Genomic DNA, 70,688 nt, shown 5'->3' with positions numbered 1-70,688 from the left:
TTGATCCGTTATTTTATTTTTATGGGGCATTTCACTTTCTCTTTTTTTTCTTCAACAACTTCTATACCACAGAGTCATGCTAAATATTGTTTTGGCCATGTTCTCACTGTGTGTCTGTGTGTCTACAGGCATTGCTGCAGGCCCATGACGTAGTGGCCCACGAGGTTTACAGTGACGAGGCTCTGCGGGTGACACCTCCACCCACCTCACCCTTCCTGAACGGAGACTCCCCCGAGAGTGCCAACGGAGACATGGACCTGGAGAATGTCACCAGAGTCCGTCTGGTCCAGTTTCAGAAGAACACAGATGAGCCAATGGTACGCCCTTTGGGATTTTGAACAATGCTGAGTAGAAGTGAATGAAATGAAAGTGAGGATGCTTTCAGAGACACGCCTATTATTATTTATACTTTGTTTTGGGATTTAAAGGTAACTTGCCACAGTTCCTCTCTGGTTTTAGTCTTCTGTCTCTTCATGTCAGCTCACACTGACTGTATAATGCTGATGTTGGGGCTCTTTGGGGGCCATGCAGTCTGTTAGAGGCTTGTTCTACTTGTGGCTGAAGAGAGTTCTTCATGATTAATCGAGATGCATCATAATTCACGGTTAATGATCTAAAGAGTACGGTGTTTTATTCACTGTACTTACATTTGATCTGGGATGACATTGGGACTTTTTACATGGTATCAGTAACCATTTTCAAATTTATGCGTTTGCAGGGTATCACATTGAAGATGAACGAATCAAACCACTGCATCGTCGCAAGGATAATGCACGGGGGGATGATCCACAGACAGGGTACTCTATTCCATCTTCTGACTGACGTCAGTTAGCGACATTATATAAATCTTGCCCACAAGACTTTGACTCATTTGTTAAAATATTCTGCCTATTTTTTTGTATGCACTACTCTAATTTGGTATTTCAAGTCGCCAATAAATATTTTTACTGTTATTACCTGAAATCTTTAAAGACTTTAAAGACCTCTGCTATGGCTGCATCTAGGAAAACAGATTAATGAAATGTTTGGATACCTCTGCAATTAGAAAAGGTTTTACGTTTGTCTTTCTGCTTGTTTCTCTTTTCCTTTTTCTTGCGTTCAGGAACATTGCATGTTGGAGATGAGATCAGGGAAATCAACAGCATCAGTGTGGCCAACCAGACTGTAGAGCAGCTGCAGAAGATGCTGGTGAGTTTCACTTTTCTGTTTGTTTGGGGGGTTTTTTGTTTGTTTTTTGGAGTCACAACTGACTATATTTGGACAAGAGGCTCCTAACAGGTGTAGTAACCATGAACTGTACTGATGCAATTTACAGAAGAGAATTAAATGAAATTCTCAAATGTTTATACACCAGAGCAAACCTTTTTTTTTTTTCGACTATCTCTGCATATGAGAGGAAATCTCACAAGCTGACGTAAAAATGTGACAAAACCCGATATATTTCTGTGTATGTGTCATGTGTTTCTGTGCGTTTACAGCGAGAGATGCGCGGCAGCATCACTTTCAAAATAGTACCAAGCTACCGGACGCAGGGCTCATCCTGTGAGGTAACAACACCTCTTCCTCCTCCTCCTCTTTACTACTGTTTGTGAGCTCCTGATCTAGTCACTAACTGCTTGCCTGGTTACTGAGTGTGTATGTGTGTGTGTGTGTGTGTGTGTGTGTGTAACCTGAATAGGTTGTGTGTACGGGGTGTGCTGTGCGTGTGTTTTGCTGTGTTTTGCTGGGGCTGGGCCAGATAATCAGCACACCAATTTCACAACCAAGATACCGGAACTCCCTCTTCCCTTTTCCGCTCCGGAAATAAGCCACACCTCTCTGTGTATCCCATCCTGCTCCTGCACATAGAACAACCACTACACCTACACACACACACCGTACAGACGTGGACAACATGATAGTAACCTCTCGTGTCATGCTTCATCTTAGGCCAAGCTCCAGCTCATGTGGAGCATGAGGAGATGTTTCAGGATGTTGCTGATGTTTAGATGCTGAATTGTTGTACAAATGAAGATGCCTCAAGCATCTCTTTAACAGCTAAAACTCCATCTTCCTTCATCTATCTCACTACATGAGAGCCGAGTTTACAGGAGAGGACGTAAAGTCCAACACAGGATACTGGGTACTGCAAAATACAATGCCAGTATACTAAAACTGAATGGAAGCCAGTAAAACTCAAAGCTTAATTGGTCTTTGTCGTGTGCTGTAGGATGCCAACGAGGGCTAACTCAGGATATCATTTGCCATAGATCAGGGGTGTCAATCATGCGGTCCAGGTGCCAGAATCAGACCAGCAAAGACTCCAGGTCTGACTGACTGGTTGACTTTGGAAAACATGAAGTAGGACATAGATTTTTTGCTTGTCAGTTTCACAGCTTTTCTGACTGAAAAGGAACTCCCCTGCAGAAATTCATGCTATACACGTAATTAAGTAACAGATTTAATAACAAAAACATCTGTCTGGTTTTTCAAATTTTTTTTTAATTTTTTTTAAATTAGACAATGAAATCATTCTGAAATGATAAATGTAAAGCAAGTGTGCAGTATTATTTTCAGAGTGGCAAACAATTTAAGGGTGTTTTTGTTTGTTTTTGTTATATTATCTTTGTAGCTTTTAAAGCAAGTAGCACAAAGAGCTTTCCAGTGTAGAGGAAGTAAAGTCCAAAAACAATATAAGTAGACACCAGCAGTTCAGACAACTGCAATATCAGCATACTAAAAGTGACAGAAAGGAGTTTTCAAAGCTGGGGCACCAATACTTTGGACCGGCTAAGAAAAGCTAGACCAGCAGAGCTGTGAGGGACAAAAGGAAATTATACGTACATTGTGGTGGGATTTTTGACATCTAAGACTGTACATGTAATTAGTTAGATTATTTTAGAACACATTGAAACCAGTGCAGAGGTCTAAAACTAGAACAGCATGGTTAGTGTGGTTGTTTTTAACTGAAACGAAAAAAGGGGAGACTTTATTTTGAAATGTGGTGCACGCAAACCACAGCCCTGCTTTGATTTAGGTCATTTTTAGCTGAGAACAGACTAACTGCAGACATTACAGACTGTTAGCTCACTTTAATCATTATTTCTGCTTATAATTTAGCTTTCTCTGAACAGAGCCTTCATATTTCTCTCCATTTCCAGTTGATTTTCACAGTAAAACCTATAACATTGTTGTATTGCTGTCACATTTGATAAGAAGTCATTAAGTGTTCCATTAAAAGAGAAATGTGACTGTGATTTCAGGTCTTTTGGTCCTCCAGCACACACCTGCTGCTCTGAACACTGAGACACACAGTCAGGACTTTTGAGCTCTGACAGCTTCAGTTAGTGATGACCTCATGCTGATCAGACTAGCGTCTCATGTCAGTCTAGCGCCTCCCTGTGGTTATTTAAGGCTGTGCAGGCTAGAGTTCTGCTGGTGCTGCTGTCTCCCATGTCTTGTTGACGCATTTCATTACGTCAACTCTGTGGTGGGTCTCTATTGTGTTCTACAAATACACCCTCTCCATCTCCTGCAGTCGCCCCCAGAAGTGTGTGTGTGTGTGCGCGCTTGTGTGTGTTTGTGCGCCGGCTGTGCACTGCTGACCTGTGTGTCTTATTTCAGAATGAGTCCCCCACCACCTCCAGGCAGTCCCCTGCCAATGGCCACTCCAGCATTAACAGTTCTATCTTGGTAAGGACCCCCACCCCCAACCATAAAAAAAACAAAAAATCCCACGATCAGACCACCACCCAGCCATTTCCTTTCTCTTTTTTTTTTTTCTCTCTGTCACTCTGTTGTGTCATGGTATTTCTACATGTCCGTGTCATTACATTCAGTTGCTGCGTGCATTTTTCATGAGTTGTTTTTATTTCATTTTGCGTTAAATCGTGTCACAGTAGTGGTAGCAGTAGGATTAGATGTAGATGGGTGATGCCGTAGGTCTCCCAACTCACTCCCGTGTCATTCTCCCTGTTCATCTGTTTGAGCCAAAGGCCCCTGTGTCCGATATCTCAGTTCACAAATTGGTGTGCCTCACAAAGCCTGCTCTGTTGCTCTGCCTCATTGCTGACAAAAACATACTGGGGCTCCAGTGGTCACGATGGTGCGAGGAGACGTGCTCCTACTCTGCTATTCTACTAAACCCAATCAGGTTCCACAGTTTCCCCTGCCAAGGCTCCAGACAGACATGTGGTGGTGCTGATGCTGCAGCTGCTTCGCTTGCTCTGTGCTTGCTTGGTTGCTCCACAGCCAGATCTGCTTTAACAGATGAGAATGACTTTTTTTTTTTTTTTAAACATCTAGATTGCATGTAAAAGTTCTCAAAGGATACGTGCGTGTGTGTGTGTGTGTGTGTGTGTGTGTTGTAGTAGTATATTTCTTAACCTTTTCTTTCTGTCATCAATGGTTCACTTTCACAGGACCTGCCATCTACCATCCAGCCCAAGGGTCGACAGGTAACTAACAATCACTCACTAGCTCCTTACAAATGCTTTACACAAAAGTGTGTGTTTCTCCAAACTCTCCTTTCTGCTTCATAAAACTCATCAATGTGATTTGGTTACATGTAAGTCAGGTTGTTTTGATGGGGCCTACTAGTGATGGATGCCCGACAATAAAAATATCCTACTGACAAGAATTTTGTGTGACTACAAAGCCTGATATATCTTATTCGTGCGTGAAACATCAGGGAACCTCCTGCTCGTACTGGGTGACAAATCTTTTCGTTATAAATACACTGCTCACTAAAATTAAAGGAACACGTTGAAAACACATGAGATCTCCAAGGGAAAGCCCAGAATGTCCTCAATTTAGTACATCAGCACTTAGTAGGGTAGCTCAAATAAGTCAAAAGCTATAGACCAAAAACAAATGCCATTTACAGAGGACATTAATGAATAGGCTGGTTTTCAGGAAGATATAGCTCCAAATTACAACAGCAGGTGCTTCAAGGCACTTTAAATTGCATTTTATAAGGTAAAGACCCTATAATAATACAGAGAAAGCCCCAGCTGTCAGACAACACCCTATGAGCAAGCAGGAGGACACCCCATCGTTTGATGGAAATGAAAATCCTCAATCTACAGAGGGCTGAATTCAAAGACACCCTGAAAGTCAATTTCAGTCAAGTCAATTTCATTGCAGCAAATCAAAATGGTACTCGGTGGTTTGTCAGACATGTTTGTATGCGTGCCTGATGATGTCGGAGCATGCTCCTAATGAGAGCCTGGATAGTGTCCTGGTGTCTCCTCCCATATCTGGACCAGTGCCCTGCTGGAGGTCATGTTGTAGCTCTGGCAGTGCTCATCCTGTTCCTCCTTGCACAAAGGAGCAGATACTGGTCCTGCTGATGGGTTAAGGACCTTCTACAGTCCTGTCCAGCTCTCCCAGACTAGCTATCTGTCTCCTGGAATCTCCTCCATGTGCTTGAGACGGTGCACTCAAGTTTCTGTAGAAACGGGTAGCAGTAGGTTGTGGTGGCTGAAGGTGACATCAGTATGCTGTTGTAGAAATTGCTGCTTTTCACTTCATGACTGCAGTCTAATTAGCTCATTGTGCTGTGTCATCTCTTACAGAGAAGTTTCACTGAAATCTGTGTTTAAAAAAGAAAAAAAAAATCTAATAATTGAGCATACATGAATATGTACTGTATCTAAACTCTCCTAAGAATGAGAATCTCTGCTACTGTCTGGCTTATGTGCAGACCTACCGGTTACAGAAGTCTGCTAGCAGGTCAGTCGGTAAAGGCCACTTTATGAAATGTGCAGCACGGGATTTCCAAATGGCACAGAGGGAAACTGGTGCAGCAGCCAGAAAATCCCCCTCATCGTTTCATAGTTGGACCTTTTCTGTTCCCGTTTCAGTGCCAAAGTGTTTTAGTTGTTTTGGCTCAGTAATACTTTACAGTTTTTCAGTGCAAGCACAGCAACACAACCACAATTCAGTTTGGCAACGTCAGCGTCATTCAGAGTGACGCAGAGGTGGGAGCATAGAGACCGGAAACACATTCATGTGAATGTTCCCTAAATGGTTACATTATGATGACATCATAGTTCTCTTGGAGCAGTGAACAGTCCTTACTGTGGGGTAAACCCAGGCTAGAAGCCCTCCTCCTTCTGTAATTTCTATTGTAAAGAGTCCTGTTCACCCTGTAAATGTGTTCACTAAGCATACTTGTCTACATACACTGATGATCAAAGTTTATATATTGTAGTGTAAAGTTATTCTTAAAGGAGGCTTATTTTCTCAGTTCAGACTATTCTTTAATAATTTACCACCCCATATTTTTGTAATAAAGAAACCCGGGGAACTGTGTGGCTTGATGAAGCTGCATGGCACGCAGGAATTAGTGGAATCGGGCTTTGGGTAAACAGAGTACTTGGTAATCATTTCTTTTGTTGTATTTAATTCTGGTAATGAAAATATCGAAAATCGCCGGCCTCATCCTTTAAAAGAAGAAATATAAGATTCTGGACCCAGGCCAAAATATCCCATTTAAATTCTGTAATTTACACCAAAAATAGTGTGCAGCTGTTCAGCTTTTATCAGGCTGAAGACAGGAGTGGACACAGTGCATCTGGATCCAAACTGAGCTTTGTTTGTAGGGTGTTTGGGGGAAATTGAGTTTTATTGATTTGGAGAACATAATGCTTCCCTTTGAGTCAAAGAGGGAAACAGTCGTTCTATGTGATGTGAGCAACAAAACTGGTTTGCATCACTGGCTTAAAAACAAACACACACACACACACACACACACACACACACACACACACACACACACACACACACACACACACACACACACACACACACACACTTGTAATCCTTTCATCCGTGCCCACTAACAACCACAGCTCCACAGACAAAACACATGAAAGGGAAGTCGTACTGCAGCGGTCACTCAGTGTTGGACAGCTACAGAGTGAAGAAATGTGCCTGTAGTTTGGCTGAAAACCAAATGAGACCCATGAAAAAACTAGATCTAAGGATGCCTGAGTACAGCCTTAAACTCAGTTCAAGTTTAAGCAAGCCCAGTTAGCGCTGACTATTTGAGCCGCATCTAAGCACGAAACAAAGACTTGGTGACAGATATATATATATATATATATATATATATAAATATATATATATATATATATATATATATATAAATATAAATATAAATTTCACCAAGTAGTTAAGTGCAGTTACTTTTTTGTCTATGAAGTATCAGAACTTATGAATAACTGCAGTGCCCTTCCTATCCTTAAGAGTAGCTGACTATAATTTGGATCCAGCTGGATTCTTATCCCAAGTCAGGGTTTTACTAGAAGAGCATTTATGAAAAGCTGTGACCGCTGCTGTCCTCAGCACTTCACAAACCTCGTAACAATCTCTGTGGTAACAATGGCACAGGCATTGTTGAGCCTTAAAGAGCACAAGGATTACCCTTAACCACTAGTTCCCAGTCACATTAATTCATGCAGTAACATTTCATGCGATGGTTATATCGCTGTGAGTACAGACACTATGTGTGTCATCTATGAAAAGCCAACTAAAACACTGTCCATCCTAATGGTCTCCTGTAACCCTCATCTAGTCACAGTGTTATGTGTGTGTGCACCTTCCTGACACATTATTAATCCCCTCTGAGGTAAACCAACATTATTTATCCAGAACCATGACTGTCACACGATTTTGCAGTTTTTCCTCAGTTGCTTTGGCACAAATTTTAATTGCTCATCCGGTCAAAGATCCGATGACCTCATGCCATGACGACTTGTCCATTATCTGTCCCTCCAAGGTTCAATCGCTATTCCTCATACAGCACTGATTTTAGATTTTAACTTGTGCACAATGATAATATAATGGATCTTCACCCAAACTGTGCTCAGGGTCAAGGATAACGGACTGCCCCTGTGAATCACAGTGAATATTGCTTATATTCTGTTGTCTTTCTCTTTCTGTACGGCCTGACATCCTTACTCCTATTCCAAGGACAGACTCTTGTCCCTAAAATACTCTATCTGAGCTGGCTTCTCTAATTGTATAAAACGCTATATGTCTGTTTCACTCGAGTCCTAAAAATATGTTTTCCAGTACTCGTACTCATCCAATTTTATTTATACAGCACCAAATCACAACAGTCATATAAAAGTACCCAACAATTAGATGACCACCTTAGCAACAGTAGGAAGAGTGGCCATCTGCTGACCATCAACCATCAGGGGAGGGAGACGGGGAAAAAGACACGCTGTGGAAGAGAGCCAGAGATTAATACTACTGCTGCTGCTGCTAATAATAATGATAATGATAATAATAATTTTAAAAAAAAAATTGCTGTTTTAAGTTTAATCAGTGTGTATTTGCCACACCGTTCATATTTGTGGTTTTACTTTGACACGTTATGCTATTAGAGAAAAGCTGCCATATAAGTAAAAGGTATTGGAGAAGAAAAAGTCAGATTAGCAGTGAATGCAGTACAGAGGAAGTCGTATTTACAAAGTCGGAATGATGATCAGTCTGCCATGGTGCAGGTTCATCATACTCATGACTTTAATATGTAGGCTCAGCGGAGCAGGTGATGCCTTGCACAATGAACTCGTGTTAGCATACTTGGAATAGTAAAACTGTTCAAGACAGAATATTATCTATTTTGTTGATACATATAAAACCAAAACTAGTGTAAATTGTGGGGAGTTGTTCTCAGTAGTTTGACTAAATGTGCCGGAATAGCTTCATCTGTCATTCAAAAACCGATCCAAAGCAACTGACAAAAACTACAATGCTGTGATAGAAACTCAAAGCAAAGTGGCATATAAAGAACACACCAGCAGAGGGCAGTGGAGACCACAACATACGATGCTGTATTGCAAGCTCAGCAGCCTTAGAGTTGCAGAGCTTAGGCCACTGAACTGCCTAATAATTTACCACATTAATGAGAAGTAAATGTCTAAACCCTGCTATTAACCCACAACCTTCCTCCCTGCCACCGGCCTTGGCCGCCATACTGCTGTTTTAGACTTTACCTAGCCGTTTTTGCTGCATGATGTATGTGATGCTTTCAAATCCTAGATTGTATCCAGACCTCCAATCAAGGACAAAATGTCAGTGAAGGTAAGAGACAGACTTCCTCTGCCGCCCCCCGCCCCCCCCCCCCCCCCCCCCCCCAACTCCCCCAGAAATTAAAAAGAAAAAACACCTCTCAAACACTTCTACCTCCTCACTTTCCTCACACACTGTGGGGAAAAAAAATCAGCTGTGTGCTTAGAAAAGTTTTAAAGCAGGATAATGACTTGTAGTTTGATCTAATGGACACACAAACAATGCCTGTGCTGTAATTACCAGAGAGTTGAGAGCCTCATTAATAGCCCAGCAGTGTCTGGGTTTATCTCACTGCAGGAAGCCCTCTCAACCTGGCAACAGAACCCCCCCCACCCCACCCCGTGATCCCATGCCCTCTGAGAATCCACTGCTCATTACTGTAGGCCTAGTTGTCATGATATGCAAAACAAAGCACATCATCTAGACACATTTACCCCCCCCCCAGTTTGTCTGCGTCTCTCCCACCACGTCATTCAGCTTACATACTACCTGTCTAACATCTGTGCTTTTCGCCGCAGATCTACGTGAGGGCCCAGTTTGAATATGACCCCTCCAAGGATGAGCTCATCCCCTGCAAGGAGGCCGGCATTCGCTTCCGTGTGGGCGACATCATCCAGATCATATCCAAGGATGATCACAATTGGTGGCAGGGCAAGCTTGAGAACACTAAAAATGGCACAGCCGGCCTCATCCCGTCACCAGAACTACAGGAGTGGTGAGAAGAGCAACGCACTCTCTGATAGCATGAAGGCAGGAAGATAAAAGTTTCCACTAAAAGATTTTTTTTAAAATCCAGGACCAATGCAGTAACTGTAAAGATGGAGACCTGGTTTGTGAATTACCTTTTTTGAACTCTTTCAGAAGTCAACTTCTCCCTGCTTTATTGTGCACTTTATTCTAAACGGGATCATACTCTACAAAGTGGTGTATTGAAAATAACTTGTAACTAGCTACAGTGATCATCTACGCTTTGAGAAAGTTTTCACTAAGCTCATCATTTTCTTCTTTTTCAAATCAGAGCTTTCCCCCTGCGGGCTATTAGGAAAAAAATGCAGACATCTTAAAAACGCAGTCTATAGACCAATATTTCACAATATAAGAAGTAATTACCAATTCCTCCAGCCCGATCTGTTTTTACTCCCAACTCTACATCAGATTTCCGCTGCCCGTCTCTCTGCTTAGTTGTATTATCTGGACTTTGTTCTAGTTCATCCGTCAGAGACTCTTTCCCCTAACTTTGTGTTGCATCAAAACACAAGGAATTAAAAAAAAAAAACAAGTGCTAGATGGAGTTGTGTGTTTTCAAATAACAGTTGGTAAAATGCTGGGAAGAGCCCCTGATTATTCTGATGGCAACAAGGCTTATTGTCTCTTTACAGCTAGAATGCTTCTGTCCAGCTTTAATTGTAAACTAAGTTCAGTTGTCTGTCTGTGTGGTAGGCGGGTGGCGTGTATAGCCATGGAGAAGACGAAGCAGGAGCAGCAGGCCAGCTGTACCTGGTTTGGCAAGAAGAAAAAGCAGTACAAAGACAAGTATTTGGCAAAGCACAACGCAGGTACGAAATGTACAATCACTCACATATCTGTATTTATTTATATGCATGTGCACACAAAGCAACAAGCTGCAGACATCAGTGTTTGCATGCATGCATCTGCTTTTTTTTTTTTCTTTTTTTTTTCCACCCTGTGTGTGTCTGTATATGCACACACTTTTCTCTCAGACTGTTTGTGCAGGGGAAACTTCTATGTAACAAGATCTTGTAATATTCATCTCAAGTAGCAGAGCCAGAGCCAGGAATGACAGGAAAAGCTGCCAGAGCAGCAGAAATCTTATATGAGCACAGAGGCAGTTTAGGGAGATGTGGGCAGCTTGTGGATACAGACTCTAGCAGATCTCTGCATTATTAGCCATATTTTTAAATGGCATTAGAGGATGTGCATGGGCATCTTCAGTACATGTGTAATAAAGAGGTCCTGAAAGAGCATTATTAGCGGGGAAAATAATATCAGTTTAGACGGCATTTCCAGCCTTTTAATGATTGCAGTATCATTTTCTGCTCTGCAAATATATTATTTACCAACCACAAATTAACTGAGTCATCAGCTGTCTCTTCAGCGAGGCTGCCATCCTGCTGGGAAAAGCTGGGAAAAGTAGTCCTTATTCTGCTCAGCTGTGTCGAACAGAATACACAGTGTAGCAGCACATGAATCAGTTCTTCACACACTGCAGGCTGTGGTTAGAATGATCCCCAAGCTCACAGCAGAAGGACTACAGTCACCAGCTGCAGTCCGAGATGATGGAGCTGGAATGAGTCCAACCACAGGACACAATCCTCTGTCCTGAAGAAAGGAATAATGTCAAGGACCACTACAATCAGGACTTCTGTAGCATGAAAGATGGCTGTTTTATGACACTGAGTGGCTAAACTTGCCTTTAGTGTGTGACGTCAACAAGCAGCAAAAAAGAAAAGTTCAGAACATCAAAAAGCATTTGCACAGTAAAAGATGAGAATAAATCCAATTTTAATTAAAAATAATAAGTCATATTTGTTCAAATCATGTGATCAGTCCATGATCAGGTTGTTAGAGGTGAACAGGATCTGTTTGCTACACAGTAGAATTGCTTATTCTTGTATAGAATCATGACATTGGCCTTTCATTTCAGAATGATCAGTTTAAAAAATGAATTATTAAATGATTTTAATATCATGGCTATGAAGTAGTTACATAAGTTATTAGGGTGAAACAAGGGAGGCATTTACAGTGTGGTGCACTGTGGCCTTTGTCACTTCTGATCTCAAGTTTGTGTAGCTCAGGTAACTAGAGCTTCACATCCCTCCTGTACAAACACGTGCATGTAGCAGCAGCTGTGTTTGATCACAGGTTCCTATATGGGAACTTGGTAGTCTATATTGAGAACCAGTCAGTGTCTACATGTCCATGTTGAGCTGAACAGAAGTCTAAAGAAGCTGCATGCTTATTATGATCTGTGTACTGCTCCTCTGGTTTTCTATGAACCATTCACAGACTGAGAGTCGAGTAGTAATGTACTGAGTGATGAGGAAAATGTACTGCTAATTAATTCTTTATTGTATGTCACATCTGTGCAAACCGTTTGTCTCAAAGGATTATGGGATAAGTCATGCTGATAATGTAACTGAGGGTGCTATAGGGTGTGTGTGTTTGTGTGCGCATACATGTGTACAGTAGTGTGTGTGCATCTGAAAATCCACTCTTGTGAGCATGTCTATAAATCCATGCACTCTAACACCCTGAGTGACCAATGCATCACTGTCCATATGAAGGACGATGATACAGTATTTTCTGTCAGTGTCGATCAGAGCTCTTCTTGTGCTGTTGTCATTCCTTTGCTTCAAAGTGGGCATTGAAAAGATCCTACCTTGCTTGCTTTTAGGCAGTAATGGGGACAAAAGTCATTTTGTGGAGAGAAGAAAAAAAAAAAAAAAAAAAAAAAAAAATGTGTTCTAAAGTTGACCTGAAGCTGCAATTTTACAGAGTAAAGGTCTCTGTTTTTTTTCCCCTGTGAACAGTCTGTTTTTCAGGCATTTCTGTGCACAAAATGAGGACTTCGTTCCCATTCGCTTCCATTCAAATGGAATGTTTGGATGTTTTCTTTGAATGGACAGTATGAACAAAAAACCGTCCAAGGTCCTTACAGGCACATGGACTTATGAAGCCGTCCTGTAAAAGAAATTGCCTGAACAGTTCAAAGCATGTAACACACTAGTGAATGCATGGGACCCACAGTTATCTGCATGCCATCATTTAGTGATTAATTCAAAATGATCAAAACAGTGACTCCACTGTAACTCCATCCAACATTTTACTGATAACAGGTTCAACAGTGTGTAACAGTTTGGGCAGGACCACTACAGTCAAAAACGATTATTATTTTTGTCCTCTGTCATTTGTTTTTGGTGGACTGCCCCACCTTCCATGCACATGCATAAAGCAAGCAGCAGCAAAACCCTCTGCAAACAACACATGTTGCATAAATCACATACAGCATGACAATAAGAGCTTAGAGGGTGGGTGGGGGGTTGCAGTAATAGTAGGCAAGCCAAAGCAGCCTAAATGGTGTATCCAAAATAATTAACCAATTAGATCAGCTGATCTCTTGGGATTAGGGATTAGCTTGACTTTGTAGCTACGCTCTGTTTCATGTTAGACCATGAGACTAAAGTGTCAGTCAGATGTGTTTCCGGTTATTTCCCAGGAATTGTTTTCCTTGTGAGGGAGCTATTCTCATGACAGTCACTTTATCACATTTACAAAGATGGTCCACATGGACTGACTTCAAGCTCTGCTAGTTTAGTGCACTGGATCACAAACTTTTTCTGCTATGCTCCATTTCAGAAGCTGAAAAAACGCCACGTCCCTCAAATAGGATCCAAGTTGAATTTTAAGAAACATAAAGCTCTGCGTGATGGCGCCATGAAGATTAGTTACTTACATATTTCTCCCTCCCTCACCATTTACACCCCATCAATGAGCCTGGCTTTATCACTGCCTAATCTAGAATCATTTTCACAGACAGTAGAGTAGAAGGCCCACATTCAATTATTACATTAAGTTAACATAAATGTTAGCAGAAGATATTCCTTGTTGTTAGTCCTGTGCTGTGTGTCTCAATGAGATGGACATGCAGAGGGAAGAAGAAGAGAGGTAGAAACTGCAATGGCACAGCTTTAACAATCAAACAGAAACATCAGACTGTTGATGGTTGAGCGAGAATGAACCTGACGCTGTATCCCCAATCAAACAGTCAGGCCAACGTTTTACAGGCAGAGCAACAGGTGCACAAAACATTAGCTTTACTGCCAACATCCAAAGACGCACTGAAATGCAGAGAAGCGTCTGTAACTGTCCCTCAGAAATTCATATATCCTGAAATAATGAGCAACTCCTGAATTCCTGGAACTAGTAGCAATCACGTTATCATCAGTAACACATTTTTAAACATCTAGATATGGTAATCACTGCAGGTCCTGGAAAACACCGGATTACATAATTCTGTGTGACTGCTTTATTATTATTTTATATAAATCGTCATCAATCATCATGTATAGCTGGGAAAACAGGGTGACAGATTCCTGGGAAGTACCCACTGCTACCCCTCGGACAGCTGGATGCAGATGCAGGATGCCTCCATAGTTGGATGCAGCCGGGCTCTGCTGCGCTGCTTGTGGTTGGTGGTGATGGTCACCACCAACCACCCCCAACCCACACGTCACCAGTTAGTGTGAATAAACTCTCTAACAGCAACAACAACAGTATTCTGTCTGCTTCCATCTCCGCTGTCGGCACTGTGTGCTGCTGCACAGCTGCCCAGCTGTTGTATCTTGCTGTTTTGCATTCTGTAATTCTGCTGTTGTAACCGAACCATGTTATGACCCCTGCTGTTCATCTCTCTCGCTTTCTCCTACTGAACGGCCTCTCTGCATGTAAGTAACAACCAGTGACAGCAACCAACTCCTCCTCTTCTCTCACTCTCTTCTTCTTCTTCTCTGATTAACTGTGTAGATTAGATCAGCTGTCACTGCCAGTGTTTCACTTTTGTTTCTGTTGCTCTTGACAAAAACAACAGAAGGCTGAGGCAAAACTGAAACCATGTAGCTTACTCTGTGTGTTTTTAGACACTGTGTGCTGTGATGGTGACCCTAACCGGTCTTCTCATTCACGTTTGGTGTAGTGTGTTCATCTACAGGTCCACTAATGTAACCAGTCTTTTAATAACCTTTTCAGTCCAATATAATGGCGCTGTAAACAGTCACCATCAGTCTGTCAGTCTTCGTCATCAGTCTGAGCAGCAGCTGCCTGAACTCACTGACTTGTGGGTGTTATATTTCGCTTGTCAGCAGGCTGAGATGTTGGCTGCACAGAGGCTCATGTTTCAGAGGCAGAAAACACATAGCACAGTGAGCCGCTCAGCTTTAACACGCGATACGCTCTGCAGCCCAGACATTCTGCAATTTTCTCTATTTAGTCTATTTGGAAGTCTTTTGACTCCTACCTGCACTTAACTTCAAATATTCTTCTATTGGAAGAATACAACCCAGAGAAATTGCATGGTTGGTTCTGTGAGTGAAGGCTGTATATAAGAGATGGACGTAGCTTCCAGGTCTGAAAAGTAAAGCCAAAGCTGAAGTGCCATAATCTTTCCTAATGACCTGCAGGGGGCGACTCCTTCAAAGTCTATGTGAAAACAACAAAGTCTCAGTTTCAAGTAATCAAGTAAAATTCATTAATTAGAAACTGTTGTTTTGAAAAGTGCCAAGTGCTTTGAAACAATAAGTAAAGATTGCTCATTAAAAGAAAAGCAGATTCAAAACAACATTAAAAGACAAACCACAGTGATTAGAGACAGAAAGCTAGTCTGTAAGGTGAGATCTAGCAAAGACTGAGCTGACCTCACAATGAGTGGGAGGTAATTCTGGAGTTAAAATAGTGACGCACAGTTCCCCTTAGGCCATGAGAGTGTTTCCTGCCATGCACTGCTATCATGAAGTTCTTGAACCAAATTTTGAAGCCAGTGCAAATCGTTCAGAATGGGTATAATGCGTCCTGTTCATTTACTGCATGTCAAATGTGTAGCTGTCACATTCACACCCATTTGAGGTCAAGTAGATGCATCCTCATTTAAACATAAGAATAAAAAGATACATTAATGATTCCCAGTTAAAATCAAAAAGTACACAACAGCAGGATCACAAACACTCAGCTGGCTTTATTACAAGACGTTACAAGCAATCAATGACATCACCGTGGCTTTGTCTATCCTTTATATACCATAATGAGTGAGAGAGACTTTTTGACTGGAAGAAATATTTCTTACTGTGCCAGTCAAGTTTTACTTTATGCAGCCAGCCATGAATAGTCTTTAAAGTCCAGCTTAGATTCACTGTAACAAAAATCCTCACTTCAAACCATCTTATGTCATTTCTAGGGTTGTTGGTTCAGTAGCATTTTATGGAATCCCACACCAGCATCAAATTCATTTAATGAACCTGTTCGAATATCAATAAAGGGTATCTATTAATCTTATATATGCATACATGTGTTATATATGGTAATAATTGGCAAATGTACAAGCACTCTTGATGAAAACAAAGCTCAGGCTTCAGACAGGCTTTAATCTGCATGATGTCACAGAGCATCCTGTCACTGACGACTGAACTGCAGCAAAGTATGAGCCAAAGATTTTTAACTCTAAATGTAAAGCTAGTTGGGGTAGAGCCAAAAAAATTTGATCTGAAATTCAGCATAACGGGTATCTTTTAGGCCTCCACCAACAGCGAGTAAAAAGTAGAACTGAAAGCTCCGGTTCAGGTTGAACAGGTTTCTTGAAATATCCCAGTTTTCCTGTGTAGCTGCTACTGAATGAGCAGCAGAATAAATGAGAAGCTGGCCTGCATTTAAAAAACCATCATGGAGAGATCAAAGGTTCTTTTAGAGATTCATTTTGCATTTCAGCTTAACAAGTGAGTTTATTATTCAAGCTGGGCAGTGGATCCTGGTCTCTGAACCCAACTCTAGTTATTCCCACCCGCCGTTTCCTCATCAGGCCTTTTTCACTGAGATTTTTAATCTGCTTTGGTTTGTCTTCACCTCGTAGTTAGCGGATGTGTTAGATATTCTCTAGCCGCCTTGCTTCCCTTACACTCTAGTTTTCTAGCTGTTTTTATCCCACACAGTTCTCTGCACATTCTCCTAATCTGCATTTGTTTCTGGCATCTCTCGTCTCCAGTGTTTGACCAACTAGACCTTGTCACATATGAGGAGGTTGTGAAGCTTCCTGCTTTCAAGAGGAAAACACTAGTTTTGTTAGGTGGGTAACACCAAGTGCAGCTGCAGGACACTAGGACATCTGCCGTGGCCTCACTGACTGTCTGTGTTTGTCTTTGTCAGGCGCTCATGGAGTGGGCAGGAGACATATTAAGAACACCCTTATAACCAAACACCCTGACAGATTCGCCTACCCCATCCCACGTAAGACGCACAATCGACAGTCTTTACGAGCGCTGCTGTGCATGTAGGGAGGTGTAATTTTCTCACTTCCTGTGTCTGATCCTGTGTTCTCACAGACACAACCAGACCTCCAAAGAAGGATGAGGAGAACGGCAAGAACTACTACTTCGTTTCCCATGACCAGATGATGCAGGACATCAGCAACAATGAGTACCTGGAGTATGGCAGCCACGAGGATGCAATGTACGGGACGCGCTTGGAAACCATTCGCAAGATCCACCAGCAGGGGCTCATCGCCATACTGGACGTTGAACCTCAGGTGCGTGCTTATGTGAGGGTACCAAGTCTTCATGCATGGAGTATGTAAGGACACTGAACTCTAACATGTGTTTTCATCAGGCCTTGAAGGTCCTGCGGACGGCCGAGTTTGCCCCGTACGTCGTGTTCATTGCTGCACCAACCATCACACCAGGCATTAATGAGGTAGGAAAACGACAGACGCACTCAGCATAAGGCTGGTGATGTTCTCCATCTCTCCTGATGTTCATTAAACAACCAAACCTGACTCTACTGTACTTTTACTTTAAAGTTATCTGTTATGCTCATTTCAAATTTTTATTTTTAGACTGCAGGAGACTAGCTTTGCTTAATTAATATTTCCAAATAATCATTATACATGTCTTATATTTTTATACTGTTGAAAAAAATTAAAGGAACACTTTGCAATGGGAATCTCAGTATCGGGGGGGATCATGTCTATACTGATATGGACTGGCTAATGTGTCCATAACTAAAGGATGCCATATGGAGGGCTGAAATCAAAGACAGCCTGAAAGTCAAGGTGAAAAAATATATCCAGCAGGTTAGTTCGTTTAGCTGAATTTGATTGCACCAACTCTAAATGGTATTGAGTGGTTTGCCGCACATGTTTGTATGCATGTCTAATGACATGCTAATGAGTGATGAATGAGTGATGGATGGTGTGATGGGGGGTCTCCTCCGAGACCTGGACCAGGGCATCACTGAGCTCCTGGTCTGGATGGATATGGCCCAAAAAGTCTGAGTTACAGCCTGGCAGCTTCAGATGGACCAAAACATGATGTCCCAGAGTTTACACTGGATTTGGGTCAGGCAAGTGTGGGAGCCAGTCAATGGCATCAGTACCTTCATCCTCCAGGAACTACCTGCATTATCTTGTTGCATCAGGCTGGGCATCATCACCTTAGGGCCTTAGGAAGTCTGTTTCTGATTGTTTAGCCAGAGACATTCACACCATTGTCCTGCTGAGGGTTGTGTTGTAGCTCTGGAAGTGCTCATCCTGTTGCTCCCTGCACAGAGGAGCAGATAGTGGTCCTGATGATGGCCCTGTCCAGCTCTCCTAGAGTAACTGCCTGTCTCCTTGAATCTCCTCCATGTTCTTGAGGCCGTGCTGGGAGACGCAGCAAACCTTCTGTCGCTGGCACATATTGATGTGCCATCCTGGAGGATTTGGACTACCTGTGTAATGTCTGTAGGGTCCAGGTATCACTTGATGGTACCAGTAGTAACACCAACCCTAGCCAAATGGAAAAATAGTAAAATAACAGTTAGAAAAGGTGTCCTCCACCTGTAAAACCATTCCTGTTTTGGGATTGTCTCATTCTTACCCCTATACTGTATCTGTTAAGACCAAGCAGCTGAAACTGATAACGACCCCCTCTGCTAGTTAACTGACCAGGTCAATATCCAACAAGTTTGACTGACCTGATGCTGCACTGTGATTAAAAAGTGTTCCTGTAATTTTTTGACACATATAGTGTGTGTGTGTGTGTGTGTGTGTGTGTGTGTGTGCGTGCATGCCATGTTTACATATCTTTGTGGGGACCAAACATTGGAATTTTACTATACTTGTGGGGACCAACAGCCCTTATGGAGACAAAATGAGTTTGACGGCATTTCTGAGGCTCAAAATGTGGTTTTAGCCTATTGTTTAGGCTGAGGGTTAGGGTTAGGCACTAATTTTTTTTGTTTAGGGTTAGGGTAAGCGGCTAGGCAAAGGATTATGTCAGTTAGATCAGCGGTCCCCAACCTTTTTTGTGCCACGGACCGGTTTATGCCGACAATATTTTCACGGACTGGCCTTTAAGGTGTCGCGGACAAATACAACAAAATAAAACTAGTACCGGTACCGAAAAAAAGATTTATTCATAACACACGTGAAAAGACCCAGGAAAACCGAGTTAACGATAAAAACGATAACAAAATAACGCGGAAAACCGATTTAAAAACCCTGAAAACCATACATTTCACACCTGAGCCTCAACTCTCGCGGCCTGGTACCAAACGACTCACGGACCGGTACCGGTCCAAGGCCCGGGGGTTGGGGACCGCTGATTAGATGACCCCACAAAGATATGAAAACATGACTGTGTGTGTGTGTGTGCGTGTGTGTGTGTGTTCTTAAAGGACATTCATAATAAGTCACCTTTTAAAATTGTGTGCCACTGATTTCACCCAACTGTGAGACATGTTACTGTGTATGTCTGAGCTGCATGTAATGCCTGAATTATGCTTCAGGAAATCTACATCTTCTTTTAACATAACCAGAAACCGCTGTCAACCCTACACCCTGACCTTCCATGTAACCTGACTTAAAAGGGTTCCTGGTTATGTTGTAAGTTAGCACTTAGATTTCCCGCTGAAGTCTGAATCAGGCTTGAGGTTTGAGTTCTGCAGGTCGCATGCTGCTCCTCACTCGTCTCTGCACTCGTCTTTTTGTTTTTGTTTTGCACGCTGCATGTGTTTGTTTGCTTGGCACTCCGCTCAGATGCCCAGGTGGTGTCGAACACTGCCAGTAAGTAAGACCTGACAGAGCAGATGCTGTAGTGTTAGAGTGTGTGTGTGTGTGTGTATTCCATGATTCTAGTGATAAGTTCTGCCAACTGTGTTTTACTGTTTTCTTCCTCCTCTGCTGGCTGTAGGGCCTACACGCTGTGTGACACAGCCATCTTGCAGGTTGAGTGTGCATCACTGTGGGTCAAACACAGTGATACATGTACAGTTCAGTGTGGAGCTTGTTCAATGCTGTAGCAGACACAGGGTTGGTCTTTAAAGCTGGCAGACAGTCTGGTCTGCTGTGCTAACTTCCTGTTCCATATTTTAGTCAGCCCATCAAGCCAGAAAACCATCTATGGCCAATTCATTAGGTTCTCTGACTTTAATCTAACAGAGGATATAAAACCTTGTTTCAGGAGGGATGTAATGATCCCGTTTTGACCAAATCCGTAGTTACTGTAGTCTGTTCCTGTCACTACACTGCATTGTCCAGTGAATTGGTTCTGTTATTTAGCCTTTACTCTACTCTGATCTAAGACAAATAAAACATAATGGAAAAATGGAATCCCACTCCTCCAGAGAATATTCCTTACTGCTGTGTGTTTATGGTGGTGATGGAGCCAGCTGTCTAAAATCTCCAATAAGTGTTCGATTCATTTTTGATGAGGTAACTATGAAGCTCATAGCATATGACTGGCATTTTTTTTTTTTTTAAAGTACTCAGCGAGTACTCTCATCTCTAATCAACATTTCATTATATTGAAATTGTGGAACAAAGCTCAGGTTTTAACTTCCTGTTGTGAAACTTTGAGTAGGTGTAAAATTGATTTACTTGCATTTTTTTTAAACTTTTTGTTTCTCAGCCTTGAAAACTTCATATTTATTTGTCCTGTACTAAGCTATTGAGAAGAAAGGTAACCTCCCCAATGGTACTGTAACTTGGGAAATGTTCTGAGTATGAAGGTAAAAATCTACTAAATATACTCGTGAATTTACTGCTCGTGTCCCTAACTGAGCCTCAGCATTTTCCAATTAATGTTCTGTAAAAAGGTCTTAACGTGGCAGTGTGTCGTGAGCCTCCAGTGGATGCTTTTTGTATTTTTTTTGTATTAGTTGTGAACCGGTCTCTCTGGTCCTCTCACTGATATCTTTAAATGTTGTGGATAAAATTATTGAAACTGAAAATGAGATGGTTAGTTTTAGGTATAAGAACCTAAAAATGTGGAAAATCCTGTGATAGACTTTACATCCCACAGTGTGTAGGGGCCGTAAGGATTTCTTCTTTTCTTTTCTTTTTTTTTTTTTTTATAGTCCTGTGTCTTGCTTTCACCCTTTTTCTCATTTTCACTCCTCCTGCTCCTCCTTCAGGACGAGTCACTCCAGCGGCTGCAGAAAGAGTCAGAGATCCTGCAGAAGACCTACGCACACTACTTCGACCAGACCATCATCAACAACGAGATTGACGAGACCATCAGGCACCTGGAGGAGGCCATTGACCTGGTGTGCACCACCAGTCAGTGGGTCCCTGTGTCCTGGGTGTACTGACCCGTAACATCTCATCCGCCTTCGCGCTCTCTCCCCCTTCCTCCTCCACTTCCCGCCAGCAACACCTCGGCCGTCTTGCCCTCTTCATAACTACAACACCGACACAGAAGACATTAATAACAGAAGCCGACAGGACAGCCCTCTCTACACTGCACTCGATCGGAACCGACTCAGCGTACTGTGAAAGCGTAACAGCATTCAAGCGTCGGACTCTTGCCCTCGCAGACGACCTAGTCTCATAGTGTTGTATAAAAACCGAGTAAAAGTGAATATTGTCATGTCTGTACTAGCTAGGAGGCAACATTTTTGTAGATGTTTGTTTTAAAGAGACAGTACTGCGTCCCGTCCTCTCATGTTGGTGCACCTGCAGTAACCCTCCCATCATGGCTGTTGGAGAAAGACACAGTCTATCAGCAGATGCAGTAAAAGCACACACACTGCGATGTCTTTCATCTGTAGATGTTTTTTTTGTTTGTTTGTTTTTTCCCCCCTCTCCAGCTGTTAGTGCAGTCATACGCACCTTTGGACTACTGAGTACTGTCTCTTCTAAATAAATCCATAAATGTTTTTAGAGATTTGAATGAGGTTATCATGCATGTGGACATTTGCAAGCTTCCATGCTGTCAGTCAGTGTTCCCCGTGTCCCTCTGTAAACCCTCCAAGAATTAAAAGAAGACAAAAAATATATATATTACCAGAAAGAAATAAAAAATGAAAACATTCCAGCTGTTTGGAAAAGTGAACTCAACCAAAAGGAAAAAAAAAAAATTTAAAAATAAATCAAGAGTGACTGAGCCAGATGTTGACTTGACACCTATGCACATCCCTTGCATTTCAGGTGATGTTTCTAAATTTCTAGAATTATCGACCATGTAAGTGAGATGTGTTTGTATTTTTAAAAAAGATAACAGGAAAAAAAAAAAGGAAGAAATCTAATAAAAGTTTTGATTTTTTTTTTTCTCTTTGATTTATCGTACACCTGGTTCAACATTTGCCATTTCCAAACTGTGATGTCCAAGAGTGTAAGTGTTTCAATCCAGTTTCAAAAGCAGCAAGAGATGAGATCTGTCCTGAAACTGAAACCGTGTGCAAAGCAAGTGCAAGTGCACGCTTTACTTTGAGCAGAGCTGACGGCTTCACAGAGGATGACGAGGCTGTGCGTGCCGCTGAATAACCACATACAGTATATGAATATGACTGCCCCTTGGGTGTAAATGACTCCACAATGATGCAGGTTCTTCGGTATGAACAGTTTTTTTTAAAAATATATTTCCTTTTATGTGTTGGAAAATTAAACTTGGACTGTCTCTTCATTTTGTTCTTTTTGCAGCGTCACATGAAAAGCATCTCTCCTAAAATCCAGCAAAGACCTGCTCAGGGTGGTGCTGGTCATGCTGTATGTGTATCATTTAGTATTAAAAGCCACAAAAATGCACTAATGTGTGACAAGTTCACTCAGAGATGGAGAAAGATGTAAGGAAGGGGTGAGAAATTGTTTTCATAGATAGGGACTTCTCACAAAGCTGGAAACTCAAAAGTCACATGTAATGGAAAAAATGGATACATTCAAATTTAAGTAATAATCTTCAGTTTCAGCTGCCAGCTTTATACTGGGTTAGAGGTTGGAAGATGACCATGATAACTCGTCTAGTGTCTGCTCATATATTGGGGAATGTGGCTCTTTGCCAAAAAGCAGTAAACCTCAGAGCACTAACAGCACCAGCAGCCTGTCCACAAAGAAAGCAGATCTTGTAGAGTTCACAATACAAATGACTTTTTCTAAATGGGTCATTCTAAGCTGATATTTGGAGGCCCATGAACTTTATATTACTTTTTTTTAAAGTATTTTCCCCTTTCCTTAGTTTTTAAATGATTTTTCCATTGTTTTAAAAGTAAAATGAGATCCACATATGAAGACATTCATTTTAAATTTCGTTAGAACAGTGGCAGTATAATGTCCTCATAAGTGGATATCAAGCCCTTGTAGAGCAAAATTTAGTGTTTTGGTCTAGACAACCCAAAATGTGATGTCCACATATGTGGATGCCAGGTCCTAGGAGGTTAAAAAACGGATGATCCAAACCAATGAATCCAGGCAGGTGCTTTCTGGGCTGATCACATGTTAGTTTTATTGCAGTATAAAATAAAAAGGTTCATACTATACTTTACTGCAATACTAGATTTTTAATTCACATTTACTACATTTTGAAGTAGCTCAAAGTGAAGCCAGCTGCAATTATTTACTATGATTTTGGGTAGTTTAGGTACTCCCAAACACTGAGTATCTAAAGCTTTATGGACAAATCTGCTTTTAGTTTTAAGACTTTTGTCTAATCCTGATTTCGCAACTACATTTGAACTAAAAATGCTCAAATCTTGCTCAAAACATCTGCCTAATTATAGAGGTCACCTTGTTCTGCCACAGCCGTTCTCTTCCATCAGAGTCTCAACGTGTGCCTCAGAACTTTGGCAGGAGATCCTTTAGTTCCGGCAGGCTGAGAGGTGTGCATTCGTTGGATCAGCCTGGTTATGGTGAGGTCAGACCGGGAAAACTTGTACACATAAAGCAGAGAGGCTGTACCAGCAGCAAGGGCAGATGAGGCAGACTACAGTAGATAAAAAAAAAATATATATAACGGGCATGGATTATTGAGGCCAGATAGGGTCATTACACAAAATCTCCCTAAAAGGAAAGCCACAGCCTGAAGTATCATGTCCATCTATTCAAGTTTCATGCTGGCAAACTCAGGAATGCCTTGATAGATATGGCCCAAAAATCCTCTTCTTAACTCATTAGATTTTAGTGGTTAAGGCCAGTGTGAAAAGGTTACACATCATTGTAATGTTCTGCAAAACACACTTCTGGGCTTCATTCAGCAGCATAAGTAGGGAATGGAGGAGGAAACAGCAACAGGAAGCTGTGTTGTTTCACACAGCATGCATTCACACTGCACTCCAGAGAGAAAAACATCTTATCTATCACATTTCCCAATATATTTTTCATATCATCAAACAACTGGCTAATTTAAATGTTTCAGATGCAAATGACGTCGTCACTCTTCACCTTGTGGCACATATGAAGATGAAGTTAATCATGTATTTATGTGTGTATGTGCATGCATCGTTCCACCAGAAAGAAAAGCCTGACTTTTAGTTAAAGTCACGCATAATAAATGGAGTCCGGCATGTCATACATTCCTGAGGCTTATATATCTCAGATGAATGTGCTGACCTCTCTGTTGAAACACTGCATTTGGTGATTTCAATCAATGCAAGTGAGCGATTAGAATCCTCCAGAGCTGAAACCTGTGGTTTGCTGTTGAATAATCCCATAGCATTAACGTCAGGAAAAAAAAACAAGGAGCAGATGACAGAGGACAGCTGTGGTTCATTTTGCTTCTTTTTTTTTTTTTATTCATTTTTTATCAGGTATGGATGTTAAATATCTCACAGTGGATGTGTTACCTAAGCAGAAGAAGAAAAATTATTGATTTTTTAATCTGGCTTCTTCACCTTCTCTGAAAGCCCCACACTGACCACTTGCACAACTTCATTTGACATGAGTGAAAACAGTAATACAGTATTACAGGTCACTTGCTCCCCAAGATGTTAATTTAAAGTGAACAGCCCTGGGAGTGGGGAAAAATGTACAATGACCACGCTCCTCTGACAAACTTTTATCACTGAGGTGGAGGCAGAGAAGAACGTACACGTGAAGATTTGTTGAGTCTGACACAGAGAAATAAAATATTAACATTCACTTCATGCAGAAGTTTTGATGTAGCTTTTTTGGCACTTTAATCACCACAGGGCAAGTGTCATCTGATTTTATTAAATGCAAGAAAACTCACATGAAAATATTTTAGATGGATGCATTGCCAGGGGAAAAGTTTCCCATTTAAGGTGATACAACTTTGTGGCAAATTGTTGCTTATATATTCAGCATTTACAGAATATACCATTATAACCTTGGTTCTCTGAGTGAGAGGTTGCCTATCTTGATGCAATAGACAATGTAGGGTTACACTGTAACCTTGGTTCTCTGAGTGAGAGACAGCAAACTTTGTTCACCACTTCAGACCAACTTTAAGAGTGAGCCATCACAGACATCTCCATAGACCTTCATATTTAAATTACCAGCTGACACACATGTGCAAGTGTAAACAATAGCTATTCATTGGGCTTCACATTTTCTAACTGGAGTCACTGAACTTGATCTTACACCTTATAGTTATATGACAAATCTCCTGCCCTATTATGCGGTTACTAACAGACCTGTAAGTTTCGCTTTCAGTTTTGATGAGGTGCACTGATTAGCAACTATCTGTGTCTATGAAAAACAAAATACAACAAAGCTAACTGGCTATAGCTGAAATTAAAAGAAAAACGAAAGAAAGTGCTACAACTGAGATTTCAAATCAGGACATTGGAGTGGTGAATTAGAAATGAGGTCTCCATTTGTTGTGTATCATTGCCACCTTTACAAATTCAGTGTGTTTTTGGGCTCCACCAACTCCCGAGGGAACTAGCTGCTGCTTTAGCTGCTAAATGCTCATTTCGTTGATAAGCTAGTCTCTAACACTATCTATCAGACTGTTGGCAATGCAATAACACAGTATATAGTCATTATGTGATTGCAAGAGTCCTGACTTTTCATTGACAATCCCAGTTATTATATCTTAATAGAGTATTTTGATTGCTAGGCTGCAGCTCCACCAGGCTTCCCTTTAACTCGCTGAGGTCTGAGTCATCATGGGTGACAAACTGTACTTTAAAGAAGGCCTAAACTGCCTTTTTTGTGTCAGTTAGTCTGTGATTGCCATGACTTTGGAGAATATTTTAATAAAAAGAAAATATATATATATTCTGTTTCCTTAGGATTAGATTAGAATGTTGTATGGCAACAGAGGGTTAAAACTTTAGACATGACAGTCTAAGTGCATAATTCCCAGATGACTGCTGTTTATCCTCGAGACCTGGGCTGCTTTGTTGATTTTGAATAATAATACAGTTGAACTAGAAGAAGGATTGGAAGGACTGTGGTCTGAGACATCATCGGTGACATCTACAACCCTATGTCACTTTTGTTTGGATTAAACTGTTCTTCTAAGTCTTGGCGATCGCAGAATGAGCAAATTAATCGTTCTAATTGACAAACACGTGCTCTTCTCCAAAATACAGGGTTAGGAGAACGTTGGCACCTATGATGACTTAGACCTCAGAGAGCTAAACAAGCATAGCCCTGCCACCATGCATAAATACCACCACAGGTAGTAAAATATTCAAAGCACCAGTAAGTAACAACACTCAGTGCATTATGTTGCAGTAAATGTTGTTAAGATAATTCGAACATGTTATATGTTGAGAGTAAATTTAATCTCTAAATGCACTATTCTATTTGCTATGATTGTTATGTGTGCTGTACTGAACAATCCTGATACTACATCACATATGTTATATGATATGTTCATGAGATATGAAATAATGTTTCTAATCTTCAAAGCAGAAGGATTTTCCCCTTGATCACAGTTTCTGTTGTTTCCAGTTCATTTCCTAGAAAGGTTTAACATGTAATCATAAATTCTTGGAAAGGTGCCTGGAAATTCCACTGAATAGAGATGATGCTATATTAATTAATGCAAGTCTGTCATAGCTGTTATCACATTAGAAATTTGTTCAGATATGAACCTTTGCAGTCCTGCGACAGACTGGCGATCTGTCCAGGGTGTGCCTCTCCTCCCATTCCCATGACAAGCTGGGACAGACTCCTCCTGCTGCCCTGTGACCTGGAATTGGACGAGCAAAAGAAAATGTTGAGAGCGAGAGGGACGAGGTGCGACATCAGCCTCCTCGCTTGTCTTAGTCCCAGCATAATCCCACATTAACGAGCCAAACAGGCCACTGGGCGGATTAAGTGAAACGGGTCAACCCCTCGACTGATGCTGAAAGGAGTCACTGAGCCGGCACATTGAAAGCTTAATTATTTATTTTATTTAGAAAAATAGATTTTGACAGAGCGTTGTGTCTAATAACAAAACTGAACTGCACCACTGGCTGTCTGACCAAACTACTCACACTCACCGGGGTAGAAAGAAAGCAGTCGCCTGTGTTATGGTATGTCAGCCACACAAAGCACAACAGTGTAAGTGTGTACATATGCATTAAACATGCTTTGACACTGCCCCCCCCCCCATCCACAATATATGGCAATGACTCACCACACTCCCTGTATAGAGAGAGATTATACCCATGCACTAGAGGCAAAGATAAAGTCCGTCTGTGTTATGTTATAGCACACACAAGCAGCGACGACACCGAGCCGCGTGCGGTAAGAAGATTAATGCATTTGTGGAAAAGCTGCAGAGCCTACACACAAAAAAAGAGCGGACGTGTGTTTAGGAGATAACTACAGGAGCTCTCATCTCCTTTAACATTGTGAATGAAAATACAAAAACAAAATAGTCAGACTATGTAACGCTATGAATATTACATCATAATTAAAATGACGACTTATGCAACAAAAAACTAGATGTTAGCTTACACAGTTTGAGTTTCATTGCCACTGCAATTGCACAGATGAATCCTGCCGCTGTACAGATTTGTATATGAACGAGGAGGAGCATGATCACATATGAAGTAGTATATATAAATCTTTAATCTATAACCAGTATGGTAAACCACATTCAGTCCATCTTACCTGAAAATATTCAGTTTCCCCTGCTTGCATTTTATCAGGAAAACAATCCCAAAATCCTACGTCAGCAGGGCAGACTCAGAGCATTAACACACGCAAACATGAAAAGCAACCCTCATGAATAAATAAAACCATCTTTTATCTCGGGAGCATTTTTTTTTATAAAGCTACCCCATGTTCCTCATGTGGGTCACGAAGCGGATCTCATCTCCACTGTTCTCACGTGCAGTACAGAGAGAAAAAAAGATCTGACTGGCCAATCAAACCCAAGCTGAGCCACATCACAATGAAGCAGAAAAGAGACTCGCTTGGCCAGGCCCGTTGACCTGTGACCCCTGCAGAGAGCTGCCCATCCTCGCTCTCAATCAGGGTCCCGTTGCGGAGGCTCTCTGTGCCGTTCCCCATCTGATCCCCGAACTCTGGGTGGATCAGCGTGAAAATGAGGCTTTTGAAGCGGTTCTCTGTGGTGGAGGCGATCTCCGAGGAGGCCGTAGTTAGGTTGAGATCGGCAGGGTCCACACATGTGCCGTTCAACTTGGCGAAGACCACCTCACCAAGATCCAGTCCGGCCACAGAGGAAGGTGAAGCGCAGGGGATGTCCCGCACCAGCTTGTAGTTTTCCATCCACTCCTTCAGCCACTCAAGGGAGCAGTCGCACTCCCAGGGGTTTCTGAAGAGGTAAAGCCGGCCCAGGAAGTAGATGGGCTGGAAAACAGGGAAGGGAAGGGTGGTAAGATTGTTGCTGTTCAGGTGGAGCGTGATTAGGCTGGTCAGGTTCTCAAAAGTGCCCTCCTCGATGTATAGCAGCTGGTTCCTGTCTAGGTACAGGACCTCCAGCTCCACCAGGTCACTGAACCAGGTCTTGGACAGGTTGGTCAACTGGTTACCCCCGAGGTTGAGCATCTTGAGCCGGCTGAGGCCTTTGAAGGCGAGCTTGGGCAAATCAGACAGCAAGTTGTCATTGAGGTAAAGGTTCTCCAGCCGTGTAAGGTCCTGGAAGGCCTGCTCATGGATCACGTTGATGCGGTTCCCCTGGAGGTTCAGGTACCTGAGAGAGATAAAGATGCTTGAAAGAACTGGTTTACACAATAAGAGAGGATCAGTGGCTGTGTTAGATTTAGACAGCCTTTGTTTGCTACCAATATTCAGTTTGTCATGCTTTTGTTTCAGCACAGAAAATCGCACATGCTACCTTAGGCAGTGCAGACTCACACCAGGAACCACACCTGCACAAAATAATTTTCTTCCATGTCATCTGTAAAATCTCTGAAAACAGGACGGGAGTAGTGCATGAACTAAGGATGAATACACAAACTTCGAACTGCTGAACACTTAGTTCAAACAGAAGATGAACTGAGCGTGCAATGAGACCCTGCAGCATTTTGAACTGTGACTGTGGAATAAAAATCTGTAGCTGGAAATGAGCATAGCAGGTCTGCTTTAAGAGTTTATGCAAAACCTCAGTCAATAAATGAATGCCTGGTTGTAGCTATGTGAGTTCATGCATGAGCTTGGAGTCTGTGGCTTACTTGAGGCTACCCAGGCCCAGCAGGGAGTTGTAGGCCACCGCCTCTATCTTGTTTCTCTCCAGATAGATGTGAGTCAGGTTTTCCATGCCTCTGATGGCCCCTGGGATCCTCCTGAAGTTGTTTTGGAAGCAGAGCAGCTCCTTCAGTGCCGTTTGCTCTATAAAGATACGATCAGGGATGCTGAACAGGTTACAGTCGGACAAGTCGAGGCGCACCAGCTTCTTCAGCCCTGTGAAAGTTCGTGTGTGAAGGTAGCTGATGTACTCGTTGTGCGCCATTTTCAGCTCCACCAAGTTCGAGAGTCCCTGCATGACAGAAGCTGTTAGTCAACTCTGGAAACTCTAAAAATATAAAAATGAATTTTAACAAATCTAGTAAAGATACAGTAGTGCTTGAAAGTGTAGATTTTTTTTTGTATTTCTGCATGTTGATGGGTTTCCTCACATGATCATTCAGGCAGTTTATATATATGTATATATATATATATATTGTGGGGATGATTTACGCAGGATCTTATATAAATTCTCTACATGTTATGAAACTGGTGAAGATGCTTCCTTATTAGCTTGTATTTTCTCTTTGATTTCTGGTAGTTTTTGTTTAATCTCTGGTCTGTTAAACTCCCCAGGTCAACAAAGTAGTGCTAAAAGGAAAGAAATTTTCAGCATTTCCATAGCATGAGACAAACTGACCTCTGGATAGAAACCTGTTTGTTACGTGTTTGTTTTTTTGGTTACAAAATCCTTCAGCAGAACATTCAGCAAACCTTAAAGGCTCCTGGGGTAATGAAGGAGATGTTGTTGTGGTCCAGAGAGAGAGACTTGAGGGAGGGCAGGGTACCAAAGGCCCTTTCTGATAAGAACTTGAGCCTGTTTTTATCCAAGTTGATGGCGGAGGCCTCGCACGGAAACTCCTTGGGCAGCTCAGCCAGGCCGGAGCGGTCGCAGAGCACGCTGCAGCTCTTCTCCTGCGTGCAGGTGCAGGATGGTGGGCAGGCTCGAACACAAGCCCACCGTGCCAGCACCGCCTGAGGCAGCAGGCAAAGCACAGAGACTGAAAGGACAGGATGGGTGTTATTTCAGAGTGTAGTGGTACTTTCAGTATTTTTACAGGAATTGAAAAGCTTGTTCTACACATATGGTGAAAGAGTGTTGACTTTTGGAGGCCTAATTCTAACTAAACAAGTGCACTAAGTAAGAAATGTGAGGTAATGCATACTAAATGAGCCACCAAAAAGTCAACTGGTGTTAATATCTGTTTCTATGATGTCATCTTTTGTACTATTAACAATATTTTCTTTTTTTATTAATCAGGTCATCAGTTGATTTGAGATTAAAAGTGACACAAATATATACATTGTATAAATTTATCCCGTGTTGTTTCTTTATTTCATTCATCTACTCTGTCTTTAACTAAATATTTAGGCTGCAGTGTTTTTTATAACTCTTTTTTTAAATGTAGTCAATGAATTAAAAAAAAAATCACATTAAAAAATGTAATGAAACAAATAAAAAAATAAAGGACAATAAGCTCTACTTGTTGCAAGTAGTTGTGAAAGAAGTTTTAGCAGCAGATTTTCATCACCCTGACTCCGCACTTTTCTGTAGCATGACGCTTTTCAAACTACAGGGCTTTACCACATCCCCTTATATCAAGCCCTGTAGTTCTGATCTGATAGTGCTTCAGTTTCTCTATATGAAGACAGAAAACCTTTCAAACTCCTGCACCTTTTTTAAAAATCATCAGTTGCACAATGTAACAAAAGGAGTTGGGCTCATAACTTGTTGGAGCAACTTTTTGTAGTTTTATCATTATACACCATCACAATCAACACATGAATGGTTGCAAACCTTCAACTTTAACTGAAAGGGTTTTACAGAACTTTTCCATGAATTGTTTTGGAATTGCATCCATGTTTAGACACAATCCCCTATTTTCAGAGGTTTAAAAATTGACTGGAAAATTGACTAACAAGCAGTTTCGTGGTCAGGTGAGGCCATGAAACTGTATCATGACAAATGAAGCAGACATAATATCTGATCTTCAAAGTGTTTCATTTTTATTTTATAGCTTTTTGTTGTAATTTTAAATATCGGGCCAAAGGAGATGTTGATAAAAGTTAGGGAGGCCATCATTACTGACTGGTGTAGAGTCAACAACTGTCTCTGAATGTGGACAAAACAAAAGAGATGATTGTTGACTTCAGGAGAGCACAGAGAAATCACTGCCCACTTAACATCAATGAATCCTCTGTGGAGGTCGTCAAGAGCACCAAATTCCTTGGTGTCCACCTGGCGGAGCCTTCTGGTCCTTCAACACCAGCTCTGTAACCAAGAAGGCCCAGCAGCGTCTCTACTTCCTGCGGAAACTAAGGAAAGCCCATCTCGCACCATCCATTCTTACCACCTTCTACAGAGGGACTATCGAGAGTGTCCTAAGCAGCTGCATCACTGTCTGGTATGGTAACTGCACTGTATCAAATGGCAATACCCGACAACGGACAGTGAGAGCAGCTGAGAAGATCATTGGAGCCCCTCTTCCCTCCATCACGGACAGCACCCGCTCCATCCACAAAGCCACCAGCACACCAGCAGGGTGTGTGGAGGACCCCACACACCCCTCACACACACACTTCACCGTGCTGCCTTCTGAAAAGAGGTAGCATCCGGGCCCACTCTACCAGACTACAGAACAGTTTCTTCCCCCAAGCCATCAGACTCCTGAACGCTCAGTGACTGGACTGACACACACACACACACACACACACACACACACACACACACACACACACACACCAAGCACTTATCTGCAGCATCTCTCACACACACACACACACACCTACAGACACCAGTTACTTTTGCACAATACTCAGCATTTTGCACATTTCCACTTCACTGTCTTGTGTCTGTATCGTCCTGTACTGTCTACAGGGAGTGCAGAATTATTAGGCAAATGAGTATTTTGTCCACATCATCCTCTTCATGCATGTTGTCTTACTCCAAGCTGTATAGGCTCGAAAGCCTACTACCAATTAAGCATATTAGGTGATGTGCATCTCTGTAATGAGAAGGGGTGTGGTCTAATGACATCAACACCCTATATCAGGTGTGCATAATTATTAGGCAACTTCCTTTCCTTTGGCAAAATGGGTCAAAAGAAGGACTTGACAGGCTCAGAAAAGTCAAAAATAGTGAGATATCTTGCAGAGGGATGCAGCAGTCTTAAAATTGCAAAGCTTCTGAAGCGTGATCATCGAACAATCAAGCGTTTCATTCAAAATAGTCAACAGGGCCGCAAGAAGCGTGTGGAAAAACCAAGGCGCAAAATAACTGCCCATGAACTGAGAAAAGTCAAGCGTGCAGCTGCCAAGATGCCACTTGCCACCAGTTTGGCCATATTTCAGAGCTGCAACATCACTGGAGTGCCCAAAAGCACAAGGTGTGCAATACTCAGAGACATGGCCAAGGTAAGAAAGGCTGAAAGACGACCACCACTGAACAAGACACACAAGCTGAAACGTCAAGACTGGGCCAAGAAATATCTCAAGACTGATTTTTCTAAGGTTTTATGGACTGATGAAATGAGAGTGAGTCTTGATGGGCCAGATGGATGGGCCCGTGGCTGGATTGGTAAAGGGCAGAGAGCTCCAGTCCGACTCAGACGCCAGCAAGGTGGAGGTGGAGTACTGGTTTGGGCTGGTATCATCAAAGATGAGCTTGTGGGGCCTTTTCGGGTTGAGGATGGAGTCAAGCTCAACTCCCAGTCCTACTGCCAGTTTCTGGAAGACACCTTCTTCAAGCAGTGGTACAGGAAGAAGTCTGCATCCTTCAAGAAAAACATGATTTTCATGCAGGACAATGCTCCATCACACGCGTCCAAGTACTCCACAGCGTGGCTGGCAAGAAAGGGTATAAAAGAAGAAAAACTAATGACATGGCCTCCTTGTTCACCTGATCTGAACCCCATTGAGAACCTGTGGTCCATCATCAAATGTGAGATTTACAAGGAGGGAAAACAGTACACCTCTCTGAACAGTGTCTGGGAGGCTGTGGTTGCTGCTGCACGCAATGTTGATGGTGAACAGATCAAAACACTGACAGAATCCATGGATGGCAGGCTTTTGAGTGTCCTTGCAAAGAAAGGTGGCTATATTGGTCGCTGATTTGTTTTTGTTTTGTTTTTGAATGTCAGAAATGTATATTTGTGAATGTGGAGATGTTATATTGGTTTCACTGGTAAAAAATAAATAATTGAAATGGGTATATATTTGTTTTTTGTTAAGTTGCCTAATAATTATGCACAGTAATAGTCACCTGCACACACAGATATCCCCCTAAAATAGCTAAAACTAAAAACAAACTAAAAACTACTTCCAAAAACATTCAGCTTTGATATTAATGAGTTTTTTGGGTTCATTGAGAACATGGTTGTTGTTCAATAATAAAATTATTCCTCAAAAATACAACTTGCCTAATAATTCTGCACTCCCTGTAGTGTTGCACTGTCTTATCTTGTTTATTTTTGCAATTTTTTTGCAAATTGCACTTTACGTAGTCCTGTGTTGCCCGTTATATGTCATATGTAGCACCAGGGTCTCGGAGGAACGCTGTCTCATTTCACTCTGTACTGTACCACTGCACATGGTTGAAATGACAATAAAAACCACTTCACTTCACTTGACATTAGATTAAAAAACAAAACAAAACTTTCGGAGAGACTGTGAAAACTTTAGAAGTGGCCAAGTCAATGATCTGATACATATGATCAACCTATCTCTAATAATCGGCTATGTACCACAGGCCTTCAAGGTGGCTGTAGTTAAACCTTTACTCAAAAAGCCATCTCTAGACCCAGCTGTCTTAGCTAATTATAGGCCAATCTCCAACCTTCCTTTCATATCAAAAATCCTTGAAAGAGTAGTTGTCAAACAGCTAACTGATCATCTGCAGAGGAATGGCTTATTTGAAGCGTTTCAGTCAGGTTTCAGAGCTCAGCACAGCACAGAAACAGCTTTAGTGAAGGTTACAAATGATCTTCTTATGGCCTCTGACAGTGGACTCATCTCTGTGCTTGTCCTGCTAGACCTCAGTGCTGCATTCGACACTGTTGACCATAATATCCTATTAGAGCGATTAGAACATGCTGTAGGTATTACAGGTACTGCACTGCAGTGGTTTGTATCATATCTATCTAATAGACTCCAATTTGTACATGTAAATGGAGAGTCCTCTTCAGACACTAAGGTCAATTATGGTGTTCCACAGGGTTCAGTGCTAGGACCAATTCTATTTACATTATACATGCTTCCCCTAGGCAACATCATTAGAAGACATAGCATAAATTTTCACTGCTATGCAGATGACACGCAGCTCTATCTATCCATGAAGCCAGGTAACACACACCAATTAGTTAAACTGCAGGAATGTCTTAAAGACATAAAGACCTGGATGGCCGCTAACTTTCTGCTTCTTAATTCAGATAAAACTGAGGTTATTGTACTCGGCCCTGAAAATCTTAGAAATATGGTATCTAAGCAGATTCTTACTCTGGATGGCATTACCTTGGCCTCCAGTAACACTGTGAGAAACCTTGGAGTCATTTTTGACCAGGACATGTCCTTCAACGCACATATTAAACAAATATGTAAGACTGCTTTCTTCCATTTGCGCAACATCTCTAAAATTAGAAATATCCTGTCTCAGAGTGATGCTGAAAAACTAGTTCATGCATTTATTACTTCCAGGCTGGACTACTGTAATTCACTATTATCAGGATGTCCTAAAAACTCGCTGAAAAGCCTTCAGCTAATCCAAAATGCTGCAGCAAGAGTACTGACAGGGACTAGAAAGAGAGAGCATATTTCTCCTGTTTTGGCTTCCCTTCATTGGCTTCCTGTTAAATCCAGAATTGAATTCAAAATCCTGCTCCTCACATACAAGGTCTTAAATAATCAGGCCCCATCTTATCTTAATGACCTTGTAGTACCATATCACCCTATTAGAGCACTTCGCTCTTGCACTGCAGGCCTACTTGTTGTTCCTAGAGTATTTAAAAGTAGAATGGGAGGCAGAGCCTTCAGTTTTCAGGCCCCTCTTCTGTGGAACCAACTTCCAGTTTGGATTCGGGAGACAGACACTATCTCTACTTTCAAGATTAGGCTTAAAACTTTCCTTTTTGCTAAAGCATATAGTTAGGGCTGGACCAGGTGACCCTGAATCCTCCCTTAGTTATGCTGCAATAGACGTAGGCTGCCGGGGATTCCCATGATGCATTGAGTTTTTCCCTTCCAGTCACCTTTCTCACTCACTATGTGCTAATAGACCTCTCTGCATCGAATCATATCTGTTATTAATCTCTGTCTCTCTTCCACAGCATGTCTTTATCCTGTTTTCCTTCTTTCACCCCAACCGGTCGCAGCAGATGGCCGCCCCTCCCTGAGCCTGGTTCTGCCGGAGGTTTCTTCCTGTTAAAAGGGAGTTTTTCCTTCCCACTGTCGCCAAAGTGCTTGCTCATAGGGGGTCATATGATTGTTGGGTTTTTCTCTGTATTTATTATTGTGCTATCTACTGTACAATATAAAGCGCCTTGAGGCGACTTTTGTTGTGATTTGGCGCTATATAAATAAAATTGAATTGAATTGAATGGTTAAAAAAAAAAATGAATAAACTGACCAGCTCAGCAGCACCAAAAGGCCTGAAACATTACAGAAGACAACCAAAGGGCGTGATTGCAGAATTATTTCCATGTTTAAGAAAAACAACTTCTAACTAAAAAAAAAATTCTCGAAGAGACAGGAGTCCACTGCCAAAGTTTACAATTAAGAGGCACTTTCATGAAAGGTAAAATAAACAGTTTACGACAAAGTGCAAACCACCGGTTCCACTCACTCAGATTAGACTTTGCTTTGATGTGTGATTGTCAGCCCAGCTGCTGTGTTTTGGACTATTTAAGAACTACTTTACATGCAGAAGTGCAGGCAAAAAGTCTAAACAACAATCTGAATAACTGTGTACTAAGTTTTCACAGAAGTTTGACTTTTGCTGTGTTTCTTGGATGAAAGAAACAAAATTGGATGAGCTTCGGGATATTATTTCAAAGGCAGATAATCTGATATTGCTTGGAGGCCAGTGGAATGACTGACCTTACATGCACTTCATTGTTCATTCATTGAGTCATGCGTTTCTTGGTCATGTGTTCTAAGTACATTTGGAAATTGGAATGTGTAAACACCATGAATGGTACAATGGACAGCTATTTCTAGTATAAAATAAATATATGCTGCTTTATCTGACTTGTCATACTGCTCAGCCACAATCCATCCATCCATTCTCTTCTACTTTCCCTTTCTCGGGGGCAACAGCCTAAACCAGGGGTGTCCAACTCCAGGCCTCGAGGGCCAATGTCCTGCAGGTTTTAGGTGTGTCCTAACCCAGTGGGACATGCCCAGAGCACCTGGTCCAGGAGGCAGCCAGGAGGCATCTTAATTAGATGCGCAAACCACCTGAACTGGCTCCTTTTGATTTGGAGGAGTAACAGCTCTACTTTAAGCCCTTTCCAGATGGCTGTACCTCTCATTTTTTTGTGAGCCTATTCAACCACCATTCAGAGAAAGTTCATTTTCAACGTCTTGATGCATTCTCAATCATCCAGGAAAGTAAATCTCCAAAAGTTGAATCTGTTCATCTGGATGTAGCGTTTTGTGGGAGAAACGTTTCGTCACTCATTCTTCAGTGTATTGTTCAAATGTATTGTTCCTTCAGTGGGCTGGTTTCAGTCATTATGCAAATGTACTGGTTATAAGGTTTGGGGAAACCTGCAGTCAGCTGAGACTGAAGAAGTCACTTGGATGAGTGACGAAACGTTTCTCCCACAAAACGCTACGTCCAGATGAACAGATTCAACTTTTGGAGATTCATTTCCAACACTTGTATTCATGATCTGAACTGTGAGGGTAGGGATGTAGATCAACAGCTTTGCTTTAATTCTCAGCTCTCTTTTCACCACAACAGATCAGGGCAGTGTCTGCAGTGATCCAATCTGTCCGTCATGTCCTGGCCTTGAGGCGACTTTTGTTGTGATTTGGCGCTATATAAATAAAATTGAATTGAATTGAATTTGTGAACAAGACCCAAGATACTTGAACTCTTTGGGTCAGCCACTCGTCTCTCACCTGGAATGGCCACCTCACCTTTTTCTACTGAGAACCATGGCCTTGGACATGGAGCTGCTAATTCTCATTCCTGCAGTTTTATACAAAGCTGTGAAGCACTCAAGTGCAAGCTGGAGAACAAAATCTGCTGAGGACAACAGAACCACATCATCCACAAAAAGTAGAGATGAGATCCTGAGGCCACCAAGGTGAAATCAACAAAGAAAACCAAAAACTTTACAGGTTTTCCTTTTGTTGCTGTTGTTGTTTGTTGACAATGAATTTAATTTATTTTGATCGTTTATTAATTACAGAAATTATTTTTATGCATCCGAAAATTGGTCAGAAATACTGTGACAGATTCAAACAACAGATAAGATTTTTTTAAAAGTGCTTGACAAGATACAACAAATATAATCATTAAAAATATTATAAGAGGCAAAACGACTAACCTTGAACATCAACTTTAATTATCATTGTTGAACAATAACAGTAATACAATATAACATACTATTTATCCAATCTGGGAAATTCTGTATATGTGTACCCCACTACAAGCACTTTTCATGACGTGTGTTTCATAATATTTCTGATTCAGAGTCCTTTTATTTGTTATTTCTACGTATTACTGTACATGAAAACAATATTGTTCAACTAAAAACTTTTCGCAAGTTTTTGATGTCTTCGATTCATCAAATCCTTCAAAGTCTACTATCACCAGTAAATAAAAAGATATAATGAAATAAAAAATAAAGGCTACACTGGCTGTTTGAAACGATGATGTGATTAAGAAAGAAGAGCTTATATCAGAGATTAGCTCCACAACAATAGGTATTGTCTGCGCCTGGGCTTTCACTCTTGGTCTGGTTCACATTAGCTCGAATTCAGCCCTGCCTTGCAGTTTGATTGGTCAGTCTTTGATGGAGCCACAGCAATTCTGAAAGCAGGAGAAGAAACTAAGCCAGATGAGCCCAGAAACAGTGGAAGAGAGAAGAGATTGAGACTGACCAGTGAAAGTGATGACAGTCATTACTGTAGTCGCTCATCTGGGACATGCCAGGATTAAGGGAGGTCTGAAATGGCACAAAGAGAGATCTTAATGATGAACAATTATGAGTTATATAAATGCTGCTGGAGATCTTTAGATGATCTAGTGTGGTTGGATAGTTTTATCTGTTAACGACAGGAAACCACAGACAGTCGGTCTTTACCGCAATGCTAAATTTACAGCAAATCACAGAGGAAGTCCAAGAAATGCAAAGCAACATACCTGTAGCTCTTTCCACAAAGTTGCATCCATGTGTACCAAACGTCACTGCCCAAATAGTTATGCATGTGTCCATCCCATGTCAGTCCACAAAGGGCACCTTCAACAGCATCACTGAGCGAGCTGAGCGGAAGCTTCTGCCTGCCACGGTTCTCCAACACAAAATGTATGCGGCTGCGTTTTTTTACCCTTCATCCACCCTACTTCACGGAATGCGCGTGTGTGTGCCTGTCTGTGTTTATGATGGAAAACACACATCAAAAAGCCATCTCTTAATGGCAGTCAAATCCCCTGGGTAGAGTGGAGTGATGGAGAGCGGATGGCAGGATTACAGAAGTAAAGTGAAGCTCTGTCAGATCAAACTGCAGAGACAGAGCAGTGAATGCTGGATGTCAAACTTATGAAAATAATGCAGATGCTGAAATGGAACAGGGATTTATCGAGTCGTCAATGCTGGGTCGGAGAGAAGCGATTGAGAGCAGTTAGTTAAATAAGGCTCCCTGTGCCGTACAAGCTTCATGGATCAGCATCTTTCCCCATATCTGAGGCCCTTAAATGTCCCTAAAACCTCATTCTCACAACATGACACAGAAATTATACAACAGGCTTTCAATGGGTGTCACTGACTCAGTGGTTATGAAACCTACTCAGCACATTAGAGACCATGTGACCTTTTAAGAGTAACATGAAAACCCCTGAAAATTGGACTAAACATGCTTTTCATGTAGGATGAAAGATATATATCTGTTGTGTGTTCTGACTGCCTAAAAAGCTGCCACAGATGGCCAAAGTAGAGACCATCTGTAGAGGAATAAAACACAGGTCAGTTTTTGTCTTTATTTTATTAGAATGGGTTTCACTAGAAAGTTCTACACACAAGCTTCCCATGCTCCTTGAACATGTGGTTCTCCACAATGGGAGGAGATAATATTAGCATACAGGGAAGGGCAGCCCTCTGAATCTAGGTCATCCCTGAGATTTAGGTCACGTCTCAATGACTGAATTCAGCGACCTCATTGCCGTGCACTGGCATGAAAACATCATCAACAACCTGAATTTGTCTTTGAAGCTTTGAGTGAGGTATTCAAACTTTCTTAGATGTACTGCATTCACACCATGTGAATTTGCTCCTGTATACCACCACAGTGGATTTTAAATCAAGTGCAGACTTAACTGAAGGGATTTTACAAAGAATTACATAAAAATGTCTAATTGTTAAACAGGTTATGCATAGTTACCGTTTGTCAAAGGCTCGAAATTAATTGGAAAATTGATGGACAATCAGTTTCATGACCACGTGAGGCCTGTTCCCTCATTATGGCATTACAAATACTGTGTCAACACAGAGTAAACTCCTGATCTTTTATCGACTTAATTTGTATTTGGTCACTGGAACTCCAATTGAACCTGTCAGAGACAAGCTTTCAAGGAGGAAGGCATATCCACAGTCAGTCTACAACTGAGAGACAGATTCATGAGTGGAAGCACTGTTCGGTCCTCTTAAATGTGTGCAAGCTGCCAGAAACCTTAATATTTGACTAGAAATACTTAGTAGTGAAGTAGTAATAGAAAGCAGCTCAAGAAATACTTAAAAGTCCATTAAAACTGTACTCAAGTACTTAGTCCATCTCATTCAGTGGTGTTGGGAATTGCAACCGTAAACAATGGCACCCCCCTTGCCCCGGTAATGGATCAGCTGTAGACACGAACCTGTGATTAGAAAGAATAAGCTGGAAGCCCAGCAAATACAAAACCAGAGAGATGACACCGAGCACAAACTCAACTGACACAGTTTAATTTACAAATGAAATCTTTATGTAGTTTCTTCAAAAGAAATGAAACCCATCCATCCAATCACCATTATTAAATTGAATTTTGCTGCCCATTGGCCACAGGCTGCTTGCTACAGGTTTTCTCTGCATGTCTATGTCAAACAAGTCTTCGATGAAACATGCTTGATTTATCCAGATACTTTTGCATTCAAACATTTTATTTTGGTAAAATCATACAATTTGCACAGCTGAGTATTTCCCATGCAGTGCAGTTACCTATAAGCTAATACAGAAAGCAAAGTCTACACCTAAAGAGCTCCAAGGTTCTCCGCAGATCGTGTAGCAAGTCTCCAGGTTCTGCCTGCACGGAGCCTCCCGTTAATCCCCAGCAGCCCAAAGAGCTGCTGCAGAAAAGATCAATGCTGCAGACCTGCTCCACATTCCCAGAGAACTCCAGAGGTGTCATATATGCAAATACAACAATGAGAATAAACCACATGTTTGTTTCTTTAAGGATTGCCATGTGCCAGACATTCACTGGAGAAAAATAATCATCAGGTCAAATTACAATAAAGAGTTATTAATGCACACAATTGGAGAATCTGAACACTTTTGCACTGATATGCTTAGGAAATTTATTTGCTTTTTAGACAGCATTATTCCAAACCTTGGCATGTTTGTTAAGATTCTGTTTCAAATTTCGTTGACCAATTAGTATTATCTAATAAAGATGACTGGCCCTGAGGAGGCCCTGAAACAGCTGTGGATATTATTTACTGAGTCCAATGTATCTTCGACATTAAAAAGCTCACACTACCCCGAAATATATAAATTTCACGCATACAGGTGACATTCAACATTCAAGTGCCAGTGTTTTTTTGAACTGTCTTTTGGTCAAGTTTCTGAAACTTTCAAAGAATCACTCTGAGGCTTACAAAAATAAATATTTGTCAAAAATGCTTAATAAATTACACAAAACTAGCAGCAAAAGTAGAATCTAGAAATCTGTGCAAATGGCTAAATTCCCCCCGACTGCTAAATCCCCTGGTCCCAAATAAATCCTGGTTTTTAACATTGAGAACCCTTCCCCTTTGTAAACAAGCTGCGTTTTTTTTCTCCTCCTCCGTCTCCTCACACAATATTTGGAAGCTTAAGGACACATATCCAAGACATCTATATAAAACTCTAGATGTGCAATAAAACAACTTTTGTAAAACTCGATGGGCACAACATACGAGGGCCTACACACCTAAATCAAGTAGCACCATTCAATCTCAAGTTCTCAACACTGTCAGTGCATCCACTTTTATTTTGATTTCTTAAATAAAAAAAGTTTCAAGGCACAACAAACCCGATGAGAAAACTGGGAGCATTTTGAGGTGAAACGCCCCGTGCGTGTCTCCCCCTCCTCTCCACGGCTGCTCCTCTTTAAGAGGAGAAGCCTGCTCTGGCTTCACGAAGCCACTGATTTTTTTGTCTTTATCATTTTTATACAGTTCTGAGCAGATGACTCTCAGAAGACCTGACAGTACTTAAATATTCCATAAAGGAAGTAGACACCACCCCTCCCAACCCCCCCAGTCTTTGGCCACGTCCACAGTTACAATACGCAGCGATGAAACCAAAGCCACTGACAATGGCGGTGCACTGAAAGCTGCGCCCATCGCCTACAACCCCCCCACCCTAAAGCCCTAACCCCAGTGGTCGGAGTGTTCCTCTAACCTGCATCCGTTCGTAGCCGTTTAATTGAAAAACCTCAGTGATTATTCAAATGCCTGTCTCCTTAAGATGAACCATGCCTCCAACGCAGCTTGAAAAGAGAAAACGTTTGTAATTAAGTTAAGCCTGCGACTCAGTTCACGTGTCCTTTCTCCTTGACCAAAAAACAAAACACTTGCAAGCGTAGAATACCGTGTGGGCCTCGTGATTGCAGGTCGATTCAGGTAAACACTAACACTGCGCTATGCCCCCCCGATGCTGTGGTCCTTTATGCAGCCATTTTGAACTTCACTTTCAAGATGGCAGGCATTTTTTGTCTTGTTACACATTTGTAGAGAAACTATTCATAAACAAAAAAACAAACAAGAAAACAAAGCAAAAAACTGACTCAGTTTTTCAACTTTTCACGCACCTGCATCAAAAAGAAACAAAAAACACCGCCCACTTAATGTAGCTAGCACTTGGTAACATACTAGCTGCCGTAACACTGTCAAGTCAATTGAAAAGCATGGAGTAACAAGTTCCAGCATTTATTATTCTTGTATCAACCTCAGCGATCGTTGGCACTGAGCTTAATGACTTCTGTGTTTCTTAAGATTACGATAGGAATGGCTATTTCAAAGACTACCATTTCCGTAAAAAAGGAGCCCGTCCAGGATAGAGTGAGCAAAAAAGAAGAACGCAAATGTAACTTTGTCCCTTACGATTAAAATACGGTCACCTCACTGAGTGGCCCAGTTTGTATTAGATATAGTAATGGCTCCATTAGCTGTTTGAGTATAGAAAAGGCTACATGATGTTCCTGTAATAAATTTGAAGTTCAAATGGAGTCGTGACTCCTGAGAGCCACAACATCCCAGTGTTTGCCAAGGTTTGATCAAATCCAAGCTTATTTTACCCTTTAATATTTTTCACCAAACAAAGTCATAGTAAAACAAATTTTAGCTCTTGGCCAGGTTCATCTGGTGAAATGAAAACATAGATTTCCTGTTTAAATTCAAAAGGCACAGTACATTAACATACAAATGATCCTCAGGCTACTCGGTTGGGTTTCCCCCCACAAAAAAACCCAAAACAAAACAAAACAAAAATACTTTTAACGATGAAAGTCCGAGGTTGCTGTCGGACAATGCATGTCAGCATCCATGCTCACTCTGAGGTGTGCGAAATCTCTGCGGTCTCCGGCGTGCTGCACGTGCTGGTGACGTTCCGTTGCTTCGTGCTGCACTTCCTTTTCGAGAAGCGAATGGCAGAGAACCAGGGTTGGTAATGTACTGTGTGTCAGTGAAGCTACACAGGGAAGGTTTTTTCTTTTTTAATGGTCTGGCTTAAGTCAACATGTGGTTTCCATTGGGTTGGCATGGCAACCTATTCCTATGGCGACTAGTTTCCCCACCAATCCACGCTACCCGAGTGGCTGTAATTTCCTCCGTAGCTGTCGCTGCCGTAGAAGTTGCCACCAAATCCACCTGCGAAGAATACCAACAAAACATTAATTGACGGCAAAGTGAGGTTTTTGTTTACACGCATTTAGAAGAAATTGCTCAAACATCAAGTTATTATTAACCAACTCCCCCAAAAATTCTGTTCATCTGGATGGAGCGTTTTCAGTGGGAGAAAGGTTTGGTCACTGATCCTTCTTTATCGACTGAAGAAGTCACTTGGATGAGTGAAAATGTTTCTCCCACTGAAAACGCTACGTCCAGATGTCCAACTTTCTGGACATCTGGACGTGGATGCTGCAATTGCTTGATGCATGCTCAATAACCAAATCCCCACCCTGTGCCCACATTAAACAGTTTCAAATAACAAGGTTTGCATGTGTAAGTAATTCTCTGTATGTCTAAGTCCATTGCTTATTTGCACAATGACCTCAAAATACTTTCATAATTAAGACTAAGCTACTTTGTAAATGAGCACAGTTCCAGTCAAGAGGGAAGATACACCGCTTTTACTCATGACATGCAAAAACACACAAAAAAAACAAACAAACAAACAAAAAAAAAAAACAAAAAACAGGCCATCTTCTCCACACTCATGTCTGGTTTCAAAAACACTAGATGCTGCCAGTGCTATCTCCTCAGCCTCTTAAATCTAAAAAGCCAAGGCGATTTTCACAGCTGACATCTGACCTCGAGTTCAAATTCAGACTTGTTAGTAAATGAACCTATACTATGAATTTCACATCAGACATCCCCTCATTCTCAATCACATTCTCCCATAGTTTTCATAACAGTTTAAAAAAACTGCACAAAAAGCTGTGGGAATAGTTTGCTTACCTCCACCGAAGCCACGGTTTCCTCCATGGCCTCCAGCGCTGCGCCCTGAACGGTTGTTACTGAAACTTCCAGAGCCAGACGTCTGACGGTAATCTCTAGCTCCGAAACCACCAGAGAACCTGAACAAGACCAAAACAATTGGTTAAGTGTTACAGGTTCCTCATTAAAAAACAAAAAAAACAACAACAACACCAACAAACAAAAAAACAAAACAAAAAAACAAACACCCCCACCTTAACAAGTATAGTACTCAGATACCTCAATTATTTTACAGTACAAGTCAGGAAACGCGTTAAATTTTGCAGCAAAGAACTAAGATAAATAAGACAGCATTTGTTGTTGCCATGTTACCTCTTAGAGCGACCTCTATTGTTGCTCTTGTGCTGGTGCTCATAGGCCAGGCTCTCAAGCCAGGAGGGAACCTCCTGCTTGGCCTCAACCAGAATGTCCAGCAAATCTTTGGTTATGTTGCTGTTTTTGTCGTTAAAGAACGACGTGGCCAGACCTGCACAAAAAGGTCAGATTACACAGTCAAAAGACCGTACACCAACAAGGAGCAAATATTCTCTTCTAAAAATCAGTTCATACCGAGGTTGCCCACACGTCCCGTACGGCCAATACGGTGAACGTATTCTTCAATGTCACTGGGCAAATCAAAGTTGATAACGTGCTTCACATTGCTGATGTCCAGACCTCTAGCAGCCACCTGCAAAGGACAAGGAAAAAAAAAAAAAGTTTAACATTAAGCGTCTGTAAAAATGCCACACGTTACATTTCACATTCTTAATAGCCATTAGTAACAAAGTTTGTTGCTTCAGTGTGTGCCACAGTTCCCTCCCCAACCTTAGACTGCATGATGTCCTTCTCTTCAAACAAGAGTAAAAGGAAACATTAAAGCTTGAAGATAAAGAACTTGTCAGATTACTTACAGCTGTAGCCACCAGGATGGGGCAGCGTCCAGACCGGAACTGATGCAGAGCCTCCTCTCTGTCTCTCTGGGATCGATCTCCATGGATGCTGGTGCATGCATAACCCTCTCGGTAAAGGAAGTCCTCCAGTGCATCGGCTCCTTTCTTCGTTTCCACAAACACCAGAGTCAGGGAGTCTTTACCTGAGCAGCAAGAAATTAAGAGGAGACGAAAAAGCGGAGCAGGACAAAAAGCATAAGAGAAAAATAATATTTACTTTATGCAAAGCTACCCATGAATTGGAAAATTAAAAAAAAAAAATAAAAAATAAAAGCAGAACTTAAAAACACTATCAGAAACAGCTGGCAGTTGCAAGACCATGACCCACAAAAAAAAAAAAAAAAAAAAAAAAGAAAAAAAAATTCAAATACCAAAATGACAACTTAGAAATGGAGACAAGTGGTGCATTTAAAAAAACAAACAAAAAAAAAAAAAAAAAAAAACCCACAAAGCTTTAAATTGACTGACAACCATTAATTGACAGTGGCTTTGGTTTCTCTGAATAATTATTTCAATGGCTTTAAAAAATAAAAATAAAAAAAAATTACTACATTTGGAGTAATTTTTTTGTATTTGGTATCAGATATTGGGCATTAATGGCCATCAGAATAAAAGCTCAAGATAATCAACATGACTGAGGTAATGGGGTAAGACAGGCCATTCCATGTTTTGCATTATTCACAGCTAACCCTGCAATAGTTTTGCCAACAACAAACAACATTCCTCAAAACTTGCAAGTACCTGCAAATGAAACGCAGATCAGCCAAATCCAACTGAATGGTTAACGTGGTACCTTGTTGACCATTTTTAAAACAACTAAACCACTTTTTTTGGTGGTAGTATTAAGTCAACATGGAGGTGGCATGTTGATTTGGTGCCTAGACATAATTGAGTGATGGCTCATTTACCATTAAACAAACCCTAACCTGGTCCTATTCACTGTCATCTATTATAGCCATTTAGGAGCTCTAACCAAGATTAACAGACACACTGTTCACTGAATTAACAAGATCAGCGCCATTAAATTTGTCATAGCCTTCCGACTTTCAGAAAGAGCCAGCTGACCTTAGTTCCAAAACTAAACACACACTAAAACACTACACTGTCTAACATTTCACAGGGGAGATACAAGTTTTAAATCCATATATGAACTGCTTGGCAAGTGCTACCACTTATTGGAAATGAAATTTGAAAGAAAAACAAAACTAAACTGAGGTAGCATGTCAGCTGCAGCAGAGCAGAGGGAACGGGATGAACTGTGGGATGTGATGTTTCTTGTGTGGCAAAGTAAAGTTATGATACATTAACACTTACCCGTTTTCTCTGGGGCTTCTGTCACATTTTCCTGAACCTCACTGGGAATAACTAAGATAAAACCAAACCGGCCAGTAAACGCAAGGCTACAACAGCTTTTGATCATTGTGAGAAGCTAACCCCTTAAAAACACTTTCAAATGGTTTTAGCGCCTGCTCACCAAACTGCATCAGATCATTTCTACATTTTTCACTTTTTGATATAATGACAGATTGTTAGAAATGTAGCAAAGTCAATATTAGCTCGGTATGGGGCAGACAAACAGGATGAAGGGTTAGAGCCCAAAGCCCTTTATGGGAGGGGGAAAAAAAACAAGAATGAAGTGCATGTGCAATCTCACCGGTGGCATTGAGCAAATCAAGGAGGAAGGACCTCTTGTCTGTCTCCTCTACCCAGACCACCTTCTGGGTAATGTTTTCTGAAGTGGAACCAACACGCCCCACGGCAAGGAAAATGTAGTCCTCCAGGAAGTCACGAGCCAGGATCTACAATAAGCAAGTTCAAATATATAAGTATGCAAATACTTTTATTACACACATGTGAAGTATGGTTTTGTATACCTGCCAGCAGGCCAACGTACCTGGATCTCTTTGGGAAAGGTAGCACTGAACATCATAGTCCGGCGGATGCCTTTTGGTGGCATTGTGTCTTGTTCCACAATGCGTCTGATCTGTGGCTCAAAACCCATGTCCAACATGCGATCAGCCTCATCCACAACCAAGTAGCTGTGAGTACATTTAATAATTAGCAAATATAAATAAGGGAGTCAGACATTTCCATTAAAGCAACATTTTTTCCCATGAAACCCAAAATTGTTCTGCGTTATACTGACTGGCAATAATCCAGCCCGATCTTGCCCCTCTCCATCATGTCGACCAGACGTCCAGGTGTGGCCACCAGCAGGTGACAGCCTCTCTCCAAGTCCCTGATCTGCTGGCCAATATCTGCACCGCCGTACACAACGCAGGGACGCACCCTTGAGCGGTAGGCAAACTAAAGGAGGAAGGAAACAATTCAGCTTGGAGAGTCAATATTTTGGCAGACCAAGATGATGCCAGACATTTCTAGCTCACCTTTCTCGCCTCATCATAGATCTGCAATGCAAGTTCTCTGGTGGGAGCCAGGACAAGGGAGATTGGGTACTGTTTACGGCGTCCGTACCTTCCATTCTCCTGAGAAGACAAAACATGTTTATGAGAAAAAGCCAGATGTGGGTTTCGTTCAGTTATTGTGCAGTTTCTGTCCATAGTACCTGTCCACTGTTCTTGGCAGCCTGCAGAGCGTCTCCTGGCCCTTCCGTGTAGATCTGACTCAACACTGGCAGTAAGAAAGCAGCAGTCTTACCAGAGCCTGAAACACAACAAGGGCCATACAGTGTTATGGTGTACGAACATCAAACTACAGACACAACAAGATAAGGCCTTTCTAGGGTTATTTGAATATTACGACAGAAACGAGGTTCATGGTTAAACGTTTTCTCTAGTAGTCAAGTGAACACAGAATATGTAGAGATACTAACCAGTCTGGGCGCAGGCCATCAGGTCTCTCTTGGACTTGATGATTGGGATAGCATACTTCTGGACAGGGGTGGGGCGAGTGTAGCGACTAAGGTTAATGTTCCCCATGATAATCTCGCCCATGTCCACATCATGGAACTACAAAAGAACAAGGTATGCCATATATAAACATAAAAAATAAGAAAATGGCTTGTTTATCTTTTAAACAAAACCATGAAACTAAATCACTTACGCTTTCAATGTGGGGTGGGCAACTGCTTCCAGTAGCTTCCACGGGAATATCATCATATTTCTCAAAGTTTATGCCGGTGTTGCTTCCAGAGAAAAGCTCACTAGAAGACAATACAGAAAAGTTTAGGTTTTGGATAACCACGGCTGTTAGTTTGCTATAGGTGAGTGGAATCTGTCTTACTGTTCCAGACGCTCATTGGGAGCAGTGGGCTTGGACCAGTCATCATCTCTGGACTCCTCTGCCCAGCGGCTACTTCCTCCACCAGCAAAACCTCCACGCTCGTATCTAGAGCAGGGCGATATGACCAAAAATATTTATCACGATATACATTTGAAAATTTGCGATAACGATATAACTGACACTAGACAAAATACTTTACAACTCCACAACTTTATTAGTGCAAAAAACCCCATCAATGTATTTTCACTTAAACAAGCAGCTGTTTTTTATGTGCATTAAAGTTATATAAAAATTTAACAGTGCAAATTCCTTGCTGACAGTTTAACCAAAAGGCATTTCCAGTGGAAATTGGCCGACATATCCTCAGCATAACCATGTAGAATATCCACAAAACTTAAAAAGAGGTTATACACACACACACACACACACACACACACACACACTACAGTAATATTATGTTGAAGCACAGTACGTATCACTCCGCGAGGCTCCTGCCTACGGTAGCCGTAATGCTCTGACAATCCATCAAGCGGTGCGGCTTCGTAACTTAGCAAAGTCGTACTGAAACATTTGACAGATTTTCGAGCGCCGTGTACCACATAAAGTCGTTTCGAGGTCAGTAAACATAACCAGAATTCACACATAAGGCACACGGGATTATAAGGGGCACTGACGATTTTCAGAAAAATCAAAGGATTGATTTTAAGTGTGCCGTATTTTCCAAACAACACGGTAATAACGACGGCCCGCTAGCATGCTCTACCAAAAATAGTGCTTTGTTGTGTATCTGACGGACGAAAGCTAAACCAGTTCCACACCACTGAAGTTGCAGCATTTTTACAAACACATTCTGGTTCATCCATTTCATTTAACGATCCACTTTCGCTCTTCTCATTCTGCGCCGCCGCCATGTGCGTATGTAAACATAGGCGCTGCGCATGCGCGTTTTTACCCATATTCTATTGCGATATTTAATTTTTCCTATCGTTGCCCAAAATTACACCGGTATTACCATGAACGGTATGATATAGCCCAGCCCTACTTGTATCTGTGCACACAAAGGTTATTTAAATGAAGAACTAAATTGTCACTCAAAATTGAAGTTAGACAATATTTTCCACAGATTCTCCACCTCATATTACATAAAAACAAGCTATAACTGACGGTTCTTTTTCCATACCCTCAGCACTATTTTTCCATACTCTCAGCAATAACAGCTAAACTTAGGTCCTAGGACAGCACTGATTCCTTTTAGGATTTAAGTATGAACCCAAGAGTCAAGCTGGGATTGTATGGTACAATAAAAAACTTTTCTGCTAATCTCTCTGCTGCTCTAATAGTAAATCAATTAGTGAGATGAACACTTCACTAATTGGTTTAAACAATCACACACCAGAGTGGCAGCTGGAGAAACAATTTCACATAAAAATTAACAAATGCTAATATTATCAGGTAATACAAGACTTTGCTCTCAGGGCATGTTAAAATTCCAAAATTATAAACAGTACATTACTGAACGCAATGACACCCACCTTCCTCTTGAGCCTGCCCCACGGTCGTTGAAGAAGGCAGACTTGGACCTATCAGAACGTCCCCCAAAGCTGTTGTAGGCCGCATCCCTGGGAGGTCCTCCCCAGCCACCTTCTTTGTTTTCGTAATTGCCAAACCCTGTAATAAAAAATATTGGTCAATGGCAATATTTGTACCTTTTTTGGAGCGGGCAAAAGAGCCGTTACAACCGACACCCTTCTTACCAACAGCAGAACACACTTGTGTTTCCCCTAAAGCAAAAATACCATTAAATGTTACAAATCGAGTTACTCTAACAAAGTGACAAAGTTAATATTGCAAATAACAATTTACAGTTTATACAGAGTAAATATACTGTATTAAAAATAAGGGGTGGGGGAGGGTAGACTTTACAATGAAAAACTACACTACAACTAGGGCTACAGCTGGAGATTTTTAAGGACAACAGGTTTTTCCCACCTGCATTTTGCAATGGCTGATTAAACGAACCTCCACCCCTGTTACCACGGTAGGCACCACGCCCACCTCTATCATTGCGAGGGGGTCCACGCCCTCCAAAGCCCCCGTTTGTGCGGTTGTCATGGTAACCATTCACAAAGCCATTGGTGCGTCCGGAATCCCATCCAGGTGAATCTTTATTGGGTGGAAAAAGAAAAATTGAAAAAAAGAAAGAAAGAAAAGAGTTGTTAGGAAAAGCAGAAAGCGGCATGTTACTTATTTGTGTCAGTAAGCCAGTACACACTGCTGCCCTCAGTGCTGTCTATCCATGAGCCTCTCATTACTAGTTGACCTATTTTTAAATCTGAATTTCTGACAGTGGATATAAGCAACTCAATTACACGAAAACTTGGGACTGATGTCTCAAGTATAGCATCACCACCATTAGTGTCACATATTCATATTATCCAAGTTGCATAACCATGTACTTGATCTGTACAAAGGAATAGCTGTGGACAAGTCAAAGGTTTTTACATTTAATAAAAAAAAAAGTTTAAAGAAGTAGTGACTACTGAGGTGTTGCCTTTTTAATTTCTTTGGTTACACACAAGTTGTTCTACAAAGACCAGCTGAACCTCGTCTCTGCCTATATGGGACATTTACCACAACGATCTGCCCAGTTTTGGACACTGGCTGTGTCATAATTCCCATCTGTGGCCACACTGTTATCAGTGCGGGCTGAGGATGAGGCTGGTGGAGGGGGACAATGGTAGTTAGTGCTGCCATACATACTAAGGCATGCTGAAAAGCTCAATCTATGCCACAGCAGCATCAAGGGGCAGACCAACCAAAAAAAAAAAGTTCAACCTAAAGGGCTGATTAAACCTGCCCTGGGGCTTTTCATTTCCACCACTGTGGCAGATTTAAACATGTACAAACAACCCCAAAGACTCACAAGCACAGGCCAATCTGTCTGTGTGTAGTGAATAACTAAATTCTCTTCTGATACAGATCTGAGTCACTAAAGAGAAAAAAAATATTTCGTCAACAGAACAAAATATAATTATTATTATTTTATTTTTACAAGCTGAATATTTGCCATTTTAAGGTACATTTCAGACAGACAACTCTGCAAACTTTAATCTTGCATATTTACAAAAACAGGTACGACTTGACTTTAACAAACATACATAAGCCAATTTTAAGTTGAATATGACACATTGCACCTAACGTTTGTACTATGAAGCAAGAATTATCTTGATTTTATCTGGGTTTTGAGTATTACTTTGGCCCTTCACTTCTTACAAGGGTACATCACCATGGTAACCCCGCCTGCTCTGAACTAGACATGGTCTAGATTAAAACATCTTTTTTTGTTAATTTAAAGCACTGAAAATCTTTGTACTTCTGATAAATAGATTACTCACTTTTTTGACCCAAGACCCCCCCAACCCCACCCACACAAAATTATTTCAAACATTAATATATGATCTCTTTGTATTCGCCGACATATCAACTTTGCAAGCAGACTCAGCCTATGTTTGAATTCTGTACCAACAGGCACCTCTAGGCTGCAGCTGAAAGAACAAAAACTTATCAAATATTACCCATGTAATTTCCTTTCACATCTGATCTTCTGCTGCATACAGACCTGCAAATGTTGACCAGATGCTTCCATTGCCACAAGCTCAACTTGTCATGTGTAAACTTGCTTATAGCAAGAATAATGAGCACGGAGTTGATTTACTGAATTGTTAACTATCTAACCACTACTTAGCCTGTTTGCTGATGTTAGAGATATTGAAGCCAAATAACAGATATTCCAGGTATGTTGTAGCTTTGTATTACAGGGCCCAGGATTTGAGAGATTTTAGTGACTCAGAGTGGCATCAGACCCAAAAATGCATGTGGTAAAGCACAGAGTGCAGCAATGTTAGAACCTGATGTTCCAAGACAGAGTCCAGGGGACTTCAAACCAATAACCTACACAAACCAAAGAAAATTCACAAATTCATTCAAAAATACTTAAGCAAACAATACAAGTTACAACTAGAGTATGCTATTCAAACTATTTAAAATTCAAGTCAAAAACCACAGCCAATGTTTCCCATAAAACTGAACACAGCACCTTAAGAAAAAGGGAATCAACAAAACATAACTAAGGACTACAAAAAGTTAAACATCCATGACTGAATATTTGGCTGGCATTAAAGCATACAATACACACAAAGGTGTATACAAGTACGAGTTATAATTCATCTGGTGATTCTGGACTACTTACAAAAAAAACAGCACATGCCACAACACATTCACATTTTTTGAAGTCTGTGCGTCCTTCTGCCCCACAAAGAAACATTCAACAGCAAATTTATGGCATGTTCTGGAGATGCTTGCAGACCACATGCTGACAGATTTCTTTTTGTTTATAGAACTCAGATTTACACTGAATGGAAGTTAGTCTGGACAGCATGCCAGCCTACGAAGAATTAATTCAGCTCCATTACCAACTGGAGACATTAAACTCTAAAAAGCCAAACAATGATGCCCTCAGTCAACAACTATTCTCATTAAAATGCAAAACAAAAAAAAAGGCCAGGAAGAACAACTGGTAATCACTATACTTACAAAACATGAGTTTAAGACAAACACACAGATCATGATTCAATCATGTGCCAAGGAGGTGTGTTTGTATGCAGATTTCTGTTCTAAAGGTCAACTGCAGATTGCACTGGACACTGACTTTACACCACATAAAATAACCAAGGAAATCACCTGAGGTTATCAGCTGGAACAAAAGCCTGCATGCAACCACGTTATCAGTGCTGTGTTTAACAGCCAATCCTTTTAAAAACATAAAATGTAGGCAGAGAAAAGGCTGTGAAGTCAAAAAAAAGAACCCAGAACTGCAACTGAGAGGCTCCAGCTAATAAATATTGTGAATCCCATCAATAGTTCAATGTTCAAATAACTTGACCACTAAAGTCCTACTTTGACTTCATGGCTGAGGCTAACATGGTGTAGCGTATGCATGACTGGACAACACAAAACAAGTTGATATCGTCTTGTTATTAGTAAAACAGCCACACTAGTGATGCAATGCACTTAAAATAAAATAAAAATGCATCAGCAGCAACTCTGTTTGCAAGCTTTGAAAAATGCAGTGTTAGGCCCAGATTTGTGCTGCTTTTTTCCTCCAAGTGACCACAACAAAGCAAGGGCACACTGATTAAGCTATATACACTAAGAAACTCTGCATGGCATGCAGGTAGAGGTCAAAGTATACCACATTGGTTTCGCCAATCCCCACTGTAGGCATGGTAAAAGGCAAGCTCTTGAGAGGCCAGTCTTGGGTAACCTGAGCAAAGGTAGGGGAAGCAGGCTATAAAAAGACTCATGAGTACTGGCTCATGCAGTATGAGTGTTGGGCTTGACTTCACGCTTATAGTTACCAGTCTGACAGTCATCCCATCCTGAAGTATAGTTATTTCTGTGTCTTTGCTGACACTCTGCCTGCCATGGTTGGGGGCACGGCTTAGAAGAAACTTTGGGCACACAGCAGGTAAAGTATGGGCTTTATTATACAGTGGGAATATAGTTCTAATAAATCTAATATATTTTAACTAACTACAGTGAAGAAAAGCAATGAACCAACAGGGTGATGCTTAGATTCCACCCCCCCCCCAAAACTCCAACCAATTTCAACTGCAAGCATTCCAGCATAGAGAAGCACATCAATTAAACATGAACTCATACTTTTACAGTGGAGTGTATGGATCTAACCTGACCCTCCCTTCACACTGGCTTTGCTGGTGTGTACAAAAAATGGCTATTTCATGCATCTTAAAAAAAATGCAAGTTGCCCTCAGCAAAAGCGGACAGAAGGGACTTACAGAAATTTATTGGTGCCACTGAATAACCGCACTGTCTACCAGCGGAATAAGAATTTCCTGCTGTGGAATAAGAAAACAGTACAACGAGAAAAAACGTCAAGTGTGCAATGACACAGGAGTATGAATCCAAATGTTGCCTCTTTTTTTTTTTTAAGTTTTAATGTCAGTTTTTGACTTACTATGCCAGGCATGACGTATGTGGATTTAAAGCCTTTAGCAGAGCAAATATGTACAGAAGTAAATTATATATAAAAAATAAAAAAACCTCCTCAGCCACCCCACTCTGGCTACAAAACCAAAATATTACCTCAGTCTTTAAAAAAAATAAATCAGTAAAACACAACCCCCCCACCCACAAACCCACCCTCCCTCCGCATTCCCCTTTATCAGAGCAGCCAATAGCTAGCACTCCTCTTGTTCACATGCGAGACACTGCACCAACCAAAGAATACGCGTCAGAAAAATTGCGCATGAAAATACTCGAACCAAATCAAAACTTTTGAAAATTGCCATATTATCCTACTTATGAGCAGTCTAGGGCAAAAATACAGAGCCAGAGCTGTAATACAATACCACTTGCCCTACTTTTGCAGTGCCAAAATAAGTTCTCATGCAAAGATGCAGAAAGCCCAATTGACATTACGTTGTCCTCAATCTCTGCCTAGGACAAATGTTCCCTCATTTTGTATGCTCTAAAATGCAGCAAACAATGCACAACTACCAATTTTTTGGTACGGATTTGGTCAAGATTATAAGATGGATCTTGTTAGAGCCTCATTTTTTTTTTCCCCTCAATTGTGCTTGCTTTTACCATGCTCTGATGGGCATTTATCATCAACAAAAAAGAAACTGGTGTTGATGGGCCAACAGCAGATCGGCAGGTAAGTGTTAAACTTACCGTTTTTGGGAGCATCTTTGTTCCTCAAGTGAGGTGGAATGTAACGTCCTGGAAAGAGGGGAAAAAACAAGTTTACCAAATGTATGAAATCTGGCAATATTAGTGATTATGAGTACAACTGTAGACTTAAATAATGCTTTGGGCTTATTCCCCCAAGCAGGTTTTAAAAAGTTCTATTATAAACAAGGTAATTTTCCTTTGTCTCTGGTGCCAAAGAACTCCATGAAATTCGTACCACACTGTAAACAACGTTACACAAGGCTTACGCTGATAAAGCAGCGTTATCGATTTACATATACCACTGACAAGTAAAATCTGCTTTATTACTTACTGCCAGTTCCTCCACCTTGTCCGTCAGCCGAGTTCAAGTCTAGGGCAGCAAGCTATAAATTACAAAGAAAAAAATAAACATATTTTTTAAAAAGGTAAAAAACTAACTACAACACACAATGGCTATATTTGAAAACCTTTACTTGACTGGAAACACTGGTTAGCCACTTTTTTTAAGCGGGGCAGCTTAACGTGGATTTCTAAATAACCGAGGTTAGAATTTACGATCATTGAAGTTAGGCCCAACAATAAAAAAGAAAAAAAAAAGAAAACTATATATACCGGAAATTAAAAAAAAAAAAAAATCGCCTCTTAATTTCGCTCAATTTCGACTCTTAAATTTATATTCCAAGCGACTTAAAAAATTTAGAAGATTACATTTCAGAAATAATAGTCGCTGAAAAACTGTGCCAACATTTTTTCCTGCGCCACGTTTCAGGTTCAGAAGGCCTCACTCTAGCCGGGCTAACGCGGTTGGATACCGGCCGGGTGGTAAATGTTAGCCAACCCTGTATATTTCCACTGATTTCAGTACGTTTTCACCAGAGTTCGTTCACTTCTTATACTTAACATGGTTTGGGGCGACAGCTTGCCGTATTTTAAGGTAAAAACTTCAAGTGTCTGAGCTTGTTAGTCCCAATTAGCCATCACAACGCATCGGCAAGCGTCGCCATCACAAACGTCGTCACCTCCATTTTAGCAGCCGCAGCATTAGCCTAGCCTAGCTCCAGGCGAGGAAGTTGGCTAACGAAGCGCTCAATTTCTCCTCGAAACTACATGTGCGTAATGGAAAATTCCAAAATTTCTAGGAGAAAAACAGAACAACAAAATAGTTTCTTACCTGCTGATCTAGACCGTGTGGATTATCAACGACCACATGACTCATAACTAAAGAGAGTAGTGGGGGATTATTTCTGAAGAGAAAGGATTTTCTTTGTTAGCACAGCCGGCTATTCCCGTAATGTTAAAGCTTTTTTTCTGTACAAATTACGAACTTGAATCGACAGTTATCTATAAAGTTCCCCTGAAGATTACGTTTACTTTAAATAAATAAAACGACGTTATTTGTTATAAATATAAATTCTGATCAAGTTTCCGATTGAAATGATCGTTGCGGAGCTGTTCAGCAAAAACCCCCTCCCGGCAGGCTTGACCGTGGTGGAATGAGACACCGAAGGTTCAGGTAGCGCGAGATATCGCTTTTGCAACCTCAGGTCGGCGGGCTACAAAGCAAATATCGCGATGGTTCCTTTAATCTCTGATTGGTTTAGCCAGGGAAACATGAAACCCGACCCCTAGCATGTGTACTGCCACCGAGCAAATCGGCTGCAATTTGTCTTGAAAAAAATTAAGAAATAAAGAAAGAAAAATATGACTGAAACCTAAACATCTGTAAGACATATGTTATATCCCGCTATCAGAATCACCTGTATTTAGCCAGGTTTGTGCACACACACAAGGAATTTGACTCCACTTCACACTGCTCTCTTCATGCAAAAAAGAAACTTTTGTTAAGGAAAAAGCGTAAATCTGCGTAGTGCAATGTGCATATGACTTAAATGATATAACAGTGGGTTATTTTACAGTGTTCAACAGAGTGACAGACAGGGGGAATAAAATGCCTCTGTGGCGGCTGGTTTGAGTAAACAGCGCTCTGTAGTGCCTGCCCTGAAGGCTGCAGTTTGTACAGTCTGTGTCCAGGATGTGAGGGGTCTGCAGAGATGTTTTCTACCCGTTTCCTAACCCAGGACCTGTGCATCTCATGGATGGAGTAAAGATCAGCACTGATGATCCTCTCTGCAGACCAGAATAACCGCTGAAATCTGGCCCTGTGCTGCTTTGTGGCTGAACCAAACCAAAGAGTGATTGATGTGCAGAGGACATAGTGGATCATATCAGTGTAGAAAAAAAACAGCAATTCCTTTGGCAGGTTTCCTGAGTTGCCACAAGAAATACAACCTCTGCTGGGCCTCCTTCTATAGAGTCCATAAGGGGGACCATTTCAGATTGTGTGAAAAGATACATCATAGGAATCTGAAGTGAGCCACATTGGGGACATGTGTTGTTTAGGAATGTGAGGGGGAGAGGGTGGGGGAATTTCTCTGAAAGTCCAATGTCATCTCCACCATCTTGAACAAGTTCAGCTCTAGGTGGTTCTGACTGCACCAGTGGACCAGGTGGTCCATCTCCCATCTGTACACGTACTTGTCATTGTTCTGGATCAGATCAATGACCGTGGTGTCATCCGCGAACTTCAGGTGTTTCACAGATTATTCTCCTAAGGTACAGTCATTAGTGTAGAAGGAGAAGAACAGCCAGGAGGGCACAAACCCCTGGGGGAGGCTAGTGCTGATGGCCTGTGTGTGGGATGTGATGCTCCTCAGCCTCACTTGCTGCTGCCTGTCCGTCAGGAAGCTGGTGATCCACTGACAGCTGGAGGCGGGCACAGTAAGCTGGTTGACCTTTCGGTAGAGGATGTCTAGGATAACAGTGTTGAAGACCAAGCTCAAGTCCACGAACAGTATCCTGGCGTACGTCCCAGGTTGATCAAGGTGGTGCAAGATGTAGTGCCTCAGACAACCTGTTTGCTTGGTAGGCAAACTGTAGGGGGTCTGTGATGTCCCGTTTCAACACCAGTCTTTCAAAGGACTTAATGATCACAACAGACCTGTACTCAGTTAACCCTGCAATGGTGGTCTTCTTTGAGACCAGGATGATGGTGGAGCATTTGAAGCAGGGGGGCACCTAACACAGCTCCAGAGGTCTGTTAAAGATTCGGGTGAAGATGGGGGCCAGTTGCTCTGCACAGACCTTCCAGCACCAGGGGACACACCATCAGGTCCCGGAGTCTTCCTGGTCTTCTGTCTCAGCCCTCACCCCCTCAGGGGAGGGGGGTGAGGGCTGGAGGTAGTCCTTTTGTTTAGGTGTGAGTTGAGGGTGAGCAGATGGGAGGTGTGAGTTATGGTCTTTCAAATCTGCAGTAGACAGTGTTAAAGTTGTCAGGCAGTTGGGGATCCTCTTCAGGGTCGGGGGTGGACTCCTGTGGTGATGTGCTGCAGGCCTCTCCAAACTGATACAGGGTCTTTGGCTCAGAAGCTGTTTTTTTAGCTTCTCACTGTAGCTATTTAAAAAATTACACAGATGGATTTGTGGCCTTGAATCTGGAGTTTGGGGTTTACATTAGTGTTATTTGTATTTTTTGTTCTTTACGTTTATCTTTAAAAATAAACAAGCACTGGAGAGGGGTCAGAACATCAAATGGGACAATTATAGCCTGCTACTGGATATACTGACCTAGACTGCGTAGCTATACCTGGCTGGATTGGTTTGTTTTGCCTGCTGAACAAATGCTAGCCTGTCTGGCTTTTTTGGGTAATGAGAAAAATCGAAACTGCAAAGTAAGTCAGATATGTTGATACATTTCTAATTTTGGAAGGGTATAAATTGCCTTGAGGCAACTGCTGTTGTGATAAACTGAATTAAATGACAGCAGAAATTAGACAGCAAGTATAAGTGTCTGCTTTGGATAAACAAAATGTCAGTATAATTTGAATAATATGGAAACATATAAAAGAGCACTGATCCAGGCAAATATACAGTAACCTCCTGTGCAACTTTCCACACAGCGTCCTCTTCACCACAGTGACAGTGGACAGACGACACCTACTCACATGGAGCTAAAAGAGAATTAGATAGATCAAAGAAGTCTGCGCAACATCTTTCCACAATTTCTAGAATCAGAATTTCAACATTGGATTGAAACATTGCATCTAGGGTGGGTAAATCTCACTCTCAAGCCTTTTGTAACCTCAGAATAAGGTCAAGTATAAGCTGAGTCAAAGACTGCCCCTTCTGTTCTACTCTTAACCCCCATCTGTTGTTAGCCTAGCAGCATGCCTTCTGTCTGCACTCAGGCCAGGCTGTTTGGCCAGGTCTTGTTATTTATCCCTCCTTCTCAGTGCAGTACTAGTAAAGTGAAGGAAGCCTTAATAGACCATATGCTGCTGGGATAAGGTGTGCCACAGGTAAGTGGCTACTAGAACAAAGTTCAAGTGGTAAGAGGTTTTTCCAAGATGACATGCCATAAATGAAGCTGATAGTGAGGGAACCCTTCCTCTTTTACCTTTTACCAAAATGCCACAGCAAGCGAGTATAATTCACAGTCTCTTTCACACCACTGAGCCAAGACAGTGGTGTGGTGTAGTAACTGTTGATATACTTGATCTTTACTTGTGCTTTCAGGGTGCACAGGGACTACGGCCACTTGAAAGCTGTTTCAGCAGTAGTTTGTTTTAATAGTAGCTGCCCTGAAGCACAAGACTAAACCATAGTCTCATTACAACTTCAAATATGATTAATTCTGCTGAGCAGCAGAAGTAAAGAAGAGTTTATCACCCGATCGTGGCTCAAGAGTTGGGAGTGTAATCGGAAGGTTGCCGGTTCGAGCCCCGGCTTGGACAGTCTCGGTCGTTGTGTCTATGGGCAAGACACTTCACCCGTTGCCTACTGGTGATGGTCAGAGGGCCCGGTGGCGCCAGTGTCCGGCAGCCTCGCCTCTGTCAGTGCGCCCCAGGGTGGCTGTGGCTACAATGTAGCTTACCATCACCTGTGCGTGAATGGGTGGATGACTGGATGTGTAAAGCACTTTGGGGTCCTTAGGGACTAGTAAAGCGCTATACAAATACAGGCCATTTACCATTCTTTGTACCTTTTTGGAGTGAAGGAGTTAAAGAGTGATAGGCATTGGACTAAACCACTGCCACGGATATGAAGGGGAGTCCATTTTTTAAACACATAAGATATAAAACCCAAATTTATTTCATAATCATCATCGCATTCATTTTAGCAGGGGAAAAAGGGAAGAAGATTAAAATTAAAATTGTAGCTCTTGTTGCAAAGTGCACATAAAGAGCAACAATATGGCTAGAAAATAAAAACTGTATTTATTTACAATTTCTCATAAATAATAAAAATCCATTTTATGCCCTATCAGCAACCCAGGCCCATCACACAATTCAGAAGCATTAAAAATGTCTTAGCCCCTTTGCTCTACACCTGACACATAATGCTCTTTACAGCTGCACATCAATCTTCATCATTACATCATAAAGAATTGTGTAATTGTTGTTTTTGTATGTGTTTCCGTTACGTTACAGACTTCTCTTGCCGTCTGATTCACCTGCTAAAATAGACAGCACAGAGTTGGAGCTTCTTCTTCGACTTCAGCATGGGATCCTAGTACTTCCTGCACCACTGCTCTTTAAACAGCTCATGCTATATTTGCACCTCTCTGCTGAATGCCTCAGCATTAGTCATCCTCTATTACTCATGTGGCGTGTATTTGTGAACACACCGGGAGAGCACAGAGGAGCTCCTGCCTACTAAAAAATGCAGCTTAACTTGATACAAAAGTGGTCAGGGTGTGGGTGCCACAGAGGACCATTGAGCCGGAATTCTTTGTGTTTGTGTAGCTTCACTCTCGGCAGTTCTTTTCTCCTGTTCTTGGAATAATTTTAATTCTGCGGGATTTACTTGTCCCAGTTAAAGTAATCCAGACACGTGGAGTATCAGCGGTCTTTTTATTCCTCAACCTGGCAGGTTTGAGGCTTGTCTGGTGGAATTTGTGACTCCATCTGCTGGACAAATTCTGTTACATGTGCTGGAGTTACAAAGGCCACTCTGCTGCACTCTTGGGGTGGCAGGAGCTGATTATTTTACACGAAGTTGAAATTTATCATTAACCTAAATTCTTTAAATGTATTTAAGCAAAAAGCCCCACCTCTTAATGCAGCAGCGCTTTTTGGAGCTTATTTACACATCATTTTAGAAAACTTTATTTAAAACCTCTCATGGAAACATCCCAATGCTATTGTTATTAGCTAAAACTGAGGAAGACACTTACGGCCTTTACTATATTTATGTCCATTCCTGAATATATCTGCCAGCATGAAAGTGTAGGACATCAACTATGAAGTTTTTTGTTGCTGAGATAGTTTAGTGTGTAAATACTTAGTATTGATGAACAATTGCTTGAAAAGAATAAAAGAACAACACAGCTAAAGTTTTAATTGAACATATTTGCAGCTTCTTTTTGTTGATAATAATTTTTGCTGGCATGACGCAGATGTTACAGTACACGTTTACCATGTAAACAAACTGTAATGATCAGTCTCCAGACACCAGGGGGCACTGCAGAGAAGCCTGACGAGAGTTTCCCAATGTCTGCAGTTTTTGCTATGCACTTTAGCAAAGTGGACATTAAATATCCTAATTAGAGAAGTGACTTTGCTTGAATGCATTCTGGCAACATTTGGAAGATGTGTTAAAGTGAGTCTATTATGGGTTTTTTAAAATATATTTTCTCCTAAAATATGGCAAAAGTTTTGAATAATGGTGATCAGTGTGTGTAGATGTAATCTCGGTGAGTCTAAAGCTTAGATTCAGACTGCTCTAAACACTTCTTTTTTGCTATGCTTGTCCACAGATTGCATAAGATAAATATACATGGCAGATATAAAAAGTGAAGACAGCATAGACGTATCTTAAAACTGGATTCTCTTTAACTGCCTGCAGACTTCCAGTTGTAACAGCTCAATCACTAGTTTCAGATTAAAATGGAACACAAATAGGAACAGTGACAATACGTGTGTGTGATATCTACCCCTTGCTTGTCATAACAGGTCTTCATCATATGACAGGTGATACCATGAGGCCACATCCTTCATACTGTTTAATGCAGCCAAAAATCCGTATCTACTTGACAATGTGACTGTGGTGAACAGCGCCACTCCTTGGCTGCTGGAAGAACATCTCTGAATGAAAACAATGTCAATGAGTTAAAACAAAACCATTTTTATTGAGACAAAGATTAAAAAACATTGAAACACTGATTATAAAAGAAGACAGTAAGAAAAGATCCTACATTTTAGCACACACACACACACACACACACACACACACACACACAGTGTAGTGAATCAGTTCATCTCTCTTCCCATCACTTCCCCTCTCTCTTCTGAAACTGCAGGCATCCTTTTATGCGGCGTCACCAGCCAAACATGTACTCCATCGCCTTGGAAACAAAGCTGTCATCCTTCCTGGGTGTCTGTCTGTCTGCTACCACCTAAACACAGACACACATGCATTTATAGTCGAAGAAAAACAAGAGGTCAACTCTTTTAAAGTTGACCAGACTAAACCCTTGGGTAAAAGGTCACCTGGTAGTCGCTGCCTGAGTTCCTGTAGGTGGCACTGAGTGGCCTGATTGCAGAGCGAGGGGTGGTAGGGAGCGCGGAGGAGGAGAAGGAGGAGGAGACGGGAGTAGAGACAGCCTCAGTGCTGTCCATCACGCTCTGAGAGACAGATAAACAAACTTCACTGCTACTTCAAACTCAGTTTCACTTAGGGTGGACAATCGATCACAGCTCAGAGAGAAGATCAGACAGGAGCAGGGAGCAGCAGGAACCCAACCTTGTCTATGCAGGGTTTGACTCCCACCATGATGGAGTCACCAAACACCTTTCCATCTTTGGACAGCGCTTTCCTGGCCTGAAGTCTGGACTGATACTGAAGGTGCATCCAGTTACCAGGAGACGCCATCTGTCAGCACATCATCAATACGTTAAGTTAGTTCACAGCAATACACCTCAAACTCCAGTTGCCTCTCTGGTTGGGCTGTGACTCTTCTGGGCTCTAAATCACAAACACCATCCAACACTGACTCAGGGCTCCAACAGCCTGTCTGTGCTCTGATTTCAGGGTGTTTCAATAGACAGAGTGTCCGCTCTAGACCACAGACAGCATAACAGACAGATGCAGCTTCCAGGTCTGAAAAGTGAAGCCAACAATGAAGCAGTTTTAAACATATGTGGTTTCACAGTCAGACTCACTCATCGCATCTGATTTCCAAACACCTGTGATTGCAAACAGGTGCCATCATCTCACAGTTAATTCCACTGACCAATAATTTTTATCATACGTTTCTTCAAAAACGTTTTTTTCCCCTGACAGAAATGAGATAATAAGATAACTAAATAAAAACTAAGCATGAGGACAAAAAAAACCCCAAAACAAAACTACAATGAAATGTATTGACACTTTGAAATAAAACAAATAGAAACAAGATGAAAATATTATGAAGACAGAAGATCCAATCAGAACCAATTCATTCATGCCTCGTAGAAAGGCAGGACGAGTTTGGAAATAAGGTAATCATGTTGTGATTACAAGATTAGCTGTGCATATTTGAACTGCTCCGAGCTAAGGTTTGACTTTTTTTTTGGACATGGTACAACTAGCTCCCATGTTCCCCCATTTCCTCATGAAAGTGCAACAAAATGTCAACACTTGGGAGGAAGTGAAGAGCAGACGCATGGACACATTTCACATTTGATGTCAAGGTAAATCAGATGCTTTGTAAGCCGTGTGGATCAACTCTCACTGGTAACAAACAACTTTTACACTTTAGTCACTGACTCAACTTTAGATTTAGTCTACTATAATCTTATGATATTTAGCCGACTAAAACTAAAAGAATTTAGATGCCTTAATCTGTGTCAAAGTTATTACTGCTACATCCATCGTTTATACTGTCAATAATGTAGACACGTTCCCATCAAATAAAGCTAGAAAAGGCCAAAAGAATTAATACAATAATAATAATAAAAAAAGAAAGCTTTGGTGATGTGCTGCATTAAATCTACTGAAAGAAACAGTAGACAGCGATACTATAAAGGGATGCACTATCTGCAAATTCAAAATTCAAAGAAGAAGAAAAAAATAAATAAAAATAAGGAACAGTAAAGCCTTAACGTGTAGAAGGGCATCTAGGAGCAGAGGGCACTCACTCACACACAGCTATGTTAACATAGCAAGGTAAACAAGTGAGCTAAAGGACATATGGCCCACATTGTAATTGTTGGTATGAGCCAAACATGGCAACACAGCACAGCCACTGCAACACACACGGCAGACGTCACTGCTTGTTTACATTCTGGCAAATCTGTGGCCTCTTGTTTCTAGTGACATCACGCAGACCGTGACTCATCACCTCTCAGAAGTACTTATCACCATAGTTCCATGCAACTTATGGGAAAAAGGGAGTGAAAAAGAGTGCTTTTGTAAAAATCAGTGAACCCCAAGAGATCTGAACCCTCAGATAAGTTCTGCTACAATGTCATATTTCACTTAGTCTGTTGGTACTTGTTCAGAGCCAATACTAGGAAAGTGATTAGGAAGTGATGCAAAACCAGCAGTCATAAAATGTTTTTGATAGACATTTCATCAGTCTGTAGGAAATGGCAGCCATCAGGACCTGTGGTGTCTAAGAAGAGGTCAAGAAAAACCCCAGTGACTTAAAAAGATTGAGGCATGACCTTCAATGATGCTCAGTAGGAAACCTTTCCTGCATCTTCAGAATGAATTTGAATGCCTAAAGTTTACAAATAAACATCCAGAGGCGCGATGCATTTTGGAAACATGTCCTTTGGACTGACGTCATTAAAACAGATGTTTTTAGCTCAACAAGTGTTAGTTGGTAGTTAGGGCCTGTGCTGCAGGCACTGGCACTGAAAATACAGTTAGGTCCACAAGATGTGACCGTGCATTTTGGTCCCATCTTGACTGTTTGATTTAAAGTCCACTGTGATTGTATTCAGATGCAAAAATATAAAAGTGTCACCGTCCATATACTTATGGACTTAACTGTATTTCACTGCTAGCAGGTATAATGGATTCAGTTGAACACCAGAAATGTCAGGAAGCAAACATGTTATTCTGCTCTCTCTCTCTCTCATGTACTGTGCCCTGCAGTCACGTGGCCTTCTGCTCTGCCGTGATGAACTGCAGCTAGTGATGGTGTCCTTGTTCTGCTCTGGAGGTCTGCAGCGATCCGGAGGGACAGGCAGGTGATTCTTGTGCCACTACAGCAAGTTCATCCATGGGTCCATGGACTGACTGGAGAACTAGCTGATTATATTATGTAACTGAGTTTTTGTTCCTATGTATTGGGTGGATTTCTTAGGTGTATTTTATCACAGTTCTTTTCCAGGAGGACTGGGATAAAATCCCATAAAAAGTTCCCATTATTGATTTTCACTTTATCATCTTTAACTCTGTTTTAGTATTTGTTTTTACTATTGGAACACAGCTTATCTCTTATTTGTTTGCATATTAACGGTATATAGTTAATATGCAAACACTATATGATATAGTGCCCCTTTGATCAGACACAAATATCCCGCAGTGTGATAATGACATACATCAGTGCGATGTTCTCTGTAACTATGAAAACACAGCTGTGCGAGTGTCTCACCGTGTGTTTGAGGATGTTTCCGTATTGAGCGAACTGCAGCAGGATGTAGGAAGCCGAGGCTGGAGGGAAACTAAAACACACAGACATTCCCTTAATGTACATAGAGTGCATTTAAACTGAAGTGTGATGAAGTGTGAGCATAAATACCCAAACACTGTGACCCAGGTCTGGTCCAGCTGGTCGTCAGATGACAAAGACTCTCCTTGAGTGTAGAAGGGGTCCACCTGAGCTGGAGACAGACACATCTGCTGCATGCCTGTCGGGACAGAGATGTTACCCAGTTAATCCCCATAAAGGCTCACTGTGAGCAAAAGAATAAACCTTTTCAGTGCCAACACAAACAAAGCTTTGTGCACTGATGTGTCAGTATCTGCAACTGCAAGTGTTATTGGGTTTTACAGCAACAAACAATGAAAGAATGCAGGTAAGCTACTAGCTACCAATTCTCCTAATGGTTCAGTGACAGTAGAATGAAATTAATAATAATAATAATAATGGATTGCATTTATATAGCGCTTTTCTAGGCACCCAAAGCGCTTTACAATGCCACTATTCATTCACTCTCACATTCACACACTGGTGGAGGCAAGCTACAGTTGTAGCCACAGCTGCCCTGGGGCAGACTGACAGAAGCGAGGCTGCCATATCGTGCCATCGGCCCCTCTGGCCAACACCAGTAGGCAGTAGGGTAAAGTGTCTTGCCCAAGGACACAACGACCAGGACAGAGAGGACGGAAAGTAGGACGGAAACCTCCTTTTAAACTAGAAGAGAGAAGGGAAAAATACTAAATGTGGCTGTCTAGTGATTTACAACCATGTTCTAGTTATATTCCCACATACAAGTTGCAAAGTGTCTGTTTTGCAGTTTTATCATCCAGCAGCCACGTCACTATTTGTCTTGTCTATTAACACAGAAAAAATGATCACAGACAGACTTCATCCGTTTTGCCATCTTGATGCAACAAAGTTGCTTTGAAGACAGCAACTGACTGCGAGACGTCCCAGCCCTGCCACCCATCTTTGAAGCAACCAGCCTAAAGAAAACATGGCCTCATATTTGTTGCACACTGTCGCAATAATTATGGTTGTGCCACAATCTCATACCACCATTTTCCCTTAGTGTCACTGTGATCAAACTGCAATCTAAATCTAGGCTAGTCAAAAAGTAAGAAAAGAGTAACATTTTCTAATTAGTGCTACGACCAACACTCTGTTTCCCTTTATAAAACAGAATATGCTTTTTCTGACCACTAACTTTCTAGATAAAAGTACCACCAGGAATTCCACTTCTCCCATTTACAACATCCACTAAGGGCATAAGCGTGAGGAGTGAGAGGATTTTGGGCAGCTGTGGATATAGATCTGTCACTCCATAACTAAGCAGTGAACCAGTGCTACAGATGACAGTAATAATTAGTATAACCAACCTCATAGTTCTGGTCCCATCAAAGTTTGATTGTTGACTTAGCCGGCTAATCCCTCACTTCACTAGCTACAATGACTTCTGTCACCAGCTGCTCTTTTTATTTATTTACATTTTTTTTTTTTAAAGTACTCTCAGGAAGCCATTGTTTTTAAATGTTTCTACAACAAAAATATCCTTGATGACTTCTAGCCATTGCAGCACATAACACAAACATTACTGTTAGAAGTTGTTGTAAAGTCACTATGAACAGAGTAGTAGCAGTGTCAGTGTGTACCTGTTCCTGGAGTAGAGGCCTGACGTGCTGACAGAGGAGACTGCATGACTGGGAACGACTGTAGAGAGAGTTAATCAGACAGAGGAACATAATTTTAAAAAGCCTTTTTCACATGTCATCATGAATTTTGATTAAACACAAGCACTAGCCAGTCATCTGGCCTGTAATGAGCCTTGTCACACTGGGTTTTTTTGGTTTGCATCATTGCCTACTATATGTTTACTTTCATCGTGCACATGATCACCTGCTCAGGAACCAATTGTGTGCCATTCAACCACCTGTATCTATTCCTGAACATCTGTGAACATATGAAAATCATATTGAGCATGCATGATGATGTACAGAAATTAAGTCCCCATGAAATGCTATAAGGCCTCCATGAATCACTACCTTATTGAGGGTAGAGGCATTCCTGTTCGTGAAAGATCCCAGGAGCTATGCTGTCCTGTCCCAAACTAGTCCTGGGTTTGGTTCTTTACTAAATGTGATTCAAAAGACTGCTCTGTGAAGAAGTATGGCCTAGGTGAGCTCACTGGACACAAGGTGACTGTGTCTGACCTGGGGTCGGGGTTCATTGGGGAGCGTCTGATGGCCGAGCCTTCACCCATTTGCATTTCTTAATTCAGTCTCCCTCTCCAAAAACCCTCCTGCTGTTGTCTCAGTTACAAAACCAGGAGGTGGCAGTTTTCATGTGAAAATAGACGGTTTAACAATTCACTTTACCGTGCATGCTTACTCACCTGTCTGTGTGCAGCAAGAGGTGTCGCTACAGTAACCAGGTCGTCATGGATACTGCGAACAGGCGGGGCTCCACTCTTGTCTTTGGGTGTGGGGACAACAGGCTGCATGGCAGAACCTCCACCACCACCTCCTCCTCCTCCTCCATTTAAAATAAGTTAAGTATGAATATCAGTCACTAATGAATCTAAAATATAAGCTTTAGACAACAATCAGGTGTGTCTCTTCTTCCACTCACCTCGATGTGTGCTTGTGCTATCTGCAAGTGGTGAGGCCAAGCTAAAAGGGCGAGGCTGTGGGCTAGCTGGAGCTGGCAGGTCACCCATCAGGAAACCGGGCAGAAACTGAGCTCCAGAGGTTGGCTTAGGAGAGGTAGGAGAGCCCAGGGTCATCGGCTCTGAGCCCACTGAGAGACAGGGATAATTTCATGACAGACGGTCCAAAACAGCCATTAATAGAAATAAAGCTTTAGCGCTTAGATGCTAGTATATTATTAAGAAGCTTCTGATAGCATGTCTATCTCTGACACTCTGACAAGCGGGAAGAAATGCCCCAAATCTAGGTGTTTATTATCAATGTTAAATCTGGAGATGAACGCAAATTGGTGTATATATATTTGAATAATGCTTTGTGTAGAGGAATCTTAGTTACTGAAAAAAGAACGTTCTCATGGTGTGAACTTCATTGTGACCTGTGAGCATTTTTTTTTTAACTTATTCTCTCGTCTTAGGACATCCGCAGTTTATAAAAATGCTAACTAATGATTAAAGTATTCATCAATATATATATATATATATATATATAAATTATACTAAAATACAGCCACTTGTGGTCGACACATGGGCTTTTTTTAATGCTTTACCTTCTACAGCGCCAGAAGCAAGAACATAAGCACCGCTGCTCCAACATAGAGTTGACAGATGACATGCTTGCCTAATAAACCCATAAATGCCGAATATATAATATCATCAAACTGAACGCAACGGGTTAAGATTTCAAAAAGTTTCCCTTACCTTGTAACTCCATCTCTGTTTCTTTCCTTTCTGGCCGCGATTTTCAAAAGTAGGAAGTGACGCTCGGAAAAAGGGATGGCAGCCGGCTAACGCGGCTAGCAAAGCTAAATGATGTGTCACAATAACTCACTGTTACTGCACCGTAAACGCGACTAGGAGTCAGTGCTGTGTTTAAGGATCTAAACTGTTACAGCTGACCGGTTTAAAATCTGCTCTTTCAGTCCAACACGGGGTGTTTCCGGAGCTCAGAGGTGCTGGGAGAAAAGGCTGATGCTAAACTGGAAGTACTACAGCTTACTTCCGGCGAATTTAGAAAGCGTCAATGTGATGACGCGTTCAATTGCCCTGCGTAACATCGTTCATTTGTATTTTTCTAATGAATGAAATGAACGTACAAACAGCGAGGAAGCGGTACAGAAAAATATCTGAGGGCTTTTATTTTCTTACAGTTAATTTTTCCATCAACACGCATACAAGGGATTTGTTTTAATGATGATTTGTTTATTTTGGGCTTAACCGAAAACATTTAAAGGAATCAATAAAATCTATATACTATAGACTATAATTTAACATACTACACTTTTTTGCTTCATGCTGTAAATGCTCCAGTTGTGATTGGTCTGCTGATGTTTCACATTCTGGGTAAAATCTGACCCAGTCACATTAAAGGAGGGAAAACCTGGCAAGCAAGCTCTGAGGAAAAAGGGTGTTTCTGTGCATAGTCACAGGACAAAACTCTCTTGACCACTACAGACTTTATTTCCGTGATTCAAACTGCTATTGGACGGGGAATCAGTGTTGAATGATA

At 41.5% G+C, this 70,688-nt stretch overlaps 4 protein-coding genes and 1 long non-coding RNA gene across 32 annotated transcripts in view; 2 read left to right on the top strand and 3 right to left on the bottom strand.

Moving 5' to 3' along the window:
• caska (calcium/calmodulin-dependent serine protein kinase a) overlaps positions 1-22,724 on the top strand; it is a 173,160-nt gene extending 150,436 nt beyond the window's left edge. For 5 of the 15 annotated variants that reach the window (XM_005475246.4, XM_005475244.4, XM_013274001.3 and 2 more), the window contains 14 exons: positions 129-317; positions 719-797; positions 1,103-1,188; positions 1,479-1,547; positions 3,604-3,672; positions 4,401-4,436; positions 9,034-9,075; positions 9,582-9,778; positions 10,504-10,619; positions 16,832-16,912; positions 16,993-17,073; positions 17,169-17,371; positions 17,452-17,535; positions 21,235-22,724. In XM_005475246.4, the coding sequence (XP_005475303.1) occupies positions 129-317; positions 719-797; positions 1,103-1,188; positions 1,479-1,547; positions 3,604-3,672; positions 4,401-4,436; positions 9,034-9,075; positions 9,582-9,778; positions 10,504-10,619; positions 16,832-16,912; positions 16,993-17,073; positions 17,169-17,371; positions 17,452-17,535; positions 21,235-21,411 (1,509 nt within the window). In that variant the 3' untranslated portion in view covers positions 21,412-22,724. The remainder of the gene's footprint in view (positions 1-128; positions 318-718; positions 798-1,102; positions 1,189-1,478; positions 1,548-3,603; positions 3,673-4,400; positions 4,437-9,033; positions 9,076-9,581; positions 9,779-10,503; positions 10,620-16,831; positions 16,913-16,992; positions 17,074-17,168; positions 17,372-17,451; positions 17,536-21,234) is intronic. The other 10 variants (XM_005475247.4, XM_005475251.4, XM_005475250.4 and 7 more) reach the window with 6 other exon arrangements.
• Positions 22,725-27,238: 4,514 nt separating this feature from the next.
• nyx (nyctalopin) lies at positions 27,239-39,700 on the bottom strand. Its single transcript, XM_005475242.3, has 5 exons — positions 39,054-39,700; positions 38,792-38,856; positions 30,401-30,687; positions 29,635-29,939; positions 27,239-29,153 (listed from the first exon to the last, which is right to left on the bottom strand). The coding sequence occupies exons 2-5, from the start codon at positions 38,811-38,813 to the stop codon at positions 28,325-28,327; spliced, it is 1,443 nt and encodes a 480-aa protein (XP_005475299.1). The 5' UTR covers positions 38,814-38,856; positions 39,054-39,700; the 3' UTR covers positions 27,239-28,324.
• A 1,142-nt stretch (positions 39,701-40,842) lies between these two features.
• Positions 40,843-57,302, bottom strand: ddx3xa (DEAD-box helicase 3 X-linked a). Of its 12 annotated transcripts, none has more exons than XM_013274004.3 (22): positions 56,959-57,302; positions 56,119-56,170; positions 55,788-55,835; positions 54,890-54,949; positions 54,449-54,541; positions 54,283-54,354; positions 51,051-51,194; positions 50,564-50,699; positions 49,032-49,136; positions 48,852-48,951; positions 48,622-48,757; positions 48,355-48,452; positions 48,176-48,274; positions 47,935-48,095; positions 47,683-47,827; positions 47,443-47,587; positions 47,103-47,153; positions 45,750-45,931; positions 45,409-45,526; positions 45,172-45,325; positions 44,821-44,939; positions 40,843-44,010 (listed from the first exon to the last, which is right to left on the bottom strand). In XM_013274004.3, exons 1-22 carry the CDS (start codon positions 57,001-57,003, stop codon positions 43,925-43,927), a joined length of 2,349 nt encoding a protein of 782 aa, XP_013129458.1. In that variant the 5' UTR covers positions 57,004-57,302; the 3' UTR covers positions 40,843-43,924. The 12 variants fall into 12 exon arrangements, with proteins under 12 accessions (XP_013129458.1, XP_013129457.1, XP_005475312.1 ...); XM_013274003.2 differs by having other exon boundaries at positions 51,021-51,194; positions 56,959-57,301; XM_005475255.3 differs by having other exon boundaries at positions 51,087-51,194; positions 56,959-57,301.
• On the bottom strand, positions 49,437-70,186 carry nup35 (nucleoporin 35). Of its 3 annotated transcripts, none has more exons than XM_005475264.4 (10): positions 69,881-70,186; positions 69,106-69,273; positions 68,870-69,006; positions 68,130-68,187; positions 66,577-66,685; positions 66,430-66,499; positions 63,588-63,716; positions 63,335-63,469; positions 63,048-63,240; positions 49,437-49,474 (listed from the first exon to the last, which is right to left on the bottom strand). In XM_005475264.4, the coding sequence occupies exons 1-9, from the start codon at positions 69,891-69,893 to the stop codon at positions 63,163-63,165; spliced, it is 897 nt and encodes a 298-aa protein (XP_005475321.1). In that variant the 5' UTR covers positions 69,894-70,186; the 3' UTR covers positions 49,437-49,474; positions 63,048-63,162. The 3 variants fall into 3 exon arrangements, with proteins under 3 accessions (XP_005475321.1, XP_025759548.1, XP_005475320.1); XM_025903763.1 differs by having other exon boundaries at positions 68,870-69,009; positions 69,881-70,185; XM_005475263.4 differs by lacking the exon at positions 49,437-49,474 and having other exon boundaries at positions 62,950-63,240; positions 68,870-69,009; positions 69,881-70,185.
• LOC112844133 (uncharacterized) lies at positions 59,363-61,817 on the top strand. The gene is made up of 3 exons (XR_003216733.1): positions 59,363-59,515; positions 59,744-59,892; positions 61,274-61,817. It is a non-coding gene; the product is annotated as an uncharacterized LOC112844133 (long non-coding RNA).
• Positions 70,187-70,688: the final 502 nt, after the last annotated feature.

The sequence above is a fragment of the Oreochromis niloticus genome, linkage group LG16, assembly GCF_001858045.2.
Source record: "Oreochromis niloticus isolate F11D_XX linkage group LG16, O_niloticus_UMD_NMBU, whole genome shotgun sequence".
Lineage (NCBI taxonomy): Eukaryota > Metazoa > Chordata > Actinopteri > Cichliformes > Cichlidae > Oreochromis > Oreochromis niloticus.
Note: the sequence above shows the minus strand (reverse complement) of the source record. Positions and strands in the feature narration are given on the sequence as shown.

Coding starts and splice junctions, on each gene's coding strand:
- ddx3xa (XM_013274003.2), bottom strand. CDS start 57,003: ATGAGTCATGTGGTCGTTGATAATCCACACGGTCTAGATCAGCAG. Junction 55,836..56,118: donor ACAAGGTGGAGGAACTGGCA/GTAAGTAATAAA, acceptor CCCTCTTTCCAG/GACGTTACATTCCACCTCAC. Junction 45,932..47,102: donor AGAAGCCCCAGAGAAAACGG/GTAAGTGTTAAT, acceptor CTTGCTGCTCAG/GTAAAGACTCCCTGACTCTG.
- nyx (XM_005475242.3), bottom strand. CDS start 38,813: ATGACTGTCATCACTTTCACTG. Junction 30,688..38,791: donor GACTGTCATCACTTTCACTG/GTCAGTCTCAAT, acceptor CTGTCCTTTCAG/TCTCTGTGCTTTGCCTGCTG. Junction 29,940..30,400: donor TTACCCCAGGAGCCTTTAAG/GTTTGCTGAATG, acceptor TCTGTCATGCAG/GGACTCTCGAACTTGGTGGA.
- nup35 (XM_025903763.1), bottom strand. Junction 66,500..66,576: donor ACCTGGGTCACAGTGTTTGG/GTATTTATGCTC, acceptor TGTGTGTTTTAG/TTTCCCTCCAGCCTCGGCTT. Junction 63,241..63,334: donor ACTCAGGCAGCGACTACCAG/GTGACCTTTTAC, acceptor GTCTGTGTTTAG/GTGGTAGCAGACAGACAGAC.